Source organism: Taudactylus pleione, unplaced genomic scaffold (assembly GCF_031769625.1).
Source record: "Taudactylus pleione unplaced genomic scaffold, aTauple2 ptg000928l, whole genome shotgun sequence".
Classification (NCBI taxonomy): domain Eukaryota; kingdom Metazoa; phylum Chordata; class Amphibia; order Anura; family Myobatrachidae; genus Taudactylus; species Taudactylus pleione.
The window spans coordinates 747,871-819,959 of NW_028285329.1; positions in this window are offsets into that span (position 1 = coordinate 747,871).

A 72,089-nucleotide genomic window follows, 5' to 3' on the forward strand; every position below is an offset into this window, starting at 1 on the left:
AGAAAAACACGGAGCGAAACACGGAAAGCGAAACACGGAGAGAAAAATATGGAGAGAAAAACACGGAGAGAGAAACACAGATAGAGAAACATGGAGAGAGAAACATGGAGAGAGATACACGGAGAGAGAAACATGGAGAGAGAAACATGGAGAGAGATACACAGAAAGAGAAACATGGAGAGAGATACACAGAGAGAAGAACAAGGAGAGAAGAACACAGAGAGAGAAACACGGAGGCTCTGACAGAGCCCTCGCTCTGAATCAGGGCCGTCCTTAATTTTAGAGCGGCCTCCTGGCCGCTCATATAGCTGTGGGTGACCACCCACAGCTATAGCGAGCGGCCAGGAAGATGGTCGCGATGGTCAAGACCATTGCAACCATCGGGCTTGCGACGAGACCCTTGTGGTAGGGTCTCGTTGCCGCAAGCCCTGGAGTACTTTTGGCTCTATCAGAGCCGAGAGCAGTCCCACTGACATCACTTGTGATGTCAGTGGGGCCGGCCACAGACGGTAGGTGTTCCCAAGAGAACGCCTCCATCTGGGCAGCCACGCCCCTGGCATGCCCACCAAAGGGGGCGTGCTGTCACTCACCATCGACAGCACGCCCCCTTTGTAGCGAGACCCGGAGCGACGGCTTGGCCGTCGCTATCCAGGTCACGCGCATGCGCACGAAGGAGCCGGCTCCCTCGTGCGCATGCGCACTGGGCCAACATCGACCCGCTTGCGAGTGTATGCATATGGGCGTTCCACTTCTGGTTTCCACCCACTCTGATCAGCAATAGAATAATTGGGATAAGACAAAGTTAATGTATTTATGGATCCTGCATTGCCCCAAGTGACCCTCAGAGCGGCCATTGTGAGTAACATAGGGCTCTATCTACTTTTTAAATTCCATTGAAGCTGTATTCTGTTCTAGAACATAGCTGAGGCGTAGAGGCAATGCAGGCCAAACGGGTGTGGTTATGCTGCTGTAGGAGCAGGGCTGAATCTACAACACCCATTATTATGGGGGTAATTTATCTTTGATTAGTAAGTGCAACTTTAGTTTAGTCACACTACACAATACCAAAATAGACAATACACATATTATTAGTGAAATAAGAATGTCAGTGATCCATGACAGATTCTTTGTTGTTGATTGGTGAAACAAGACAAGAAGTCGGGATACATAGCTTTAGTTGGGAGTCACAATGGTGATAGAGAATAAGCTGGTAAAGATATTGCTCCAGTTGTTGGAATAGTAGATGACAATTTGATCTCAGAAGTTTTGGACAGAGTAGATTGAAGTATGGTCCCAGTTGTTGGAGTAATATAGATATTAAAGATGTAGATTTAGTTGTTGTAGAAGTTATTGGTTCCATTGTGGATTTTCTAGATTCTGCTGTTGTTGATGTTGTTAACTCAGATAAAATTGTAGACACTACTTTTTATGTTGTTTCAGCTCAACAGTAGAAACAGTTGTTGATATAGGCTGAGTTATTGTTGTAGATGTACAGTAGACACAGTTGTTGCTATAGCCTCTGTAAATGTTGCAGATGTACAGTAGACACAGTTGTTGCTATAGCCTCAGTTATTGTTGCAGATGTACAGTAGAATCAGTTGTTGCTATAGCCTCAGTTATTGTTGTAGATGTACAGTAGACACAGTTGTTGCTATAGCCTCAGTTATTGTTGCAGATGTACAGTAGAATCAGTTGTTGCTATAGCCTCAGTTATTGTTGCAGATGTACAGTAGAAACAGTTGTTGCTATAGCCTCAGTTATTGTTGTAGATGTACAGTAGACACAGTTGTTGCTATAGCCTCAGTTATTGTTGCAGATGTACAGTAGAATCAGTTGTTGCTATAGCCTCAGTTATTGTTGTAGATGTACAGTAGACACAGTTATTGCTATAGCCTCAGTTATTGTTGTAGATGTACAGTAGACACAGTTATTGCTATAGCCTTAGTTATTGTTGCAGATGTACAGTAGACACAGTTATTGCTATAGCCTTAGTTATTGTTGCGGATGTACAGTAGACACAGTTATTGCTATAGCCTTAGTTATTGTTGCAGATGTACAGTAGACACAGTTATTGCTATAGCCTCAGTTATTGTTGCAGATGTACAGTAGACACAGTTGTTGCTATAGCCTTAGTTATTGTTGCAGATGTACAGTAGACACAGTTGTTGCTATAGCCTTAGTTATTGTTGCAGATGTACAGTAGACACAGTTGTTGCTATAGCCTCAGTAAATGTTGCAGATGTACAGTAGACACAGTTATTGCTATAGCCTTAGTTATTGTTGTAGATGTACAGTAGACACAGTTATTGCTATAGCCTTAGTTATTGTTGTAGATGTACAGTAGACACAGTTATTGCTATAGCCTCAGTTATTGTTGCAGATGTACAGTAGACACAGTTATTGCTATAGCCTCAGTTATTGTTGTAGATGTACAGTAGACACAGTTATTGCTATAGCCTCAGTTATTGTTGTAGATGTACAGTAGACACAGTTATTGCTATAGCCTCAGTTATTATTGCAGATGTACAGTAGACACAGTTATTGCTATAGCCTCAGTAAATGTTGCAGATGTACAGTAGAAACAGTTGTTGCTATAGCCTTAGTTATTGTTGCAGATGTACAGTAGACACAGTTGTTGCTATAGCCTCAGTAAATGTTGCAGATGTACAGTAGAAACAGTTGTTGCTATAGCCTTAGTTATTGTTGCAGATGTACAGTAGACACAGTTGTTGCTATAGCCTCAGTAAATGTTGCAGATGTACAGTAGACACGGTTCTTGCTATAGCCTCAGTAAATGTTGCAGATGTACAGTAGACACAGTTATTGCTATAGCCTCAGTTATTGTTGTAGATGTACAGTAGACACAGTTATTGCTATAGCCTCAGTAAATGTTGCAGATGTACAGTAGACACAGTTATTGCTATAGCCTCAGTTATTGTTGCAGATGTACAGTAGACACAGTTGTTGCTATAGCCTCTGTAAATGTTGCAGATGTACAGTAGACACAGTTATTGCTATAGCCTCAGTAAATGTTGCAGATGTACAGTAGACACAGTTATTGCTATAGCCTTAGTTATTGTTGCAGATGTACAGTAGACACAGTTGTTGCTATAGCCTCAGTTATTGTTGCAGATGTACAGTAGACACAGTTGTTGCTATAGCCTCAGTTATTGTTGCAGATGTACAGTAGACACAGTTGTTGCTATAGCCTCAGTAAATGTTGTAGATGTACAGTAGACACAGTTATTGCTATAGCCTCAGTTATTATTGCAGATGTACAGTAGACACAGTTGTTGCTATAGCCTCATTAATTGTTGCAGATGTACAGTAGACACAGTTGTTGCTATAGCCTCAGTAAATGTTGTAGATGTACAGTAGACACAGTTATTGCTATAGCCTCAGTTATTGTTGCAGATGTACAGTAGACACAGTTGTTGCTATAGCCTCAGTTATTGTTGCAGATGTACAGTAGACACAGTTGTTGCTATAGCCTCAGTTATTGTTGCAGATGTACAGTAGACACAGTTGTTGCTATAGCCTTAGTTATTGTTGCAGATGTACAGTAGACACAGTTGTTGCTATAGCCTCAGTTATTGTTGCAGATGTACAGTAGACACAGTTGTTGCTATAGCCTCAGTTATTGTTGCAGATGTACAGTAGACACAGTTGTTGCTATAGCCTCAGTTATTGTTGCAGATGTACAGTAGACACAGTTGTTGCTATAGCCTTAGTTATTGTTGCAGATGTACAGTAGAAACAGTTGTTGCTATAGCCTTAGTTATTGTTGCAGATGTACAGTAGACACAGTTATTGCTATAGCCTTAGTTATTATTGCAGATGTACAGTAGACACAGTTGTTGCTATAGCCTCATTAATTGTTGCAGATGTACAGTAGACACAGTTGTTGCTATAGCCTCAGTAAATGTTGTAGATGTACAGTAGACACAGTTATTGCTATAGCCTCAGTTATTGTTGCAGATGTACAGTAGACACAGTTGTTGCTATAGCCTCAGTTATTGTTGCAGATGTACAGTAGACACAGTTGTTGCTATAGCCTCAGTTATTGTTGCAGATGTACAGTAGACACAGTTGTTGCTATAGCCTTAGTTATTGTTGCAGATGTACAGTAGACACAGTTGTTGCTATAGCCTCAGTTATTGTTGCAGATGTACAGTAGACACAGTTGTTGCTATAGCCTCAGTTATTGTTGCAGATGTACAGTAGACACAGTTGTTGCTATAGCCTCAGTTATTGTTGCAGATGTACAGTAGACACAGTTGTTGCTATAGCCTTAGTTATTGTTGCAGATGTACAGTAGAAACAGTTGTTGCTATAGCCTTAGTTATTGTTGCAGATGTACAGTAGACACAGTTATTGCTATAGCCTTAGTTATTATTGCAGATGTACAGTAGACACAGTTGTTGCTATAGCCTCATTAATTGTTGCAGATGTACAGTAGACACAGTTATTGCTATAGCCTAAGTTATTGTTGCAGATGTACAGTAGACACAGTTGTTGCTATAGCCTCAGTAAATGTTGCAGATGTACAGTAGACACAGTTATTGCTATAGCATAAGTTATTGTTGCAGATGTACAGTAGACACAGTTGTTGCTATAGCCTCAGTAAATGTTGCAGATGTACAGTAGACACAGTTATTTCTATAGCCTTAGTTATTGTTGCAGATGTACAGTAGACACAGTTGTTGCTATAGCCTCAGTAAATGTTGCAGATGTACAGTAGACACAGTTGTTGCTATAGCCTTAGTTATTGTTGCAGATGTACAGTAGACACAGTTGTTGCTATAGCCTTAGTTATTGTTGCAGATGTACAGTAGACACAGTTGTTGCTAAAGACTGTCATTGTTGCAGATGTACAGTAGACACAGTTGTTGCTATAGCCTCAGTAAATGTTGCAGATGTATAGTAGACACAGTTGTTTCTATAGCCTCAGTTATTGTTGCAGATGTACAGTAGACACAGTTGTTGCTATAGCCTCAGTTATTGTTGCAGATGTACAGTAGACACAGTTGTTGCTATAGCCTTAGTTATTGTTGCAGATGTACAGTAGACACAGTTGTTGCTAAAGACTGTCATTGTTGCAGATGTACAGTAGACATAGTTGTTGCTATAAACTCTTTCATTGTTGCAGATGTACAGTAGACAGTTCTTGCTATAGCCTGTCATTGTTGTAGATGTACAGTAGACATAGTTGTTTCTATAGCATTAGTTGTTGCAGATGTACAGTAGACACAGTTGTTGCTATAGCCTTAGTTATTGTTGCAGATGTACAGTAGACACAGTTGTTTCTATAGCCTCAGATATTTTTGCAGATGTACAGTAGACACAGTTGTTTCTATAGCCTTAGTTATTGTTGCAGATGTACAGTAGACACAGTTGTTGCTATAGCCTTAGTTATTGTTGCAGATGTACAGTAGACACAGTTATTGCTATAGCCTTAGTTATTGTTGCAGATGTACAGTAGACACAGTTGTTGCTATAGCCTTAGTTATTGTTGTAGATGTACAGTAGACACAGTTGTTTCTATAGCCTCAGATATTTTTGCAGATGTACAGTAGACACAGTTGTTTCTATAGCCTTAGTTATTGTTGCAGATGTACAGTAGACACAGTAGTTGCTATAGCCTTAGTTATTGTTGCAGATGTACAGTAGACACAGTTATTGCTATAGCCTTAGTTATTGTTGCAGATGTACAGTAGACACAGTTGTTGCTATAGCCTTAGTTATTGTTGCAGATGTACAGTAGACACAGTTGTTGCTATAAACTCTGTCATTGTTGCAGATGTACAGTAGACACAGTTGTTGCTATAGCCTCTGTCATTGTTGCAGATGTACAGTAGACACAGTTATTGCTATAGCCTCTGTCATTGTTGCAGATGTACAGTAGACACAGTTGTTGCTATAGACTCTTTCATTGTTGCAGGTGTACAGTAAACACAGTTGTTGCTATAGAGTTATTGTTTACACAGTTGTTGATATAGACTCAGTTATTGTTGCAGATGTACAGTAGACACAGTTGCTGATATAGATTAAATTATTGTTGATATTATTGGTTCAAATATTGATGTTTTTAGTTAGTTGTTGCTGTTGTTGAATGTTATGTATTGTAGACCCAGCTGTTTTTGATGTTGTAAATTGGCCTGTAAATACCATAGGCTCACCTATTGCTGATTTTGTAAGTTAATTTGTTAATGATGTTGTTGACTCAGGTGTCACAGACATGGTACAGTCAGGTATTGCTAGAGTAAATGGGGTTGTTGATGTCAACTCTGTTGAAGTTGTTGATTCAGATGTTGAAAATGTAGAGTCAGTTGTTGGAGAAGTTATTGGTCCAGTTGTGGATTTTCTAGACTCTGCTGTTGTTGTTGTAAACTTAGTTATTATTCATGTACACTAAGCAGTTGTTGTCTCAGTCATTATTGCTGTTATAGGCTCAATTATTGATGTAGTAGAATCACTGGTTGATGTTAGCTCAGTTATTAATATAATAGGATCAAATATTGTTGTTGTTTATTCAGTTATTGCTGTTGTTGACTGTTTTATATATTGTAGAGTTGCGGATTTTCTAGACTCTGCTGTTGTTGATGTTAACTCAGTTATTGATAATGTAGATTCAGCAGTTGTTGTCTTAGTCATTATTGTTGTTATAGACTCAGTTAATGTTGATGTTTTTTATTCAGATGTTGTTGAATCAGTTGCTACTGTTATTGATGCAGGTGTTATAGATATTTTAGATTCCGATATTATTATTGTCATAGGGTCACTTTTTGATGTTATTGGTTGAGTGTTTCTCACTGCTGTTATGTGTGTGTACAAGTTGGAAAAAACAAAATAATTACCATAGGTTCTGTGTTCATGTCCCATATAGCATAAACAAGATTAGTTGGTGTTATAGTATTAGTTTTTGCATACTCACCGACTTTTAAAAACTCTTCTCCTGGAGCAGCCTGGAGAGGAAATGTTGTTGGCAGGTTGTGGGGGCGGGGCCGGGCTGTAGAATCTTGGGAAAAGTCTGAGATTCGTGGTTCCATGAGGAGGGGGCGGGGCTAAATGACACGATTCACTTCACTAGCCCCGCCTGCTCTCTGGACCTGCAAATTCCCCATAAAATCTCCCCATCCTGCCCACTTTACTAGTAAGTGAGCGTGATGTGCGTGAACTTTCTACTCTCCCAGGGGAGCAGGGGGCTACCTGAAAAAACGGGAGCTTCCCACGACTTCTGGGAGTGTAGGCAAGTATAAATTGTTGGTGTTTGTGGATATTATTTGTTCTGAACCAATTGTGCAGCAAAATGGGGCCTAATCAGGAGTATAATCTGCACCTTGGTCACAAATATAGATTAATAACTCCCTGCAGTTTCTGGGACTAACAAACAATGTGATTATCTGATCTCCTGCCTTGTACTTGGATTATATGATATTAAGCATCCCCAAGTAACACATGCAGTCACTTCCCAGTCTCCACCTTCCACGTGTGTCCCATGACAAGTTGCATGGGTGCCATTAATGAATGGGGTAACAGCACTTATGGCAGCTACCTCCAGCGTAGCATAAGGAGTGCCAGAATACCGCCATTCCCGTGACTTCTCAGGGAACTGGGATGTTTTACAAATTCATCAAATTTGTAAAGAAAAAGCTGTTCTCTGAGATAAAAGTCTACATCTACAGATGTGTCCTCATATATCTACCGTCCTTGCACATTAAACAGCCCTTCTAATCATGCCATGCCGTGGTGTTACTGGGTAGCACTGAGCATCTTCTTTCAACTTTTTCCCTTCAAATGCGTCTTATTCAAAGCGATGCGATTAGGATGTACAAGCAGCTTCTGCTGATTAAAATGATATGTGGCATGCCTATATTCTGTGTGTGACTGCGGGGGCATCTGCGTGTGACATGCTAAGTTACAGTCACAGCCACTGACACTGTAACATAGTGTAACATAGTGTAACATAGCGTTTTGCATGCAGATACACCCACAATCGCACACAGAATATAGGCACGCTGCATATCATTTTAATCAGCAGAAGCTGCTTGTGGGTCCTATTCACATCACTGTGCAAATAATACACATTTGAAGGGAACATGTCGCACGAAAAGACGCTCGGTGCTACCGAGTCTCACGGCTCTCACGCGTCACGCGGTAACGCGAATTGTAGCACAAGGAGGATAGATGTATGTGGACATATCTGTAAGGCCGTCTTCAAATGGTGACAGCAGCCACTTTTGTGGGGATGGAACCGGATAGAGAGATGTTTTCAGATCCCTCCCTGTGTGTGAGCAGCTCGTCTTCTCCTTCCTCCTACACTATATTTCTTTATTACATTTTTATTTAATTCACTATTATTCATACACCCTGGTCACGCCCCCTGCTTAAGCTCCTTGGTCACACCCCCTGCTTACGCTCCCTGGTCACAGCCCCTGGTCACACCCCTGCTTACGCTCCCCGGTTACATCCCCTGGTCACACCCCCTGTCCGGAAATATGAAAACAGAATTTGGTAACCCTACCGCCCCCTACTCTTCCTGTCTCCTCTGCAATTAGTTCACATTTACATTTTTGTACTCTCTGGGTCTCTTAGTTTTATTTTTTTTACCAAGAACCGTGTCCAACACTAAAGGTATGTTTATCATACATATTAATAATGTTTTAATACAGCTATATATTGTATGTTCCATGATTGGGTAAATGCTTAGTATATGTAAATAATAAACAGTGAGATAGGGACAGCCGCTGTACCCATAACAAACTACAGTACGCATGGTGGGGTTGGGTATGAAATACCGATGGCTTAAAAGCCGCCCATTCAAATCCTGACCCTGGAAGCCTGACAGCTTCTGGTACTACTGGTAAGTATACATAACCCTCCCCTCCTCCTCTAACCCTAACCCTCCCTTGGGGGAGCCTAATCCTAAAACTCCAGGGGCTGCTGCCTAACCCAAAATCCCCCCCGTAGTGCCTAACCCCCTTTTGAGTGTGATGTTTAGCGAGGTAGTAGGGGGAGCTAATGAAAATGAGACCAGACAATCAGGACCGTGAGACCAGACAATCAGGACCGTGAGACCAGACAATCAGGACTGTGAGACCAGACAATCAGGACCATGGGACCAGATAATCAGGACTGTGAGACCAGACAATCAGGACCGTGAGACCAGACAATCAGGACCGTGAGCCCAGACAATCAGGACTGTGAGACCTGACAATCAGGACCGTGGGACCAGACAAACAGGACCGTGAGACCAGACAATCAGGACTGTGAGACCAGACAATGAGGACCCTGAGACCAGACAATCAGGACCGTGAGACCAGACAATCAGGACTGTGAGACCTGACAATCAGGACCATGGGACCAGACAATCAGGACCGTGAGACCAGACAATCAGGACCGTGAGCCCAGACAATCAGGACCGTGAGACCTGACAATCTGGACCGTGGGACCAGACAATCAGGACCGTGAGACCAGACAATCAGGACCGTGAGACCTGACAATCAGGACCGTGGGACCAGACAATCAGGACCGTGAGACCAGACAATCAGGACCGTGGGACCAGACAATCAGGACCGTGAGACCTGACAATCAGGACCGTGAGACCAGACAATCAGGACCGTGAGACCTGACAATCAGGACCGTGAGACCAGACAATCAAGACCGTGAGACCAGACAATCAGGACCGTGGGACAAGACAATCAGGACCGTGAGACCAGACAATCAGGACCGTGAGCCCAGACAATCAGGACCGTGAGACCAGACAATCAGGACCGTGAGACCAGACAATCAGTACCGTGAGACCAGACAATCAGGACTGTGAGACCAGACAATCAGGACTGTGGGACCAGACAATCAGGACTGTGAGACCAGACAATCAGGACCGTGAGACCAGACAATCAGGACCATGAGACCAGACAATCAGGACTGTGAGACCAGACAATCAGGACCATGAGACCAGACAATCAGGACTGTGGGACCAGACAATCAGGACCATGAGACCAGACAATCAGGACCATGAGACCAGACAATGAGGACTGTGAGACCAGACAATCAGGGCTGCTTTTACAAGTTTCAAAACTTTACTGAAAAGTTTTTTACATGTATTTTTTATTTATTTTATTTTAGTCCACATGGATTGTTTTTGCAGCGTTAGCATCCTGCCACCAGAACGGAGATAATGGTATCTCGCTACATCCCAATGCGAGTTATCAAAAAAATTGCGCCAAACGTGCGCACCTAAATCCGTGAAAAAATACAATTATTTTACGCTTTAAAATTGACATGTGCATCATCATGTATATAAAATAATGCGGAAAAGTAAAGACAAGTAAACATTTGTAGAACATGTATAATAAGTTTTCTTTTACTACTACAGATTAAACCACAGTTTGTAGAAAACCGGCGCCCCTGTGGGGGCGCAGACTGGGGGGAAGCGGCCTTTTCAGTGTTCTCCTTCTTTAAACATAAATGAGTAAGTTGGCAATTTAAGTTCCTTTTGACAAATAAGAATATTTGGAGAACACAGGCCGTTACCTTTCTGATAGGGAAGTAAATTGAGCAGATAAGGGCGATCGAGAGGCGTGAACGCGGTATAGCTCGTCGCTGTTACTGTACATAAGGGAGAATGCTCCTCTCTCCACCGCTCTGTGATCCGAGTCTCACTGCATTCATCATCCTTCAAGGGGTCAGTGAGGAATCCACGTCTCTCCCTCATCCCCATAAAGAGACCTAGCAGCACATTGTGGCAAAAAAGAAGATTTCAGCTAAATGATGCTTATAGAACAGGCACCACATTAAGCCGGTGAGGGATGGCGGTGTGGTCTGGCTCAGCCGATGAGGGATGGCGGTGTGGTCTGGCTCAGCCGATGACAGCAGAGTCTCAGGGACAATCCTCAGAAACACAAACTGTATGGGAACTGACTGACGCTATGCGCACCCCTTACACAATGGGACAGAAATGTCAAACCTTTATATTAGTATTTGCTTTTTTAAAGTTATAAAGAACTTCTAAAAGTTTAATTTCCCGCTTGCGCTATCACCAATCAGCTGCGCTAACTCGGCGCCATGTGCTCTCGATGCTCGCCCGGGCGCTCAGTAACCAGCTGGACCTGCCCATGTACATCTCCGTTCCGCACAAGATCTGCATTACTTGTTCCCATGCACGGTTACAGGACTTTTTTCTGGCTGCACCCACCCTGTAGAATGCCCTCCCACGCATAATAAGACTTTCCACTAGTTTCCAAACATTCAAGCGTTCTCTGAAAACTCACCTCTTTAGACAAGCTTATCAGATTCCAGATCCGCCCACCTAACCTTTTATAGCTCCCTATCTAACTCTCTTCTTATAGTAAACACCTATCACATCTTCTCTGTCTTCAATGTAACATCCTCCTAACCCTAGGCCAGCTTTCCAGTGTGATTGGATTATACAGCCCACCAAGAACATCTGCAATCGGGCTGGACCAATCTGCAATATGTAGCACCTATCCTTGTGTATCACCACCGATCTTCCTATAGATTGTAAGCTTGCGAGCAGGGCCCTCTTACCCTTATGTATGTCATGTATGTATGTCTTTTACAACCCAGTATAATGTTAATCTTGATTCAAATTGTAAAGTGCAACGGAATTTGCTGCGCTATATACGAAACTGTTAATAAATAAATAAATAATAAATAAATAAATAAATATAGCCATCAGTCTCTGCGATTCTTTCCAAGGATCGCTATATGGCTATTTTAATAATGGTGGTTCAGACGTCAGTTTACTGGTCAGTTACCAAACCCGATATTTGATTGCACCTAACGATGGGGACCCGTAAGAACACCAGAGGGTCTGCAGGGATATGTGTGCCGAGCATATCTTATCCGCACTGGGTGGCAATTCTCAGGCAAATGCTCCAACATCATAGCACAGACCTCTGTGACCACACTATGAGCGTAACACGCAGACTCGCCTACAGGTGGTATATAATGCAGCCCCAGCCTATAGATGTGTTATATACTGGACAGTGAGAAATTCACTATAAGGATTGCCCCCATGATTGCCACTAACATGCAGACATTCTCCCCCCCATGAGTGCACAGAGTCCCCCAACAATCCTTCACTTACCTACTATTCCGGGGCGGTGGCGCGGAGACCTCCATTTAATATGTCCAATGCCTGGATGTGTTGGGATTTCGAGAAGAAACATAAATAGCTCACAATAGGCCCAGGTGCCACCTACCTGGATTACACTTACTGAGAGCTACTTATCTGGATAAACATATCCGGTGCCCCTTACCTGGAATTCATTTACCCAGTGCCACTTACCTTGATTTGCTCAGTGCCACTTACCTGAATTACATTTACCCAGTGCCACTTATCTGGATAAACATATCTGGTGCCCCTTACCTGGATTACATTTACCAAGTGCCACTTACCTGGATTACATTTACCCAGTGTCACTTACCTTGATTACACTTGCTCAGTGCCACTTACCTGGATTACATTTACCCAGGGCCACTTATCTGGATTACACTTGCCCAGTGCCACTTACCTGTATTACACTTGCTCAGTGCCACTTACCTGGATTACATTTACCCAGTGCCACTTACCTGGATTACATTTACCCAGTGCCACTTACCTTGATTACACTTGCTCAGTGCCACTTACCTGGATTACATTTACCCAGGGCCACTTATCTGGATTACACTTGCCCAGTGCCACTTACCTGTATTACACTTGCTCAGTGCCACTTACCTGGATTACATTTACCCAGTCAAATTTACCTGGATTACATTTACCCAGTGCCACTTACCTGGATTACACTTGCTCAGTGCCTCTTACCTGGATTACATTTACCCAGTGCCACTTACCTTGATTACACTTGCTCAGTGCCACTTACCTGGATTACATTTACCCAGTCAAATTTACCTGGATTACATTTACCCAGTGCCACTTACCTGGATTACACTTGCTCAGTGCCTCTTACCTGGATTACATTTACCCAGTGCCACTTACCTGGATTACACTTGCTCAGTGCCTCTTACCTGGATTACATTTACCCAGTGCCACTTACCTGGATTACACTTGCTCAGTGCCTCTTACCTGGATTACATTTACCCAGGGCCATTTATCTGGACTACACTTGCTCAGTGCCACTTACCTGGATTACATTTACCCAGGGCCATTTACCTGGATTACATTTAGCCAGTTCCAGTCACCTTGATGGCACTTTACGTGGTCCCAATTACTTAATGACACGTGCATAGTGCCACTCACTTGTATTACACTTAGCTAGCTACATGTACCTGGATTACAGGTGTACCTAGTGTTTCCATTAATAGCTGAAGCACTCATGACAGCGTCACTCACCTCAGCGGGTACAGCTTGCAGTGCAGCTATGCTATAGGACCCTCGGGATTGATATGAAATGATAGTGTTTAGGCGAAGATAGCCATAATGTGTCACATGTAGTTCATCGCAATGCCGGGCTCAGGACATAAAAGGGCAGATTTAGTTTCGTTCTGCTTAGGCCGCTGTCAGTCACCCATTGGAGCGCCCGTCACTTTGCCTCTCAGTTTCTCTCTCATACGTAACGATGAGCATTCTCGGGGGAACACGTATGTCGCAGGGGGTATCGGAATATCTTGCGCATGCGCAGCAGCAAATAATGGCTCCACTACGTGAAGATTGGCATTGCGTGCGGATTGCGCTGAGTCAGTCCCAGAATCCGTTCTCTGCAGTTGTGTCACTTTAACTACAGATCTGAATAAATGGAATTAATAGGGAGCTTCACACAAGTTATAAATATAACATAATAAGAGGATTTGCTAATTGTTGTTAATAACATTTCGGTTACCTTCCTGTACAAACACAAGTCTGTGTAACAGTCGGTAAATCATTTATTTCAGCGAGATACAGCTACGTCTGAGCTCTGTGTTCCCCACTTACTGCATTAGAACTAGGGGCCGGCCACTGCTACAGTTTATCATCTTTGTATGTTGTTGCAACAATGTTGCAGCTCTCTGCTAAACCGCCAGGGGCTCATTTACAGGTAGACGTATATCTGCACCTCTGCAGTACGTAAAAGACACACATGCGATAAAGCGTACTTTACTGGTATTCCTCATGTAGAAGCGGGCGCCTTTTGTAAGCCTAGACCTGAAGAATAGTAGTACTTAGCTTGGGTGTACGCCAGGCATGCCAGCGAGCGTAGGAGACGCAAGCGATAGGCGTATGTGTTAGTATTCAATACAGATATGGCATTACCCTATACTGCAGTGGTTCTCAAACTCGGCCCTCAGGACCCCACACAGTTCACATTTTTCAGGTCACCCAGCAGGAGCACAGGTGTACTCATTACTCACTGACACATTTTAAAAGATCCACAGGTAGAGCTAATTATTTCACTTGTAATTCTGTGAGGAGACCTGGAAAACATGCACTGTGTGGGGTCCTGAGGACCGAGTTTGAGAACTTTTCCCTACTGTATATAATATAGGGGTCTATTTACTAAGCAGTGTAAGATAATACATAGCTTACATAATTAAACTAATAAATAATGACACAGACAACAAGAGCTTGGCTAAAAGGTCGCAGCTTTTATTTATAATTAATTCACCTAACCAGGGTGGTAAGAGACGCTGCAGACTCAGTTCCAGCTTTCACCTCACTCATATACTCGGGGAACGACTGACACGTCCCCCCTTAAGACGCACTAACGATGCGAGGGTCTCACTTCCACTCTGGGCCAATCCGAGGCGTTAACGCACTGAAAAGCGCCCGGGCTTACTATCTGTATGTGATGGAGGATACTCCTATTACTCCTAGGCTATAACTAAGTGTCCGTGGGAGCAGGGGGGCAATGCTGACCCATCATGTATCCGTCTTCCTGCAGACTGTGGGGCGTGCTTACTATCTGTATGTGATAGAGGATACTCCTATTACTCCTAGGCTATAACATAGTGTCCGTGGGAGCAGGGGGGCAATGCTGACCCATCATGTATCCATCTTCCTGCAGACTGTGGGGCGTGCTTACTATCTGTATGTGATGGAGGATACTCCTATTACTCCTAGGCTATAGCATAGTGTCCGTGGGAGCAGGGGGGCAATGCTGACCCATCATGTACCCATCTCATAGGCAAACGCAGGGTGGGTTTCCGTCTGCCTGGAAACCCCCCTCCCCAGCACACACATGACCACAGTAGAAATAGTAATATAATAGAATGTTACTAGTACTGCATGTTCTTCTCAGTTTCACAAATGAAATAATTAGCACCACCTGTGGATCTTTTAACATGTATCAGGCAATAATAAATAACCTGTGCACCGACTAGGAGATCTAGAAAACATGCACTATAAGGGATGCACTGCTATAGAGCCCAATATGTACATAAATGTCCAGGGCAGTGTAAGGTTCTTCTGCTGCTCCTCCAGACTCCTGGACTTGCTCCAATAGTCTGGAATGTTGCCCACATCTAAAATAAAAACATCCAGCTCAGGAAGGATGGCCTACTGATGCATCTAATGGCTTATTGTGATCGCTGGTCCTGTATGTGCTGTAATTAATACACACAATACACTTTGTAAGACGCATATTAAAACTGGTTGAGTACTAATTCTGCCCTCTTCATGGACTGGTCACACTCGCTCTAAAATCAAGCATTTGGAAACCCCACTCTAGAAATCCTGCGTTTGCCACTTCCTGCAGACTGTGGGGCGTGCTTACTATCTGTATGTGATGGAGGATACTCCTATTACTCCTAGGCTATAACATAGTGTCCGGGGGAGCAGGGGGCAATGCTGACCCATCATGTACCCATCTTCCTGCAGACTGTGGGGCGTGCTTACTATCTGTATGTGATGGAGGATACTCCTATTACTCCTAGGCTATAACATAGTGTCCGGGGGAGCAGGGGGCAATGCTGACCCATCATGTACCCATCTTCCTGCAGACTGTGGGGCGTGCTTACTATCTGTATGTGATGGAGGATACTCCTATTACTCCTAGGCTATAACATAGTGTCCGGGGGAGCAGGGGGCAATGCTGACCCATCATGTACCCATCTTCCTGCAGACTGTGGGGCGTGCTTACTATCTGTATGTGATGGAGGATACTCCTATTACTCCTAGGCTATAGCATAGTGTCCGTGGGAGCAGGGGGCAATGCTGACCCATCATGTATCCATCTTCCTGCAGACTGTGGGGCGTGCTTACTATCTGTATGTGATGGAGGATACTCCTATTACTCCTAGGCTATAGCATAGTGTCCGTGGGAGCAGGGGGGCAATGCTGACCCATCAAGTACCCATCTTCCTGCAGACTGTGGGGCGTGCTTACTATCTGTATGTGATGGAGGATACTCCTATTACTCCTAGGCTATAACATAGTGTCCGTGGGAGCAGGGGGCAATGCTGACCCATCATGTACCCATCTTCCTGCAGACTGTGGGGCGTGCTTACTATCTGTATGTGATGGAGGATACTCCTATTACTCCTAGGCTATAGCATAGTGTCCGGGGGAGCAGGGGGGCAATGCTGACCCATCATGTACCCATCTTCCTGCAGACTGTGGGGCATGCTTACTATCTGTATGTGATGGAGGATACTCCTATTACTCCTAGGCTATAACATAGTGTCCGTGGGAGCAGGGGGGCAATGCTGACCCATCATGTATCCATCTTCCTGCAGACTGTGGGGCGTGCTTACTATCTGTATGTGATGGAGGATACTCCTATTACTCCTAGGCTATAGCATAGTGTCCGTGGGAGCAGGGGGGCAATGCTGACCCATGATGTATCCATCTTCCTGCAGACTGTGGGGCGTGCTTACTATCTGTATGTGATGGAGGATACTCCTATTACTCCCAGGCTATAGCATAGTGTCCGTGGGAGCAGGGGGGCAATGCTGACCCATCATGAATCCGTCTTCCTAATTTCGGAGAAGGAATCTGCTGCGATGACAAATCGCCGATCTGGCTGCAGGTTGTATGTAAAGTGCCCAGATCTCAGGTGTTGTACACTCATCATTACCTGTGTGTGAGATATGCAGATGGGACGACAGGTGACGCACAGAGGTGATAGTCTGCAGACAGCTTTTATATCAACGCAGGTGAAAATGATAAACACGTCCTGGCTCATTCACACAGACTTTGTAATCCAATTGACAGCTAATAATGTCAGGAACACGAGGAGGAATTGTTTATCCGTTCTCCTTCATGTAGACGCTGCGCTCCTTTGTAGACATTTAAAAGGACACGTCCCTTCTAAAGGCGCACATCCACTAGCAGATATTAATGGACGACTGAACAATAACGACATCATTATCGTTCAGTCGTCCATTAATCGGGCATGAATCGGGCACTAAAAAACGACCAGCGATGCGCGCTCCCGCTGGCCGTTTCCGACATCAATCATGAGGGAGGGTCCCTGCACTGAACAATATATATCGTTATCTTTCAGTCATTCATTAGTCGCCTAGTGGATGTTTCTTTGACTTTTCTAGGAAAACAAATGACTCAAATAACTGTGACTGGCCTCCTCCTTAATTACTTTTGAGCAATGAGTGTATGCACTATGGGCCTGATTCAGAGCTGAACGCTCTGACCAGAGCGCTCGCTCTGAATCAGGGCCCTCCTACCATTTTTTGGAGCGTCCTCATGGACGCTCGCATAGCTGTGGGTTACCACCCACAGCTATAGCGAGCGTCCATGATGACGGTCGCGATGGTCTTGACCATCGCGACCATCAGGCTTTCGACGGAGACCCTGTGGTAGGGTCTCGCTGCCGCAAGCATGACACATTGGGCCTGATTCAGAGCTGAATGCTCTGACCACAGTGCTCGCTCTGAATCAGGGCCCTCCTACCTGTTTTAGGAGCGTCCTCATGGACGCTCGCATAGCTGTGGGTGGTAACCCACAGCTATGCGAGCGTCCATGAGGACGCTCCAAAAAATGGTAGGAGGGCCCTGATTCAGAGCGAGCGCTCTGGTCTCCGTCGCAAGCCTGATGGTCGCGATGGTCAAGACCATCGCGACCGTCATCATGGACGCTCGCTATAGCTTATGCGAGCGTCCATGATGATGGTCGCGATGGTCAAGACTATCGCGACCATCGGGCTTGCGACGGAGACCCTGCGGTAGGGTCTCGCTGCCGCAAGCCCTGGAGTGATTTTGGCTCTATCAGAGCCAAAATCACTCCCACTGACATCACTAGTGATGTCAGTGGGGCCGGCTTGAGACGGTAGGTGTTCCCATGGGAACGCCTCAGTCTGGCAGGCACGCCCCCGGCACGCCCACCAAAGGGGGCGTGCTGTCAATCAACATCGACAGCACGCCCCCTTTGGTGCGAGACCCGGAGCGATGGTGAGCCATCTACACTTCTAAACCCTGCTCCTGCTGTAAGACCGCCCCAATCCCACACAAAACGCGAGGGCTCCGCGCTGCCTTATTTTTATATTTGTATTAAAAGAATATCAAAATAAAAAAAATGCATGTACTCCCTTCCCCCCTCTCTCCATCATAATTAAAACCAGCACTTGGCCTTGAAACGACGGGCTTCAGCTTTGTTAATTGGCGGGATGCATGCGAGAAAATCGACGCAATCCCACTCGATTTTCAAACCCACCACTTAGTAGATTTCCCCCAGGCTGACAATTAATAAATTGAAAATATATAGCATTTAAAAACATTATGGTAAACCAGTGTTAAGCTGGGTACACTCCTGGACGACCAGGCAACGAGGTGATACGATTAAATGATATATCGCAAAAAAAGGGCGTGGCCTCATGGATAAGGGCGTGGTCTTGTAAAGGGCATGGCTTCATGGATAAGGGCGTGGTCTTGTAAAGGGCGTGGCCTCATGGATAAGGGTGTGGTCTTGTAAAGGGTGTGGCCTCATGGATAAGGGCGTGGCCTCATGGATAAGGGCGTGGTCTTGTAAAGGGCGTGGCTTCATGGCCCAAACCTCCGTTTTATTCACTCCAGGAGTCCTGGAGATGCGGGCTGCCCACGGGGTCCAGTCTGTGTGCAGTGCCGGCTCACTCACTGTGTCAGGAGCCGAGTGCTGCAGGTAATGCTACAGTGCAGCACCCGGCTTCTGACACTGAGGAAGACCGAGGAATGGATGGCACTTTGGTGTCACCCCTCGGCGGCCCGGACCCCCTCATGACCCCACTGCGCATCTATATTGCATAATTTGTGACATCGTCCTATCCGATGGGAAGATGCGACCACCCAAATCATCGTGTAATGAATTGGGTGGTTTTCAGGGTAAACATTATACGATGGTTGTTCTGATTCGTCGCAGTTGATATATTGTATAGTGCATACCTCCCAACATTTAGCCATCCTGGGGAGGGACAGTCCGCTCGCTGGGGGCGGGCGCGCCCGAACATGAGGTGTGACTTTGTGAAAAGGGGTGGAGACTATGTAAAACGGGGTGGAGCCTCATGGCTGCCCCCGTTTTTGTCACAATGGGGGCGTGCCCAGCACTCTCGGAGATGCTGGGCAGCCCCCAGACTCTCCCTACACGAGAGAACAGATACCGGGCACATGCGCAGAGCAGTGGTTTGTACTCCTCCCAACTTCCCCCTCATCGCGGGACACTGCGGCCAATGGGTGGGACAGCGGATCAGCCCCAGAAAAACGGGACTCCCGCTGGATGCAGGACAGTAGGGAGGTATGATAGTGTGTACCCAGCTTAAAATACAGATAATGTATAAAATATATGCATAATATCACAGCTGTCCTTTTTTAATCCAATTCTTTTTTTTTCCCCATTCCCTTTATATGGCACAATGTAACATGAACTACAGAAATCATACAGGCACTAGACAGAACTTTGCATTGTACAGAATGTTGTCACATTGCAATAACCTGAGAATGAAATAAACAGCAGCGCTGGGTATAACGTGTGTATAGCTGCCGCAATGTATAAAGTGCTTCAAAGCCCAAAACTAAAATCACATAACTGTAATAAAGAAGGATAATAAACAAAAGAATTTAATCAAATGAAAGGAAACTTAATAACTAATCAAACAAATTATGAAGACACCCCAAGTCTCCAGATGGGGGTCACGCCCAAAATAAAGTAATAGGGGCAGAGAGTAAAGACAGAGCGGTTTTATTACCCAGGTTGTCTCTCTGTAGACTCAAAAACTTTCCTAAGATTAGCTAGGGCCTGGGGCTTATTATATGGGCCCCATGTTTGAAATAACTTCCAAACAGCCTCAACATTGCGGAGCGCTCCCTGCAGGGGCTTACTAAAGCCCGGGTGAGAGATTTCAAAGACGACACATGCGCAGAAGTACGCAGGGGCCCCAGGCACAGTACTTGAGGTTACGTGGTCTCGTGCAGTATACTGTATATATTACTTATCTGTAATATCTGATGTTATACAGCCAAAGCAATGACAGCAAAGTATATTAGTGATACATTATAACAGAAAACGATACATTCTGCGCTTTTTACGGCTTCTGCATACGAATAGTTATTACGTGTTTATAGCAAAGCTGCCAAACCGCGGCGCCATATTCCCAGTTAAATCTTCGGTGTGTTGGTGCCACACAGTGAAAGTATATGCGCCATCTTTCCGAATATCACTGCGATGATGGGATGATGGCGCTGAGGAGGAGGAGGGACCATCTTTCTGGCGCACAAGGTACGATATATGACTGAGGGGGTGCTGATCAGGGAAAGGGTCCACTGCGCATGGCCCCGCCCCAGGCATTATTACACCCCCCTTAGCGGACTGCGCACTTATGCATTCCATCAGATTCTAACATAATGGAACATAGGGCCTGATTCAGACCAGCTCACAAGTGGGTTGATGGTGGGCCAGTGCGCACGCACGAGCCCGGGAGCGAGCACAAAGCACTAGCTCCGGGGCGCTCGCATCCAAAAGGGGCGGCTGTCGATGTTGATCGACAGCTCGCCCCGTTTGGAAGGCGGGGAGGGGGGGATGGCTGGGCAAACGGAGGTGTTCCTACATGAACGCCTGCCATTTGTGGTCAGCCCTACTGAAATCACTCGTGATGTCAGTAGGTGGACTACCTGCTCTATCAGAGCAGGAAGTCCACTGGGGCTTGCGGCCACGAGACCCTACCATAAGGGTCTCGTCGCAAGCCCGCTGGCTGCGATGGTCTTGACCATCGCCAGGCCGCTCGCACAAGCTGTGGGTGGTCACCCACAGCTATGCGAGCGGCCAGGAGGCTGCAACTTAAAAAACAAGTGCCCGCCCTGATTCAGAGCGATCGCTCGCTTTTTGCGAGCGGCTCGGAATTAGGCCCATAATTCTTTTACTTAGGAAATACAGCAGTTTTCCTGTGTCAGGTGCAAACTCATTACCCCAGACATATCACAGCAGCGAGGAGGAAGTCAGGGCCTCCATAATAACCGACAAGCGAGAGAACTAAACTGCAAAGTCTCTGATAAACTTTCCTTAAAGTTTTGGACTATTAAACACCAGCGAAGTGACTCCCGCAATCCGTATTTACCTCTACACTGACTGAGGACCGTGATCCTGCCGTACACAGGGGCTCTGAGAATGTCTCACTCCGCTCAATGTCTTCTTCAGGTCATTAACTCCCAAATGCTGCTCGGCCTAATGGATCCTGCAGGGAGCCTTACAAAGATGCCCAGAAATGAGACTGACTTTGCAGAAATGCTTGGGAGGTATCTGCGGCAGATTGGGAAGATCCCCGCCAGGCTTTCTAAGCATACCCCGAAGTGTATCCGTTACAGGCTGGATGTCATCTTACTGGAATATTATAAAGCAGGTTCTTAATTACTTTATTTCCTTCTCTCTATTTTCCTCCTAATGAGGTTATAAAACAATTAGATAGCACTGGGCGCCTTAGAAGCCAAACCAGCATCAGAGGCTGTTTGTTCTCTCCAGGTTTGGGCAGTGGGTGAAGGTCAGGCACCCTTGGGTTCTCCGATATTCCCCTGGCATTATCGTGTGACCTCTATAGTATTGTGTCTCTCTCTCTCTCCTGCCGGGGAGAGCTGCTCACCAGGTGCTTCTGTTCTAAATTACACATGAAAGGCCTTCGTCCCTGGACTAATTAACCAGTGAAATACAACCGCCATAAGTCACGCTGTTCCAAAATGCGCTGTCCTGATTATTCCTACCAGCAGCATCTAATGAGATCAGCCTGCTGGTAAAAGTGGACAGCGATGTTTCCCGCAGACACTGACTGGTGACGCTTGAAGTAAGGATTTCTAAGGAGACTGAAGCAATAATAATAATAATAATAATAATAATATTAATAATAACAATAATATTAATAATAATAACAACAACAATAATAATAATAACAATAATATAAATAATAATAATAATAACAATAATATAAATAATAATAATAAAAACAATAATAATAATAACAATAATAATAATAATAATAATAACAATAACAATAATAATAATAATAATAATAATGACAACAATAATTTTAATAATAATAATAATAACAACAATAATAACAATAATATTAATAATTATAACAATAATATAATAACAATAATAATAACAATAATAATAATAATAATTTTAATAATAACAATAATAATAATAATAATAATAATAATAACAATAATATTAATAATAATAACAACAACAACAATTTTAATAATAATAATAATAATAATTATAATAATAATAATAATAATAATAATAATTTAAAAATGATGTCGGTCAATAATTAAAAGTGACATTGTGTGATGGCTGAAAGTGAGGATTCGATGGAATAACCAGACAAATGAGTAATTAATTGTCTGAATTGATATTTGTTTTATCTGTAGCAATAAATAACATTCGCTGCAGGGAGACTACTTCGCGCCATCTTCCCTGACTGCATCTTTGTTACTCCGCCATCACAAACCCCGCCCTGTTCATTTGCATACAGTGGTCTCTTCGTTGACTAAACTGGTTATTCGGTACAATGACCCTAAATACAATGTGCTGTACCCAAAACAATGGGCCTGATTCAGGTTGGATCACAACCTCAATCGGGGCTGCTATTACGCACGCAGTCTCACTGCGACAGTATGCTAATCCACTGCGATCGCAATGTCGTCGCAGCACAACATAAGGACGCCCACCTCACCTTACACACATCCGTAATACTTAGCAAGACTGCAAAACCATCGGTAATATCGAATACCATCGCAGCCTCATGCACACTTACACAAGCCCTGACCTTACTCAGGAATTGCTAACTTCAATGCACGCTATCAGGCCTCAGGCTGCGTAAGGCATTACAGTTGCTAATTTATACACGCCCATGCAACGGCGTTCCAACGCACTGCCACGCCTGCGTTTCTCCAACCACCCCCCGGTCACCTCCCATAAACAGCACTTCCTGTCAATCACTCTGTGTTGGGTCTGCCTAGTAACTGCGATCACATTCCCGAACACATTCCCGATCGCAGTGGCTGGTTTGCGCACTGCGATGCATACACATGCACAGTATGCAACAATCGGCCAATTGCGTGCGTATTAGCAGTTGCAATCCTTACTGAATCAGGGATTATATAATATCGATAATTTATCTATCTATCTATCTATCTCATGTCTATCTAGCTATCTCATATCTATCTATCTATCTATCTATCTATCTATCTAATATCTATCTATCTATCTATCTATCTATCTATCTATCTCACATCTATCTCATATCTATCTATCTATCTATCTATCTATCTCACATCTATCTCATATCTATCTATCTATCTATCTATCTATCTATCTCATATCTATCTATCTCACATCTATCTATCTATCTATCTATCTATCTCATATCTATCTATCTATCTATCTATCTATCTATCTATCTATCGCTTAGAACCTATATTCTCTACCACACTTCCCTGCACTAGGAGCTGAGCAGTGACCTCCTGTCACCGGCAGATCAGCTGAAATACAGGAAAGTGCCGAGCGGTGGACACCGACATTGCATCCGAATTCCATGCACCTCTGAATTATGCCACTATAGCAGGGGCGTATCTATAAGGGGTGCAAGGCGTGCGGGGCACACGGGCCCCTAGGTCCAGGGGGACCCCGCACCGCACACCCTGCACCCATAAGGTTACAGTTGGCTGTATTTTCCCATCGTGCTAGGGACCTGGAAGTGACGTGAGTGAGGGCGGAAGTGCAGTTCCTGCCCATGACAGCCAGCTACAGAAGCACTCAGGACCTCATTCACCGATGTTCGCTAAACTGCGCATGCGTAAAATTCGCAATGTGCGTGTGCAAACTAGCTGTTACGATCAGAAATTGCTTTCTCCTTGAACACAGCCAGGTCGTTAGTTTGAGTGACAGGATGAGGCGTTTGTGGGTGGTAACAGGGGAAGGTGCTTGTGAATGGGTTAGTGGAGATCCGAACGCAGGCGTGCCTAACTATGCAAACGGCGTTTTATGGGAGTGCATAATTAACTAAATAGTGTCATGGCACATGTGACATGGGAGGATTTTACACTGACTAGATCGTAGTGCTTAAGAGAGGGTATGGTCAACCTTAAGCTCTACGAACAGCTCCAATGGTTCCCGATGGTCTCAATTAATCCTTATATGCCCGGAGATGACGTGTAATGCGAACGAGAAGGGGGCGTATTTTTAGTCTTACGGACGCATCCTCCCCTCGCTCGTCCAGCTAACAATCCCATCTAATAACCTCAATCTTCTGGCATTAACAGAAAAATGGCTCACACAAACAGACACTGCCTCCCCTGCGGCACTCTCGCATGGTGGTCTACACTTCACACACACCTCCAGGCCTAGTAATAGTAAAGGAGGTGGAGTAGGAATATTACTGTCCCAATCTTTTACATATACATTTATTCCACAGGTACCATCCCTTACAATTATATAATTTAAAATACATTCTATTGGGACTTTCACCCCTTTCTCTCTGCGCATTGCTGCTATCTATCATCCACCTGGACCACCCAATCAATTTCTGGAACATTTTTCTGCCTGGCTCCCTCACTTCCTATCCTCTGACATCTCCACCATTATTATGGGTGATTTGAATATCCCCATTGACAGTCCACAATCCCCTCATGCCTCCAAACTTCTCTCCTTAACATCCTCTCTTGGCCTCTCCCAATGGACTGACTCCTCTACTCATCAAGATGGCCACTGCCTTCATCTTGTATTTACCAGACTATGCTCAGTCTCTGATTTCACTAATTCTCCTTTCCCTATCTCAGATCACACCCTTATCACCTGCACACTCTCCTCCATTACATCAACCTCAATGCCAAGCAAATCAACCAACCCTCCTCAAACCCGCAGAGATATTAATGCTATTAATTTTGAACAACTATCTACCTCTCTACAACAATCACTCTTACCTATTTCTAATTTCACTTCTCCAGAGACTGCTGTATCACACCTGAACCAGACCCTAGAACTAGCCCTTGATGAAGTAGCTCCAGCTACCCATCACACGCGTAGACTTAGACGTCAACCGTGGCATTCCAAATTCACAAGACACCTACAAAAACTCTCACGTAAAGTAAACGTCAGTGGCGAATGTCTCATACTCCAAGTGACTTCCTCACATATAAGATGATCTACCACTCTTATCGTAATGCACTGGATAATGCCAAACAGACATATTTCCAATCTGTTATCTCTGCCCAAGCCTCTAACTCCAAGCAACTTTTTAATACATTTAAATCACTTCTTACCCCTCCCTCACCCAACCCACCTGCTACTATCAGTGCACCAGATCTTGCTTCCTATTTCAAAAACAAGATTGATAATATCCAAAATGAAATGGTATGCACTTCCTCAGCCAGGGTCTTGTTCAATTCCCTACCTGAACCCAGTGGCACGTTCTCATCATTTGACCCCACTAATGAAGATGAAGTAGCTACACTCTTCTCATCCTCCTACTCTACGTCCTCTCCTCTTGATCCTAGACCCTCACAAATCAGTAAAGTTCTGTCTCCTGTGCTCATTCCACACTTAACTAAAATCTGTAATCTCTCTTTCTCTACTGGTATCTTTCCATCACTGTTCAATCACGCAGTGATCACTACCATTTTGAAAAAACAAAATTCTGACCCTAACTCTCTCTCAAATTACCGTCCTATCTCCCAGGTACCTTGCCCCTCCAAGCTACTGGAGAGACTTGCCTACACTCACCTCACACACTTTCTTAACACCCACAACTTATTGGATCCACTTCAGTCAGGCTTTCGTTCCCAGCACTCCACTGAGACAGCACTGACTAAGGTAGTAAATGATCTGGTCACTGCCGAGGCTAAAGGTCATTATTCACTCCTAATTTTGCTAGATCTCTCAGTTGCCTTTGACACTGTTGACCACTCTCTTCTCATACAAACACTACAATCCCTAGGTCTTCAAGACGCAGCCCTTTCTTGGTTCTCATCCTACCTATCTAATCGCTCTTTCACTGTTCGCTTTTCTGATTCTACCTCCACTTCGCTACCTCTATCAGTTGGGAGTACCACAAGGTTCAGTATTACGTCCTCTGCTTTTCTCAATATATACCACCTCTCTTGGCAATCTAATCAGCTGTTTTGGTTTTCAGTATCATCTGTACACGGTCAATACTCAAATTTACCTATCCTCCCCAGATTTGTCACCATCTGTGCTGGTCCGGGTCACTGAATGTCTCTCTGCCATTTCATCTTGGATGTCATCTCGCCACCTGAAACTTAATATTTCTAAAACAGAATTAATTATATTTCCACCGGCCAATAGCAGTTACCAACCTGATATCTCTATTACTGTTGACAACTCGACAATCAACCCCACCCCACAAGCTCGCTGCCTAGGTGTCATCCTTGACTCTGAACTGTCTTTTGTTCCCCACATTCAATCTCTCTAAATCCTGTTACATACATCTAAGAAACATAGCCAAAATTCCACCATATCTTACGCAAAACACTGCAAAAACTCTAATACACGCACTCATAATTTCCCGCATTGACTATTGCAATAGTCTCTTTATTGGTCTTCCCAAAAACAGGCTCTCCCCACTACAATCCATTTTGAATGCAGCTGCGAGGTTGATCTTTCTCACCAAACGTTCAGTGTCTGCTGCCCCGCTCTGACAGTTCCTCCATTGGCTGCCGCTCTTCTACCATATTCAATCTAAAATACTTACACTCACACATAAGGCTATTAACCAAACCACCCCAACATACATCTCTTCACTTATCTCATAATATCTTCCAACCCGACATCTCCGCTCTGCACAAGATCTGCGTCTCTCATCCCTGCGCATTACTTGTTCCCATGCACGGTTACAGGACTTTTTTCTGGCTGCACCCACCCTGTGGAATGCCCTCCCACGCACAATAAGACTTTCCACTAGTTTCCAAACATTCAAGCGTTCTCTGAAAACTCACCTCTTCAGACAAGCTTATCAGATTCCAGGACCGCCCACCTAACCTTTTATAGCTCCCTATCTAACTCTCTTCTTATAGTAATCACCTATCGCATCTTCTATTTCTTCAATTGAACTTCCTCCTAACCCTAGGCTAACTTCCCAGTGTGATTGGATTATACAGCCCACCAAGAAAATCTGCAATTGGGCTGGACTAATTTGCAATATATAGCACCTATCCTTGTGTATCAACACCTATTTCCCTATAGATTGTAAGCTTGCGAGCAGGGCCCTCTTACCCTTATGTATATCATATATGTATGTCTTTTACAACCCAGTATAATGTTAATGTTGATTCAAATTGTAAAGTGCAACGGAATTTGCTGCGCTATATATGAAACTGTTTATAAATAAATAAATAAATCTTAACGACGCAATTTGCGAGCGCTTCATTTGCATATCCGGCCCCTTTTTCCTTACGACCGAGCGGCCGCAACGACCGACTCTGAATGAGGTCCTTAGTCCCCACTTAAACAAGTTTGTTGTCCCCTCGCACGGTAGCTCGCTACGCTCGCCACATGGTTAAATTCCCCCTCTATGCCCACTTGGATGGTAGGGAATGACGCTGGACACTGGCTGATGACGTCATGGTCCTCTCCGTGAAGGGGATTTGGACATTACCATAAGGTTACTTACCTCTCTGAAGTCCCACGTCAGCACGGGGGTCCGGCGCTGAAAAAAACGACTGGAAAATGGCCACGGCGGGCATTTTCCTGTCGTTTGCGCATGCGCAGTACAGGGAAAGTGGGCGCCGTGGCCATTTACCCGGTGACCTGTGCATACATTATAGACTCTGGGCTCACTCTAGTGCCCACAGTCTATAACTCCGGCGCTGGCCGTGCACAGCTCAGTGTGCTGCCGGTTGCCGGGCAGAGAGGAGGGGGCTCATGTCGGAGACTGCACTCGAGCCCCCTCCTCTCTAGAAATGCCGCTGCAGTATAGACTATGATATAACAATACTAATCAGCATCGCTGACTCAAGGTGCTGGGTTCAATTCTGACACAAACACTATCAGTGCGGAGTTTATATGTTCTCTCCAGGAGTGGAAATTATAGGGCAGTCACTGAGATGAACGCAAGTGGCCACAATTGCGCCCACATTAGCGCACTGGATAAAAGTGGATATATTTCCCATATTCGGGCACCTAGGGTCTCATAGCTGTCAGTAGTCTGAATAAATGTTTTACTTCCTTTCTGGGTTTTACATAGGGATGTGCGCCGGACCATTTTTGCCGGATTTGGATTTGGATTTGGTTCTAATTCGTCGTCCGGCTTTGGATTTGGATTTGGATTTGCCAAACTGCGGTGACTGGCTTTGGATTTGGATTTGGATTTGGATTTGGATTTTTTTACAAAAATTGACAAAAAAAGCTAAAATCACATAAATTGGTCTTTTTTTTCTTCCTAGAGTATTATTAACCTCAATAACATTAATTTCCAGTCAATTTAGACCATATCACAGCTTATAATATTGTTTTCAACATTATTGGCCAAAGGTTGCAGTGAGCTGACTGGTTACTAAGCGACAAAGCAGCGGCACAACGACACAGACACCACAGTATAAAGCACATCTATGACACATTGCCACACAGCAGTGGCAGAAATGAAAAGTAGTGCACCCACCCAGTGGGGTACGGCCAGCAGAGTCACAGTACTTGTTTACAAAGTGGGCTACGGCCCTAGGAGTCACAGTGCACAATCTTATTAGCATTACACCGCACATAGGGCCTGATTCACATTACACCATAAAGTAGTGTCTCTTATTTATGTTACGACACACAGTAGTGCCCCTTTTACACAATGCCCACAGTAGTGACCCTTTTACACAATGCCCACAGTAGCGGTGTCCCTTACACAATGTCCCCCAGCAGTGGTGCCCCCTATGCAGTCCCCTTAGTAGTACGGTCCACTATGCAGTGCCCCCAGTTGAATGCTCCCCAGTAGTATGCCCCCCATTAGCAGGCCCCCCCAGTAGTATGTCCCCCATTAGCAGGCCCCCCCAGTAGTATGCCCCCCATTAGCATGCCACCCAGTAGTATGCCCCCCCAGTAGTATGGCTCCCCCAGTAGTAGGCTGCCCCAGTAGCAGGCCCCCCCAGTAGTAGGCTGCTCCAGTAGTAGCCCCCCCTGTAGTATGGGCCCCCCCTGTAGTATGGCCCCCCCTGTAGTAGGCCCCCCCAGTAGTATGGCCCCCCCAGTAGCAGACCCCCCCCCCAGTAGTATAGCCCCCCCCAGTAGCAGGCCCCTCTGTAGTATGGCCCCCCCAGTAGTATTGCCTCCCCCAGTAGCAGACCCCCCCCCAGTAGTGCAGACCCCCCCCCCAGTAGTATAGCCCCCCCAGTAGCAGGCCCCTCTGTAGTATGGCCCCCCCAGTAGTATAGCCCCCCCCCAGTAGCAGACCCCCCCAGTAGTGCAGACCCCCCCCCCCCAGTAGCGCCCCCGGACCTTTGACAAGTAAAAAAATAAAAAAAATAAAACTTACCTGTATCCCCGCTCCCGCGCCGTCCGCTCTGTCACACGCTGAGGAGGGAGCCGGAAGACGGAGCTCATGTGTGAGCTCCAGCCGGCTCCCTCCGTGCAGCAGCCAATGAGAGTCTGTGTGACTCTCATTGGCTGCTGTAACAAACACACAGCTGCCGCTGGCGGCTGTGTGTCTGTGTCTGTGTAGGGCAGAGCGCTATCACTGCGCTCTGCCCTACACGCGAGGAGACCTGATGTCGGATTCTCTAGTGAGAATCCGACATCAGGCGGCCGCCGTTCGGCCCCGAACGGGGATCCGAGTCAGGCGGTGAACACCCGAACAGGGTTCGGGTGGACTCGGATCCCCAATGTTCGGAGCGGTTCGGATTCCACAGAATCCGAACCGCTCATCTCTAGTTTTACACTTACAAGCGTCATTTTTGCATAAATTCCAACCTGACTGAAAGCGTTTCACCGTGTCCTGGGTGTCCCTGGTTATTCCATAGCGTCCCCTGTGCATTTATCTCTGCGTGTGTCTTCAGCCAACGTCTGCAATCCCAGCCCACCAATGAGCTGTCGCTATATTCATCGCAGACCCCAGCCCCCCCCCCCCTCCCACCATACACTAAGTGACAGCAGCACATCCTGAGCTGGGGCGGGTGCTCTGCAACTTTAGCAAATTCCGTTTACTACATTTTTAATGGTAGAATGACGACAACTGTGCGAAATACACAGCTCACAAAACACGAGAGCTGATGTTATCCTGCCCCAAAGTTATTTATAGCCATTCACAGAGGTTTATCTCATTTGCTATTTAATGGAGAAAATCCGGCCTTATATAAGGTCTCCTGATGTCTGTAACGTCCCATATTGTGCTGGTCCTTCCTGGGACTGTTACAGGAAACTATGTTGAAGATTTGTTTGAAATATTGTTTGACTTTGTTAAATTGTTGTTGACAGTAGGACAACTCCCCCTCCCCTCCTCAATATAACAGACCCACAAGGAAACCTCCCTATTACCTGTTGCTTCAAGCGGATCGCAAGCTCCTGCTCCGGGCTCAGGACACTGGAAGTCTTAGGGGCTGAGGATTCTGCTAATGTTCCGTCTGGCCGTGGATGTGTGTTTACTACATTATGGTAATGCCAAAATCCAGCTGTATATATAGTAACAATCCATGATACCGCGTGTGGAAGCCTGTCCCACCCAATGTCATGTGACTGCAGGTGGAAGCCTGTCCCACCCAATGTCATGTGACTGCAGGTGGAAGCCTGTCCCACCCAATGTCATGTGACTGCAGGTGGAAGCCTGTCCCGCCCACTGTCATTTGACTGCAGGTGGAAGCCTGTCCCGCACACTGTCATTTGACTGCAGGTGGAAGCCTGTCCGCCCACTGTCATGTGACTGCAGGTGGAAGCCTGTCCCGCACACTGTCATGTGACTGCAGGTGGAAGCCTGTCCCGCACACTGTCATGTAACAGCAGGTGGAAGCCTGTCCCGCACACTGTCATGTGACTGCAGGTGGAAGCCTATCCCGCACACGGTCTTGTGACTGCAGGTGGAAGCCTGTCCCGCACACTGTCACGTGACTGCAGGTGGAAGCCTGTCCCGCCCAATGTCATGTGACTGCAGGAGGAAGCCTGTCCCACCCAATGTCATGTGACTGCAGGTGGAAGCCTGTCCCGCCCACTGTCATGTGACTGCAGGTGGAAGCCTGTCCCGCACACTGTCATTTGACTGCAGGTGGAAGCCTGTCCGCCCACTGTCATGTGACTGCAGGTGGAAGCCTGTCCCGCACACTGTCATGTGACTGCAGGTGGAAGCCTGTCCCGCACACTGTCATGTAACAGCAGGTGGAAGCCTGTCCCGCACACTGTCATGTGACTGCAGGTGGAAGCCTATCCCGCACACGGTCTTGTGACTGCAGGTGGAAGCCTGTCCCGCACACTGTCACGTTACTGCAGGTGGAAGCCTGTTCCGCACACTGTCATGTGACTGCAGGAGGAAGCCTGTCCCGCCCACTGTCACGTGACTGCAGGTGGAAGCCTGTCCCGCATAATGTCATGTGACTGCAGGTGGAAGCCTGTCCCGCACACTGTCACGTGACTGCAGGTGGAAGCCTGTCCCGCCCACTGTCACGTGACTGCAGGTGGAAGCCTGTCCCACCCACTGTCATGTGACTGCAGGTGGAAGCCTGTCCCGCCCACTGTAACGTGACTGCAGGTGGAAGCCTGTCCCGCCCACTGTCATGTGACTGCAGGTGGAAGCCTGTCCCGCCCACTGTCACGTGACTGCAGGTGGAAGCCTTTCCCGCCCATTGTCATGTGACTGCAGGTGGAAGCCTGTCCCGTGGAAGCCTGTCCCGCACACTGTCATGTAACTGCAGGTGGAAGCCTGTCCCGCACACTGTCATGTGACTGCAGGTGGAAGCCTATCCCGCACACGGTCTTGTGACTGCAGGTGGAAGCCTGTCCCGCACACTGTCACGTGACTGCAGGTGGAAGCCTGTCCCGCACACTGTCATGTGACTGCAGGAGGAAGCCTGTCCCGCCCACTGTCACGTGACTGCAGGTGGAAGCCTGTCCCGCCTAATGTCACGTGACTGCAGGTGGAAGCCTGTCCGCCCACTGTCATGTGACTGCAGGTGGAAGCCTGTCCCGCACACTGTCATGTGACTGCAGGTGGAAGCCTGTCCCGCACACTGTCATGTAACAGCAGGTGGAAGCCTGTCCCGCACACTGTCATGTGACTGCAGGTGGAAGCCTATCCCGCACACGGTCTTGTGACTGCAGGTGGAAGCCTGTCCCGCACACTGTCATGTAACAGCAGGTGGAAGCCTGTCCCGCACACTGTCATGTAACAGCAGGTGGAAGCCTGTCCCGCACACTGTCATGTGACTGCAGGTGGAAGCCTATCCCGCACACGGTCTTGTGACTGCAGGTGGAAGCCTGTCCCGCACACTGTCACGTGACTGCAGGTGGAAGCCTGTCCCGCCCAATGTCATGTGACTGCAGGTGGAAGCCTGTCCCACCCAATGTCATGTGACTGCAGGTGGAAGCCTGTCCCGCCCACTGTCATGTGACTGCAGGTGGAAGCCTGTCCCGCACACTGTCATTTGACTGCAGGTGGAAGCCTGTCCGCCCACTGTCATGTGACTGCAGGTGGAAGCCTGTCCCGCACACTGTCATGTGACTGCAGGTGGAAGCCTGTCCCGCACACTGTCATGTAACAGCAGGTGGAAGCCTGTCCCGCACACTGTCATGTGACTGCAGGTGGAAGCCTATCCCGCACACGGTCTTGTGACTGCAGGTGGAAGCCTGTCCCGCACACTGTCACGTTACTGCAGGTGGAAGCCTGTTCCGCACACTGTCATGTGACTGCAGGAGGAAGCCTGTCCCGCCCACTGTCACGTGACTGCAGGTGGAAGCCTGTCCCGCATAATGTCATGTGACTGCAGGTGGAAGCCTGTCCCGCACACTGTCACGTGACTGCAGGTGGAAGCCTGTCCCGCCCACTGTCACGTGACTGCAGGTGGAAGCCTGTCCCACCCACTGTCATGTGACTGCAGGTGGAAGCCTGTCCCGCCCACTGTCACGTGACTGCAGGTGGAAGCCTGTCCCGCCCACTGTCATGTGACTGCAGGTGGAAGCCTGTCCCGCCCACTGTCACGTGACTGCAGGTGGAAGCCTTTCCCGCCCATTGTCATGTGACTGCAGGTGGAAGCCTGTCCCGTGGAAGCCTGTCCCGCACACTGTCATGTAACTGCAGGTGGAAGCCTGTCCCGCACACTGTCATGTGACTGCAGGTGGAAGCCTATCCCGCACACGGTCTTGTGACTGCAGGTGGAAGCCTGTCCCGCACACTGTCACGTGACTGCAGGTGGAAGCCTGTCCCGCACACTGTCATGTGACTGCAGGAGGAAGCCTGTCCCGCCCACTGTCACGTGACTGCAGGTGGAAGCCTGTCCCGCCTAATGTCACGTGACTGCAGGTGGAAGCCTGTCCGCCCACTGTCATGTGACTGCAGGTGGAAGCCTGTCCCGCACACTGTCATGTGACTGCAGGTGGAAGCCTGTCCCGCACACTGTCATGTAACAGCAGGTGGAAGCCTGTCCCGCACACTGTCATGTGACTGCAGGTGGAAGCCTATCCCGCACACGGTCTTGTGACTGCAGGTGGAAGCCTGTCCCGCACACTGTCATGTAACAGCAGGTGGAAGCCTGTCCCGCACACTGTCATGTAACAGCAGGTGGAAGCCTGTCCCGCACACTGTCATGTGACTGCAGGTGGAAGCCTATCCCGCACACGGTCTTGTGACTGCAGGTGGAAGCCTGTCCCGCACACTGTCACGTGACTGCAGGTGGAAGCCTGTCCCGCCCAATGTCATGTGACTGCAGGTGGAAGCCTGTCCCACCCAATGTAATGTGACTGCAGGTGGAAGCCTGTCCCGCCCACTGTCATGTGACTGCAGGTGGAAGCCTGTCCCGCACACTGTCATTTGACTGCAGGTGGAAGCCTGTCCGCCCACTGTCATGTGACTGCAGGTGGAAGCCTGTCCCGCACACTGTCATGTGACTGCAGGTGGAAGCCTGTCCCGCACACTGTCATGTAACAGCAGGTGGAAGCCTGTCCCGCACACTGTCATGTGACTGCAGGTGGAAGCCTATCCCGCACACGGTCTTGTGACTGCAGGTGGAAGCCTGTCCCGCACACTGTCACGTTACTGCAGGTGGAAGCCTGTTCCGCACACTGTCATGTGACTGCAGGAGGAAGCCTGTCCCGCCCACTGTCACGTGACTGCAGGTGGAAGCCTGTCCCGCATAATGTCATGTGACTGCAGGTGGAAGCCTGTCCCGCACACTGTCACGTGACTGCAGGTGGAAGCCTGTCCCGCCCACTGTCACGTGACTGCAGGTGGAAGCCTGTCCCACCCACTGTCATGTGACTGCAGGTGGAAGCCTGTCCCGCCCACTGTCACGTGACTGCAGGTGGAAGCCTGTCCCGCCCACTGTCATGTGACTGCAGGTGGAAGCCTGTCCCGCCCACTGTCACGTGACTGCAGGTGGAAGCCTTTCCCGCCCATTGTCATGTGACTGCAGGTGGAAGCCTGTCCCGTGGAAGCCTGTCCCGCACACTGTCATGTAACTGCAGGTGGAAGCCTGTCCCGCACACTGTCATGTGACTGCAGGTGGAAGCCTATCCCGCACACGGTCTTGTGACTGCAGGTGGAAGCCTGTCCCGCACACTGTCACGTGACTGCAGGTGGAAGCCTGTCCCGCACACTGTCATGTGACTGCAGGAGGAAGCCTGTCCCGCCCACTGTCACGTGACTGCAGGTGGAAGCCTGTCCCGCCTAATGTCACGTGACTGCAGGTGGAAGCCTGTCCGCCCACTGTCATGTGACTGCAGGTGGAAGCCTGTCCCGCACACTGTCATGTGACTGCAGGTGGAAGCCTGTCCCGCACACTGTCATGTAACAGCAGGTGGAAGCCTGTCCCGCACACTGTCATGTGACTGCAGGTGGAAGCCTATCCCGCACACGGTCTTGTGACTGCAGGTGGAAGCCTGTCCCGCCCAATGTCATGTGACTGCAGGTGGAAGCCTGTCCCACCCAATGTCATGTGACTGCAGGTGGAAGCCTGTCCCGCCCACTGTCATGTGACTGCAGGTGGAAGCCTGTCCCGCACACTGTCATTTGACTGCAGGTGGAAGCCTGTCCGCCCACTGTCATGTGACTGCAGGTGGAAGCCTGTCCCGCACACTGTCATGTGACTGCAGGTGGAAGCCTGTCCCGCACACTGTCATGTAACAGCAGGTGGAAGCCTGTCCCGCACACTGTCATGTGACTGCAGGTGGAAGCCTATCCCGCACACGGTCTTGTGACTGCAGGTGGAAGCCTGTCCCGCACACTGTCACGTTACTGCAGGTGGAAGCCTGTTCCGCACACTGTCATGTGACTGCAGGAGGAAGCCTGTCCCGCCCACTGTCACGTGACTGCAGGTGGAAGCCTGTCCCGCATAATGTCATGTGACTGCAGGTGGAAGCCTGTCCCGCACACTGTCACGTGACTGCAGGTGGAAGCCTGTCCCGCCCACTGTCACGTGACTGCAGGTGGAAGCCTGTCCCACCCACTGTCATGTGACTGCAGGTGGAAGCCTGTCCCGCCCACTGTCACGTGACTGCAGGTGGAAGCCTGTCCCGCCCACTGTCATGTGACTGCAGGTGGAAGCCTGTCCCGCCCACTGTCACGTGACTGCAGGTGGAAGCCTTTCCCGCCCATTGTCATGTGACTGCAGGTGGAAGCCTGTCCCGTGGAAGCCTGTCCCGCACACTGTCATGTAACTGCAGGTGGAAGCCTGTCCCGCACACTGTCATGTGACTGCAGGTGGAAGCCTATCCCGCACACGGTCTTGTGACTGCAGGTGGAAGCCTGTCCCGCACACTGTCACGTGACTGCAGGTGGAAGCCTGTCCCGCACACTGTCATGTGACTGCAGGAGGAAGCCTGTCCCGCCCACTGTCACGTGACTGCAGGTAAAAGTCTGTCCCGCCTAATGTCACGTGACTGCAGGTGGAAGCCTGTCCCGCCCACTGTCACGTGACTGCAGGTGGAAGCCTGTCCCGCACACTGTCACGTGACTGCAGGTGGAAGCCTGTCCCGCCCACTGTCACGTGACTGCAGGTGGAAGCCTGTCCCGCACACTGTCATGTGACTGCAGGTGGAAGCCTGTCCCGCCCACTGTCACGTGACTGCAGGTGGAAGCCTGTCCCGCCCACTGTCACGTGACTGCAGGTGGAAGCCTGTCCCGCCCACTGTCACGTGACTGCAGGTGGAAGCCTTTCCCGCCCATTGTCACGTGACTGCAGGTGGAAGCCTGTCCCGCACACTGTCACGTGACTGCAGGTGGAAGCCTGTCCCGCACACTGTCACGTGACTGCAGGTGGAAGCCTGTCCCGCACACTGTCACGTGACTGCAGGTGGAAGCCTGTCCCGCCCATTGTCATGTGACTGCAGGTGGAAGCCTGTCCCGCCCATTGTCATGTGACTGCAGGTGGAAGCCTGTCCCGCCCAATGTCATGTGACTGCAGGTGGAAGCCTGTCCCGCACACTGTCATGTGACTGCAGGTGGAAGCCTGTCCCGCACACTGTCACGTGACTGCAGGTGGAAGCCTGTCCCGCACACTGTCACATGACTGCAGGTGGAAGCCTGTCCTGCCCACTGTCATGTGACTGCAGGTGGAAGCCTGTCCCGCACACTGTCATGTGACTGCAGGTGGAAGCCTGTCCCGCACACTGTCATGTGACTGCAGGTGGAAGCCTGTCCCGCCCACTGTCATGTGACTGCAGGTGGAAGCCTGTCCCGCCCACTGTCATGTGACTGCAGGTGGAAGCCTGTCCCGCACATTGTCATGTGACTGCAGGTGGAAGCCTGTCCCGCACACTGTCATGTGACTGCAGGTGGAAGCCTGTCCAGCACATTGTCATGTGACTGCAGGTGGAAGCCTGTCCCGCACACTGTCATGTGACTGCAGGTGGAAGCCTGTCCCGCCCACTGTCATGTGACTGCAGGTGGAAGCCTGTCCCATACACTGTCATGTGACTGCAGGTGGAAGCCTGTCCCGCACACTGTCATGTGACTGCAGGTGGAAGCCTGTCCCGCACTCTGTCATGTGACTGCAGGTGGAAGTCTGTCCCGCCCATTGTCATGTGACTGCAGGTGGAAGCCTGTCCTGCACACTGTCATGTGACTGCAGGTGGAAGCCTGTCCCGCACACCATTCTTATGTCTGCTGTGCCATGATTAGTATAAGGATATGCCAGCCACTTGCGGGAATCGGGCTGCAAACTATCCGTCTGATCAGCCGTCCCATCTCCATCCGCGTGCCGCTAATAAGCATGGAAGTCGCCCCACACGCCCACAACACTCTCATAACACGCCCACAAGACAGAAGAGTTCCGTATGATGGCATGGTGGAGAGAGAAGTACCAACCAATCAGCTCCTAAATGTCATGTTACAGACTGTATATGAAAAATGAGAGAAGCTGATTGGTTGGTTCTATTTTTAATCTCTTTACACTTTATCTCTCTCCTAAGTTTGATACATCTCCCCCTACAGTCCTCATTAAACAGCATCTATTACACAAGGCCCAGAGTATATGTGAGTAAAAGTTTAATTGATTCTTGTGGTGAAATTAAGCATCTGTTGCCGGGGGAGAGGCCATTACCGGGGACCCATTACTCATCTCTGCTTGTGGCAATAACTGCAGGAATTTTATGTGTAATATTTATTTCCAGGGATTGGTTCACGCTCAGAGATCCTCTGCCTGGTAATACAGAGGCTTCCCCCTCAGTCTGCACTATTACAATGCTGCAAATGAAATGTACAGCATCTTCTAGACAGAAATCTGATTATGTCCATGTCACAGGGCCTGATTCACCAAGGATCGCAACTGCCAAAACGCACGCAGTCTCACCCGATAGCTGCGTAATGCGCATGCATATGCTTGGCAGTGCGCGTGCTGGAACTAGCCACTGCGATCAGTGTGCGTGCTCGGACCAGCCACTGCGATGGGTCTGCGATGCAGACCCATCGCAGAGTGACTGACAGGAAGTGCCGTTTGTGGGAGGTGACGGGAGGGTGGTCTGCGAAACGCAGGCCATACGTGCCGACATCCTGGCTGCCTCCTCTGGGAGGGAGCAGCCAGTTCGGCTTAGCAGGGGGGCAGGGCCGGCAAAGAGGGGCACGGACGGGCACATTACAATGCATTTAGGGGCGAAGCTTGGGCGTGGCAACGCAATTGCATCATTTTGGCCCCGCCCCTGCTACACAATGCCGAGTTTTCCATGTTGTGAAGCAGGGGGTGTGGTCATGATGACGCAACTCATTGCCCCCCCGCTGCGGGATTTTGTGGCTGCATTGCGGGGTGAACGGGAGGCTCCTGGCCAAATCTGGAGAGTAGGCATGTATGACGCAGGCGTGTCAGTGCGGTTGAATGCCGTTGCAGGGGCGTGCATAAATTAGCCACTGCGATGCCTTACGCAGCTTGAGGACTCATAGCGTGCGCTGAAGTCACCAATTTCTGAGTAAGGTCAGAGCTGTGCAAGTGTGCGTGAGGCTGCAATGGTACGCCATTGTACCGATGGATTCGCAGTCTTGCTAAACATTATGATGTGTGTAAGGTGAAGTGGGCGTCCTTGTGTAGTGCTGCGGTGGCCTAGCGATCGCAATGGATTAGCGTATCATCACAGCAGAGAGTAACATCCAGTATCAGGATAGTATCATTGGCAATGGATGCTGCAGACGGGCTGGTAGAATCGGCGTCACGCCATTATGACCGGTAGCAGGTGAGAGTATTACAATTGCACTGTCGCTGTAACCGATAGATACGATGGCGCTGCAGCTGCACAGATGCTATCGTAGTGTTTAGGGACATTGTGCCCGGTCGGGTTGGTATCGGTGCCAGTTGGATCTGTTTTCTTGAATATAATCAATTGTTTGATTGCCAGAGCAATGGGGGGGCAGTCTGCTGATTGGCTTAGCTTTAGTTAGTTCCATAGATGGAATATCCCCATCCATAGACGCCCCAGAGGGATGTTAGATGCGCCAACGATGGCCAACGACCCGCGATCATTGATCGCGGGTCCCTATAGTAACCTGGTCGATATCGACCAGGTTGGCCTGCATGCACGGTCGATGGATGATATCGTTATCGTCCATACGTGCCCGCGCATCTCAGGTTGTTGGTGGGATGGAGGCACCGAAAAATGCACGATATGAACAATAATGAAATGATCGATATCGTTATCGTTCATATTGTGCATTTTAATCGTACCTTGGGCCTGATTCAGAGCCGCTCGCGAGTGCACAGCGCTCGCAAGCGGCTCGATGTTTGGCCACTGCATATGCGCCGCGTCCGGCGTGTGCATGCGCCAGCCCCGCTAAGCGACTGATCTTCAGTCACTGTGGGGCTCGCTACAAGACAGGGCTGTCGATGGTGAGTGACAGCTCGCCCCGTTTTGTAGGTGGGTAAGTGGGGTGGCTGCACAAATGCAGGCGTTCCCTTTAGGGATGCCTGGCGTTTGTGGGCGGCCCCACTGACATCACTAGTGATGTCAGTAGTGGACTTCCTGCTCTATTAGAGCAGGAAGTCCACTCGGGCTTGTAGGAGCCGAGACCCTACCACAGGGTCTCCTTGCAAGCCTGATGATTGCGATAATCGTCCCAGCAATATAGATTATATCACCTGTGCTTGATTAGGCAAATACTGAAAACAGGACCTGTTGGGGTAATTGAGGACTGGAGTTGGAAAGCCCTGTTTTAGTGCTGTGTGGTGTCTGTAGCTATTATACAAAGCCCCGTGATATGATAATAATTTGTATCTAAGAAGTTTACCATGGTCAGTGGGTGCGTATGACCCCAAGAAAACATGGAATATTGGGAAGACCTCTGCAGATGACGGTACCGTCACAGGCGCTGGGAAGGCGAATAATGTGTGGCCCTTGCTGCTCCTATTGGCTGAGAGAGGAGGTTATTAGCATAAACACCCTTAAGGCTGATCACCCAAAGTGTGTGAGAGCATCAATAAGACCTTATAGCGTTACCTAACCTAAAGTAACCACAGACAGCAGTGTATGGCATTAACAATGGGCACATGTATTTTGACACGAGATAAACTTTGAATTTTGTAATGAATTCTTTATATGAGAAATGTGGTGTTGGGAGTAGGAACAGGCTGGGGACATCCCACATACAACAGCACATTGGCTGGTGCACAGTTATACTTCCAGCTTTACATGTGGGACCCATCTGGGCGTATGGTGTCACCTCTCCCAGTAGGGTGACGTCACATGTCAGCTTTACGAGGAGAGCAGAATCAATAAGTTTATTAATAGAACACAACAGCCGTTCTTTACCGCCCCACCTATAGCAAAAACACACACCCCAGCCAACGCAGGGAGGGGAAGGTGGGGAATCAGGAACTAAGGTCCTGATTCAAAGAATCAGGGCGGATTTTTAAAAAAATAATCCGCCTCCAGGCCGCTCGCATAGCTGTGGGTGACCACCCACACCTTCTGCGGGCGGCCTTGCGATGGTCGCGATTATTGCACGCAAGCCCCAGTGAACTTCTTGCTCTAATAGGGCAGGAAGTTCACTACTACAGTGCATACATGCCTACCCTCCCGGTTTTCGCGGGAGGCTCCCGATTTTTCGGGTAACCCCCCGCACCCCCGGAAGGGTAGGCATTTCTCCCGCATTTCTCACTAGGAAGTGGGCAGAATTAGGAGAATACCCGCGGCAATCGCGGGTCTCCGTGAAGGGGGTGGGGCTTAAGCTGTGTTTCTGCATGAATCACAGCATTTGGCCCTGCCCCCTATGTAAATTGTGCCCAATCGCGGCAATTTTACCGCGAGGGGGCGGGGCTTAATGACTCGAATCATCAAGCCCCGCCCCCGTCGGCCCCCTGCTGCTTCTCTTACCCGGGCTTCTCCCGGGAAGAGAATATTAAAGGTAGGCAACCCTGCAGTAGGGCCGCCCACAAACGGCAGGCGTTCCTTCGGGAATGCCTCCGTTTGTGTAGCCACCCCCCCGACCCACCTACAAAATGGGGCGAGCTGTCGATCAACATCGACAGCCACCCCGTTTTGCTGCAAGCCCCGAGCAAGTGAAGTTCTCACTCACTCCGGGGCTCGCGTGCGCACTGCCCGACCATCGACCCGCTTGCGAACGCTATGCGCTCACGAGAGGGTCTGAATCAAGCCCAAAGAGGCCAAACTCTGGCCTTACAGCTACTGTACTTTATTACTTGCCAAACACAAAGGGTTAAATTGACTAAGATGGGATTTTTATTAAGAATTGATGTTGCCCATAGCAACCAATCAGATTCTGCTTCTCATTTATCTAGCACCTTCTAGAAGATAATACCTGGAATCTGATTGGTTGCTTTGGCCAACATCACTTCTTAATAGAACTCCCATCTTAGTGAATTTACCCCAAGGAGTCTGATTCAGAGGGCCCCATTTATGACCGAAGCTTAATACCACTGATATCACAGTGATAAAACTGAAAATGCCGCTGGTATTCATCAATACTTACCCCTCCAACAAGGTCCAGTCCTCCGCTCAGCTACCAGCGACAGGCTTCTGTGTGATGCGCATGTGTGATGTCCATCTGCGCATGTGCTTGGCGCTGTAACCGTCGGGGATCCGGCAGAGCCTGGAAGGCTTCACTGAAGCCGGAAAGACAGCGCTGGGTCCCCTTTTGCCGCAATGGGGACCACATCGCTCTCGGCATCTGAAGATGGCGAGAACGATGCCGTGACAAGCCGGGGTAATCTTAGATCACCGCAGTTTGTTGAATATAGAAAGGATGACGTAACCCCTGTAGCCAGCAGTTATGCATCGTTGGTAAATAGGGTTCTGAGTCAGGCGCAGTGGAGCAGTTCTTCCTTCTGCTCATGTGTCTAACACTGCGAATGTCTCCAGATAGCACAGACGGCCTGCTTCAGAGTTGTACGCAGTGCCGATATTTACGAAATTGAGCGATTATCGGCCGAATGTGCGTGCATCATGGTCACACAAGGTACTTTAGCAATGCCGCTCAAAGTGAGGATTTCTTCGCAAACTGACTGACAGTCTTGGACCGCTTGGGGGTGGTTACGGGGTGTGGCAGCAAAAATGCAGGCGTGTCGCAACCGTTTCCAGCCAATGTCTCATTCTACAACTGCGATCCCATATAACATGGTGCCAGTGTCTCAGTTCAGGCGGCCGTTCTGCGCCACTATAGGCTTACTCAGATGGTCGATTATCGAAATATCTGAGACCACCGTTGCGTTATTTTGGTTGTTGGATCAGTCTGGGGGGTTGGGAGGTGGGCTGAGAAGACATCCACTCTAAGACATCGACCTCTCACCATCGGTAGGAAAAGATTGAACATCGATGTACAATGCTCATCCCTAGCTCAGGCCCCTGTAACTGCTACAATCCTGGAACAGCGGTTCTTTCGCCATTGGCTGGTGGTGGGATGCTCGCCTTACCGTCTCTCCTTGTTGGGGCAAATAGTAAATGTAGGGTTATCGCAATGCAGTAATAATAATAACTATTCCTCTGTGATATGCTGTATGTAGTCCATGATAGCAGCATGCATTGTGTACACATTGTATTAGTGTGTCCATGTTTAACACGCAGGAGCTGTGTCCATGTACAAGATCCGTGTTCCGGGGATAACACACCTGTCCTGGCTTTGTCATCAGCGTTGCCGGAGAGAGGGCATCACCTCGCTGTCTCTCCGATATGCGTCCAGCTGTTTCTCCGGAATTACTCTAGAAACAATTTTTTTTCTTTGTAAATGCGGCATTTGAAGTTGTCCAAATGAGCACAAGAGATAAGAACAAAGAGGAACCAAAGATCAAAGGAGGAAAACAAAACCCATTATTCCCGGTAAGAAAAGAGGATGTGGATAAAAGCATAATAGATGGAATAATTAATTTAGAGATACTGTAATTAATATACAGAAGGTTGGTTCTTTGTAGCAGGATACAGCACCTCCAGGTTACGTGTCCCTAGGAGGAATATACACAATGAGGGGGGACGGGGGTCACCAATCATACAGCCATATAGAGGCTCATCCCCCCTAATTACTGCCCGAATCTTACACAGCTCCTGTGGCTGATGGGAGCCAGGTTTATCCTGTATTAATATTATTTTATTTATACAGCATCACAAGGGTCCATCGGGGATAGAACATACAGGAACATCATTGTATCATTAGAGCGCGCCAGTATAGAGTGTCCAGAGCGCTTCTAGAACAGACGTGGCGCCAATCCGCTATTACCAGAGCCATCATGGAACACTACTGAACTCCGTTTTCAATCAGATCATTTGTACATGGGGCCTCATTCAGCGTAAAACGTTATGGCGATTTTCACGCAGTTGAGCGATTATCGGTGGTCTGCGCACGTGTTGGAGCACATATAGACGCACAGTTATCATGTACTCAGTAGTGATAAAGGAGCGGGGCATTTGGTAGAACAAAACACCAACAATGACGCAGTTATTGAAAGACGTAGCGGTAAGGAGGCGCAGCGCACACCCCCAGGCTCGTTATATGGTTAAACATGAAGCTGCCCAGTGACCACTACGCCAGTGTGAGCATGGCATATCTTATGTGATTTACTCAAAACACAAACACTCGCAAACGCGCCTATTCCACTCGGGCGAGTATCAAACGTTTATGACCAGAAGGGCGGAAAGGAGGAGGGATGAAGCGTTCTCACATAAGCGCCTGATACTGACAAGCACATAAGTGTATATGCGCCTGCTATAGGGAAACACGTGATGTGTGCATATGTGTGGACGCACGCCATCTTAGCTTGTCCATTATATGAGCAACACGGCAACAGCCACGATATCTACAACTTTATAACACTATGGGCCTGATTCAGAGCCGCTCGTAAGCGGCCGCTCGTTCGTTCCGAGCGATGTTTATACAACTGCGCATGCGTACGGATCGTAATACGCATGCGCGAACCAGTCAGTGCGGCCGAAAATCGTTTGTTCGCTCTATAGCGAATGCCTGCTATGTTGAGTGACAGGAGGAGGCGTTTGTGGGTGGTAACAGGGGAAGGTGCTTGAAAACGGGGAGTGGAGATCCGAACGCAGGCGTGCTTAAAGGTCAAAACGGGCGTTTTATGTATGTGCATAATTAATATAGCAGCGTTATTGACCACGTCACTGAGTTATTTTATAGTCAGAACTGCTCGCAAGATTGTGGTAGGAAAAACCAACCACAAGAATAGCGAGCAGTTCATACGCTGGTCGATGTACTCGATTAATCTAATAAATAGCGGACATGACGTAGGATGCGAGCGGCCAGGGGGCGTAGTTTTCCAAAAAAAGACCGCATGTTTTGTTCGCTCGTTCAGACCTAGAGGGGTGAACAGACAGCAAAGAGCGAACGGTTCATTTGAATAGCCACCCCTTTTTTCTGAACGAGCGAGCGCAAATAGCGTCCAGCTCTGAATCAGGCCCTATGTTTTTACAATAACAAGAGAGAGTATAACATTCCTGTCCTGGGAGAGGGCTTGTGTACTGATGGATAACGCTAATCACCTTGTGCCTTCATACAAATGACTATTGGGGTCTAATAAGTGACAAAGTAACGGGTGTAATGGCCCCAGCACCTGGGGGAGGGGAGCTGCCCCATCATACTGCAATGGAGCTACGTGCATTTTCTCTCCTGTGACTGATGATCACTGTAGGGATCAGGCTACTATATCAGCAGCCAGAGCCGTAACTAGACTTTTTGGTGTCCTGGGCAGATAGCTCCATGTGTAATGTGTCTGACTGCCATATGAGAAGTGATAGGTTCGAGTCCCAGGTACGACAGTGTTTTGAAATGTGTGTGTTAAATAAAAGAGGATGTGACTGAAGCGGAAGCAGTCGTCGGGAAGCCGACGGACGAAATCCCAACCACCGACTTCCCGAAAGTCTAATCCCGGCAAGTGTCTAATGACAGGCGTCCAAATCCCGACGCCTGTCATTAGACCTACACTGGGAGCCCGATCGAAGGTAAGCCAGGCACCGGGCGCAGACAGCCGCGGGGAGGATTATGTTAGGCTCCCTACCCCCGGGAGACTTAGGTTTAGGCAGCGGGGAAGATACTTATGGAGAGGTGGAATGATGAATTCCACCTATAATTAGGTAGAACTCCATGTGAGTTCTAAACCTAATTATCTCTAGAGAATTTTTCGGCTTAATGAATAGGCCCCTTAATGTGTTATGCATACCTGGTGCCTTCCTCAATTACCCTTCCCAAGGTGGAAAAGGAAAAGTCTATAGAGCAATAGGCGGCACTCCCGGCGACTTCACAAAGAACACAAACTCGTAGGTAGGTTAATCAAAATACATACAGTCAGGTGCATAAATATTGGGACATTGACATAATTTTCATATTTTGGCCTCTATTCACCACCACAATGGCTTTGAAATGAAACAAACAAGATGTACTTTAACTTCTGACTTTCAGATTTAATTTGAGGGTAATTACATTCAAATCAGGTGAACGGTGTAGGAATTACAACGGTTTCTATATGTGCCTCCCACTTTTTAAGGGGCCAAAAGTAATGGGACTATCAACTCAAAAGCTATTTTCATGGACAGGTGTGGGCTATTCCCTCGTTATTTCATTATCAATTAAGCAGGTAAAAGGTCTGGAGTTGATTCTAGGTGTGACAGTTGCATTTGGAATCAGTTGCTGTCGACTCTCAATATGAGATCCAAAGAGCTGTCACTATCAGTGAAGCAAGCCATCATTAGGCTGAAAAATCAAAACAAACCCATCAAAGAGATAGCAAAAACATTAGGTGTGGCCAAATCAACTATTTGGAACATTCTCAAAAAGAAAGAACGCATCGGAGAGCTCAGCAACACCAAAAGACCCGGAAGACCACGGAAAACAACTGTGGTGGATTACAGAAGAATTATTTCCCTGGTGAAGAAAAACCCCTTCACAACAGTTGGCTAAATCAAGAACACTCTCCAGGAGGTAGATGTATATGTGTCAAAGTCAACAATCAAGAGAAGACTTCACAAGAGTGAATATAGAGGGTTCACCACAAGATGTAAACCATTGGTGAGCCACAAAAACAGTAAGAGCAGATTAGAGTTTGCCAAACAACATCTAAAAAAGCCATTACAGTTCTGGAAAAACATCCTATGGACAGATGAGACAAATATCAACTTGTACCAGAGTGATGGGAAGAGAAGAGTATGGAGAAGGAGAGGAACTGCTCATGATCCAAAACATACCATCTCATCAGTGAAGCATGGTGGTGGTAGTGTCATGGCGTGGGCATGTGTGGCTGCCAATCGAACTGGTTCCCTTGTATTTATTGATGATGTGACTGCTGACAAAAGCAGCTGAATGAATTCTGAAGTGTTTCGGGCAATATTATATGCTCATATTCAGTCAAATGCTTCAGAACTCATTGGACGGCGCTTCACAGTGCAGATGGACAATGACCCGAAGCATATTGCAAAAGCAACCAAAGAGTTTTTTAAGGCTAAAAAGTGGAATGTTATGCAATGGCCAAGTCAATCCCCTGACCTGAATCCGATTGAGCATGCATTTCACTTGATGAAGACAAAACTGAAGGGAAAATGCCCCAAGAACAAGCAGGAACTGAAGACATTTGCAGTAGAGGCCTGGCAGAGCATCACCAGGGATGAAACCCAGCGTCTGGTGATGTCTATGCGTTCCAGACTTCAGGCTGTAATTGCCTGCAAAGGATTTGCAACAAAGTATTAAAAAGTGAAAGTTAGATTTAAGATTGTTTAGTTTGTCCCATTACTTTTGGCCCCTTAAAAAGTGGGAGGCACATATAGAAACCGTTGTAATTCCTACACCGTTCACCTGATTTGGATGTAATTACCCTCAAATTAAATCTGAAAGTCTGCAGTTAAAGCACATCTTGTTTGTTTCAATTCAAAACCATTGTGGTGGTGAATAGAGGCCAAAATCTGAAAATTCTGTCAATGTCCCAATATTTATGCACCTGACTGTATATATATATATATATATATATATATATATATAAGCAAAAAAAATTATTTATTCAAAGAACAAATCTTTTAAACGATTTTGATAAAACGATTAGCAATCGGTAATTAGAAAGCCGATGAAACTTATTACCGGCAGGGTTACGCCGACTGTTAGGTGCATTTGGACAAAATGAGATGACCTGCGCATCTGCATATTCTGCGATTAGTAAATGAGCCTCGCTGAGTCGCTATAAGGCTTTAGAAGATGTTTATCTGGAAACAAAGAGCATCCAAGCGCAGAACAGACACTGAGAGCCCCTGACCCCATTCTCACACAGAACTGGCCCTTCTAACATTAGAAACTCACATTATTTATTACTTTAACTTATGTGCCTGACAGCGGCCAGGAAGACAATAGCTGCATTGAGAGGTCGCCGGAGCGGACAATAGGAATCTGTGGCTCTTGGTGAATTGGTCCAGTTTGGGAGATTGTTGCTGTGGATATAAAAGGATGAACATAACGCCTGACTGTTAGGGCAGAACAGAGAAGACACTGGGGAATGTTTGTACCTAATCTGGGCTCATCCGCACAAAGACTCTATGCAGGATACATTTCCGAAAAGGCCACGGCTTCTGGCGCTGGTGCCAAACATGGCAGAGCCAGCTGTTCCCTGGCTTTTGTGTCAAGCGAATGGAATTGTTACTGTGCCGACGATGACTTCACTATTTATGCCGCAGAGCTCACAAGAGATCAGTTATTGGAAAGGCAATGGCGGACGCCCAGTTCCTCTTCCGGCCTTAGGATGCACGACCGCCATTTTTCACTTTACTGTGCGGAGGTGCAGGCAGCGCAGGGCCCTTCACAGTTGTCCATATTGTATAATCGCCACTGGGAAAAATCTATGCTGGCCACACTTATGTCCTATTGGGGGTATTATCTGCAGAGAATCCCACTGTGCTGGAACAGGGTGGGGGTCCCCCAGCAGCCCCCAGAGCACTCACCACCCATTGTGAGACCATATAGACCAGGAGTCTGCGTTAGGGCCTAAAGCTCAACAAAAAAAATACAGCACTAACTATCAGGTCTGATACTGATCTGAGATTTGGGGAATACCCAGATGGGTGTTAGTGAATGGGGGGCAGCCGGCCACCAGCTAAACCTGCTGCTGGCAGCGCCATAGTCACAGGAATGTATTTTGGGAAGATGGCTCTGGGATCTCTGATACCTACTGCGCAAATGCAATTGTTCCAAACACATTGCTGGAAAGATGGCGCTGCCAGCAGCTGGTATAGGGAGAGGCTCGCTGCGTGGTGCAGTGGACTTTTCCAGGGGTAAGGCTGTGCAGTGTGGGGCCCCCTTTACCCATGGGCCTGTGTGTACACCACATACTGTACTGCACCCAGTATAGATACGCTGCACTGGAAAGCTCCCAGTGCCAGGATGTACAGTCAGGTCCATAAATATTGGGACATTGACAGAATTCTCATATTTTGGCCTCTATTCACCACCACAATGGCTTTGAAATGAAACAAACAAGATGTGCTTTAACTGCAGACTTTCAGATTTAATTTGAGGGTAATTATATCCAAATCAGGTGAACGGTGTAGGAATTACAACGTTTCTATATGTGCCTCCCACTCTTTAAGGGGCCAAAAGTAATGAGACAAACTAAACAATTCTAAATCTAACTTTCACTTTTTAATACTTTGTTACAAATCCTTTGCAGGCAATTACAGCCTGAAGTCTGGAACGCATAGACATCACCAGACGCTGGGTTTCATCCCTGGTGATGCTCTGCCAGGCCTCTACTGCAAATGTCTTCAGTTCCTGCTTGTTCTTGGGGCATTTTCCCTTCAGTTTTGTCTTCATCAAGTGAAATGCATGCTCAATCGGATTCAGGTCAGGGGATTGACTTGGCCATTGCATAACATTCCACTTTTTAGCCTTAAAAAACTCTTTGGTTGCTTTTGCAGTATTCTTCGGGTCATTGTCCATCTGCACTGTGAAACGCCGTCCAATGAGTTCTGAAGCATTTGACTGAATATGAGCATATAATATTGCCCAAAACACTTCAGAATTCATTCAGCTGCTTTTGTCAGCAGTCACATCATCAATAACTACAAGGGAACCAGTTCCATTGGCAGCCACACATGCCCACGCCATGACACTACCACCACCATGCTTCACTGATGAGGTGGTATGTTTTGGATCATGAGCAGTTCCTTTCCTTCTCCATAATCTTCTCTTCCCATCACTCTGGTACAAGTTGATCTTTGTCTCATCTGTCCATAGGATGTTGTTCCAGAACTGTAATGGCTTTTTTAGATGTTGTTTGGCAAACTCTAATCTGGTCTTACTGTTTTTGTGGCTCACCAATGGTTTACATCTTGTGGTGAACCCTCTATATTCACTCTTGTGAAGTCTTCTCTTGATTGTTGACTTTGACACATATACATCTACCTCCTGGAGAGTGTTCTTGATTTGGCCAACTGTTGTGAAGGGGTTTTTCTTCACCAGGAAAAAAATTATTTTGTCATCCACCACAGTTGTTTTCCGTGGTCTTCCGGGTCTTTTGGTGTTGCTGAGCTCTCCAATGCGTTCTTTCTTTTTAAGAATGTTCCAAACAGTTGATTTGGCCACACCTAATGTTTTTGCTGTCTCTCTGATGGGTTTGTTTTGAGTTTTCAGCCTAATGATAGCTTGCTTCACTGATAGTGACAGCTCTTTGGATCTCATATTGAGAGTTGACAGCAACTGATTCCCAATGCAAATGTCACACCTAGAATCAACTCCAGACCTTTTACCTGCTTAATTGATAATGAAATAACGAGGGAATAGCCCACACCTGTCCATGAAATAGCTTTTGAGTTGATAGTCCCATTACTTTTGGCCCCTTAAAAAGTGGGAGGCACATATAGAAACTGTTGTAATTCCTACACCGTTCACCCAATTTGGATGTAATTACCCTCAAATTAAATCTGAAAGTCTGCAGGTAAAGCACATCTTGTTTGTTTCATTTCAAAGCCATTGTGGTGGTGAATAGAGGCCAAAATCTGAAAATTCTATCAATGTCCCAATATTTATGGACCTGACTGTAGATATACACCTAGGATTGACCCAGACAGACAGACAGATTTGCGCTCCCCCATTCTGCACTGTCATAAATGACCCTAACTACCTGTATGTGTGAGGAGTCACAGAGCTTTGTGCTCATTAAGGGGCCTATTCATCAACACTAAATTAACGTTTTTAAGGACATTTTCCTTAAATAACGTTATTTTAGTATTCATGAAGCCACTTAGCACAGGAGATATCACTGATATCTCCTTGCTAAGTCCCCCTGCGTTAATTTCCACACTCCCCATACATTAGTACATTAGTATGGGTACATTAGTATTAGTATTAGTATGGGGATGTGGAAATTATGGTATTCATCAAATTCCGAAAATTATGAATTTAGTACCTCACAGTGGCGGTACTATCCGCCACTGTGAGGTGGCGAATAGCAGGTGAGACTTACCTGCTTCCAGCTGGACAGGTCCCCCGGCGTCTTCCTCTGGCGCTCTGGTGCGTCCTCTGGCTCCGGAGGCCGGTCGGACACTGTATTCTACCAGCAGAATACAATAAAGATTAGAAAAAAAAAAAAGTTTTTTTTTTTGTAATCTGTACTGTGCTGTGCTGAGAGACCATGTGACAGACCAGCAGGATGGAGCCGGAGGCTGCTGCACGGACAGGTAAGTGCTGAAGGGGGGAGAGGTGAGCAGGGGGAAGGGGGGGGCAGGTGAGCGGAGGGGGACACAAACTTACCGCATATGTAGGTAGTGCTGCGCATGCGCTGGGTTGATGAATGTAACAGCGCATGCGCAGCACGGATTCCAGCTGCGGTAAGTTACTGTAGACAGGGATAACTATCTATTTCCTGAAAAGCTGTCATCGCAAAAATGACAGGTACCGGAATAGATAGTTATAGGGAGGAGGAATGATGGATTCCTCTGGTAATTAGGTAGAACTCCATGCCAGCTCTAAACCTAATTACCTCCAGGTAAAGTTTAGTAATGATGAATAGGCCCCTAAATGACATATTTATTAAGTATCAAGTTCTAGACCCGATAATTATAATTTCTGATCACTGCTATTCACGATAATAAGAGATTGCGGATCAGATGTGCATTGTTCACTAATACGATCACCGTAGTTCTCTTTCGGACGCCGGGCGCTGTTCTGCTGACCACGCATGCATTATTGATGTAGCCTATTGGCAGGGGCTAGCTGGCATATTTTAGCATGAGGTCAAGAACACAGCACCAGCCCAAGAGCAGTGACTCAACCTACCCCCTCTGCCTACCATAACTCTTACCCTCCCTCCCTGGTGCCTAAACCTAACCTCCCCCTCCCTGCACCCTAAACCTATGGTACCCTCACCCCTTAGTGCCTAATCCTAACCCTCCCCTAGTCCATAACCCATAACCCTCCCCCTAACCCTGCTACTTACCTTTGGGATGCTGGAGGTCGGGATCCGGTGCCGGTATTCTAATGTCCCATGTGCCGGGAATCTGACTGTATCCCTACACCACACATTACAGACACAAATCATACACACTAGACATACAAATACAATCACCACATCACACATACACCACATCAGCGTGCACCACACACACACCACACATACACACTATCATACACCACAACACACCACACATACACATCACACATACACATCACACATACACACTATCATACACCACAACACACCACACACACACATATACCACAACACACTACACATACACATCACACATACACATCACACATACACACCATCATACACCACAACACACCACACATACACATCACACATACACATCACACATACACACTATCATACACCACAACACACCACACATACACATCACACATACACACTATCATACACCACAACACACCACACACACACATATACCACAACACACTACACATACACATCACACATACACACTATCATACACCACAACACACCACACACACACATCACACATACACCACAACACACTACACATACACATCACACATACACACTATCATACACCACACATACACATCACACATACACATCACACATACACACCATCATACACCACATCACACATACACCACATCACTGTGCACCACACACACACCACACATACACACTATCATACACCACAACACACCACACACACATCACACATACACCACAACACACTACACATACACATCACACATACACATCACACATACACATCACACATACACACTATCATACACCACAACACACCACACACACATCACACATATACCACAACACACTACACATACACATAACACATACACACTATCATACACCACACATACACATCACACATACACACCATCATACACCACATCACACATACACCACATCACCGTGCACCACACACACCCCACACATACACACTATCATACACCACAACACACTACACATACACATCATACATACACCACAACACACTACACACTATCATGCACCACACATACACATCACACATACACATCACACATACACATCCCACATACACACCATCATACACCACAACACACCACACATACACATCACGCATCCACATCACACGTACAAACTATCATACACAACACACCACACATACACATCACAGAGGTACACACACGCCCATCACATACATATATACACATATAAATATCACACATATACACAGCTTAATAATACCTCTTTTCCACCAAAAACCCAGGACCGACCTGGGTTTTTGGACATGGTTCCAACCCTGGTCAGACCCAGGTCAGACCCATTTACACTGCACCTTTGATCTGGGTTACTCCCAGGTCAGCCCTGTTCACACTGAACTCAGGTGTGCCCTGTTAAACCTGTGAGGTCATAAAAAGTGGGAGGTGACTGCTCCACAACCACCAATCCGCTCATTTTAGGCATGACCCAGGTCAGATAACCCGGGTTGCACCGTTTACACTGCACCATTACCTGGGTCCATCCTGGGTCCAACCCTGGTAGCTACCTGGGTTGGATTGCAGGGTCACTTGACCCAGGTTATTTTTCAGGGACCCTTTCACACTGGGCTGCGACCCGGGTAGACCCAGCAAAAACCCAGGTTTTTGCTCTGGTGTAAAAGGGGTATAAGTGAGAATTGTGCTGACCTGGCTCCTTATGTGCAGTCATGTGGTGCTGAACGTGGTTGGGCCCCTGTCAGTCATGTGGTGCTGAACGTGGTTGGGCCTCTGTCAGTCATGTGGTGCTGAACGTGGTTGGGCCTCTGTCAGTCATGTGGTGCTGAACGTGGTTGGGCCCCTGTCAGTCATGTGGTGGTGAACGTGGTTGGGCCACTGTCAACAATGTGGTGCTGAACGTGGTTGGGCCTCTGTCAGTCATGTGGTGCTGAACGTGGTTGGGCCCCTGTCAGTCATGTGGTGCTGAACGTGGTTGGGCCACTGTCAACAATGTGGTGCTGAATGTGGTTGGGCCCCTGTCAGTCATGTGGTGCTGAATGTGGTTGGGCCCCTGTCAGTCATGTGGTTCTGAACGTGGTTGGGCCCCTGTCAGTCATGTCGTGCTGAACGTGGTTGGGCCACTGTCAACAATGTGGTGCTGAACGTGGTTGGGCCCCTGTCAGTCATGTGGTGCAGAACGTGGTTGGGCCTCTGTCAGTCATGTGGTGCTGAATGTGGTTGGGCCCCTGTCAGTCATGTGGTGCTGAATGTGGTTGGGCCCCTGTCAGTCATGTGGTGCTGAACGTGGTTGGGCCACTGTCAACAATGTGGTGCTGAACGTGGTTGGGCCTCTGTCAGTCATGTGGTGCTGAACGTGGTTGGGCCCCTGTCAGCCAAGTGGTGCTGAATGTGGTTGGGCCTCTGTCAGTCATGTGGTGCTGAACGTGGTTGGGCCTCTGTCAGTCATGTGGTGCTGAACGTGGTTGGACCTCTGTCAGTCATGTGATGCTGAACGTGCTTGGGCCCCTGTCAGTCATGTGGTGCTGAACGTGGTTGGGCCCCTGTCAGTCATGTGGTGCTGAACATTGTTGGGCCCCTGTCAGTCTTCTCTGATCGGCAGCCAATGGGTGAAGGGGCAGAAGCACAAATGCAAAGCGGCACACAGGGGAAAAGGGGATATGGGTATAGATAGGAAGGGGGCAGAGGCATAGATATGGGGAGGGGGCAGAGGTACAGATATGGGGAGGGGGCAGAGGCACACATATGGGGAGGGGGCAGAGGCAGGAATGGTGGGAAAGACTGCATAGGAGTAAGGGCTGGGGTACCCCTGTGTACGGCAGACATTGCAATCTTCCATGCAGTACAGTACATGCACTCTATGCCCGGCCATTGGGGGCAGCAGAGGGGAGCTGGCAGTTGTAGAGACAGATAAGATAACACGGTAGCTTATCCGGGGTGGCCAGAGAGGAGGGACAAGCATGTGAGAGGGGGTCCCTCACCCTAACCTCCTAACTTCCCATAATCTGGCTTCTCCTTGTGGGGGAAGTGGCTGGACACAGGAGGGGGTGGGGCCTGCAGTTTGGGGGCGGGAATATAAACAAACAAGGATAAACAGCGCTCTATAATTAAAAGTATTTTGCAAATTTAATAATACCGGGTCATAACCCAAATCACACAGTGTATAGCAACAGTATTAAATAACAAAAAATAATTATAAAAATGATAAATGAATAATTGCACAAATCTTGTGTATATCTCAGTCCACAACTTCTGGTCACAACTTATTGAATGTCCTTATGCTGAATGTAAATAAAGATGAATCAATGTCCAGCCAAATAATTACCCAGTCCAAACGCCACACAGATGAGGGGTCCGCTTAATGAATGTAGATGTAAGGGCAGATGCGGTTCCCCAAAGTGCAGACGTGTATAGGACTTGATGGGACAGGTCCGGTGTCCAAATATTTGGGGTCCAATTAGCGATGTAGCAGTTCGCACAATGATGTCCCCAGGGCACAGGTCCAATGGTGGATAGGTGTAGTACTCCTCATAAATAGGCACAGCAATAGATGGTATCGGGCATAACGTTGGACCAGAAGAATACCACAAGATGTAACAGCCGATTTACTGATGCGTTTCGCTGTGTATAACTCACAGCTTTAGCCTTTGTTAAAGCTGTGAGTTATACACAGCGAAATGCGTCAGTGTACACATTTATTCACACAGTACCCCCAATATACATTATGACATACAGTGCCCACAGTTCATATTATGCCATACTATATAGCCTCCACTTCATATTGTGCCACATTACAGTGCCCCAGTTCATGTTATTCCATACTATATTGCCTTCACTTCATATTGTGCTACATTACAGTGTCCCAGTTCATGTTATGCCATACTATATTGCCTTCACTTCATATTGTGCTACATTACAATGCCCCAGTTCATATTATGCCATACTATATTGCCTCCACTTCATATTGTGCCACATTACAGTGCCCCAGTTCATGTTATGCCATACTATATTGCCTTCACTTCATATTGTGCCACATTACAGTGCCCCAGTTCATGTTATGCCATACTATATTGCCTTCACTTCATATTGTGCCACATTACAGTGCCCCAGTTCATATTATGCCATACTAAATTGCCTCCACTTCATATTGTGCCACATTACAGTGCCCCAGTTCATGTTATGCCATACTATATTGCCTCCACTTCATATTGTGCCACATTACAGTGCCCCAGTTCATGTTATGCCATACTATATTGCCTTCACTTCATATTGTGCCACATTACAGTGCCCCAGTTCATGTTATGCCATACTATATTGCCTCCACTTCATATTGTGCCACATTACAGTGCCCCAGTTCATATTATGCCATACTATATAGCCTCCACTTCATATTGTGCCACATTACAGTGCCCCAGTTCATATTATGCCATACTATATTGCCTCCACTTCATATTGTGCCACATTACAGTGCCCCAGTTCATGTTATGCCATACTATATTGCCTTCACTTCATATTGTGCCACATTACAGTGCCCCAGTTCATATTATGCCATACTATATTGCCTCCACTTCATATTGTGCCACATTACAGTGCCCCAGTTCATGTTATGCCATACTATATTGCCTCCACTTCATATTGTGCCACATTACAGTGCCCCAGTTCATGTTATGCCATACTATATTGCCTTCACTTCATATTGTGCCACATTACAGTGCCCCAGTTCATGTTATGCCATACTATATTGCCTCCACTTCATATTGTGCCACATTACAGTGCCCCAGTTCATATTATGCCATACTATATTGCCTCCACTTAATATTGTGCTATAGTGCCCCAGTTCATATTATACCACATTACAATGAGCAGGTCAGATTATGCCCCATTACACTATAACATCAACTACACACACCTCTCACTGACAATAGAATATCACCCAATTCGGGCTGGGCAACAGGTCAGACCCAATTGCTTAGCAGGCAAATTGCTACAAAGGCTAATGCCATCTGGAGTTATAAACCAATAATAAAAATAATAAAACTGAAGAGGGGGAGCTTTATGGAAACAAAAAAAGTGAAACCAGAATCTCTGTGCCACACCCGAGAAGGCCGCAACTTCCATCCAAGTAAGAAAATGTAAATATAAGAAGAACAAATATATTGTTGGGGTTGTTTTTATTTTGCAAAGTAAGGCTGGTGATGGCTTATGCAGCATACAGTGAGAAAGGACCCCAATAATAAACAGAATATTTTCCCTTAAAAGAATTGTTCAATCCCGAACCACACAGTACGACGTGCACATCTATAAATAACTATTTAGCTAATGGTCCTTTAATTCTATACTGAACCTCCAGGAGCATTCCAAAATAATATAATGGTCGCATTACATGTCTTTCGGTGCATCATTTTCGTAAACAAACCCCGGTTTCCATAGAAACCCTCTCAGCGGCCAGAAATAGCAATACTTCAATATTCTGATATATGGTTAGAAGCACAGAGTTTATGAAATGTGCAGAATAGCTCTCAGCTTATCACTTCCAAGGAGTCAGCGTTTGGTCTTCGGGGCAGTTCATAAACACTTATTGGTTTCATCTAGTGTATAGAAGGCGTAGCGCGCCGCACGCTTTAACCATCTGTGGTAGGTTACATAATACATTCAATTGTTCTATGAAGACAGAGAATGGCAAAGAAAGGTCGCACGGGAGGAGGAGAGCGGCGGAAGCCTCCAGCTCCTCACCTGACCTGGTGCGTGCATTGTTGCGCACAACACCTTTTAGGTTAAAAGATGTGCATCAATGCACGCACCATGTTACAGATGATAAATGATGGATGCTGTAAACAATATACAGAAACTGGTACTCATGCCGCAATGTTATCATGTTACTATAGATCATAGTGGCCAGCCAGGGTATGTCATATTTCTAGTAATGTTTGATAATTGAAAGTAAGCTTCTGATTGGTTGCTGTGGATAATGGCTCTAGTTAACGCAGTTAGTTGTAGACACATTTACCCAATTGTTACTGAAATTATTTCTACTGTATGAGTAAAATAGAATATGCCCAAATTGTCCTGGTGATTTCGTTCCACACAGTTTACACCAAATTAGATGAGAAGAGTGAAATGCGTGGGATCATTCCAGGCACCTGATGGCTGAGAAGGTTTTAAATGCATCCGGATATAGATAGAGTTTACAGAAAGAAAGAACAAAGAGTGGCTGTGCGTTCAATTCATACACCAGGGAAAATAAATTAAATATGAATAAAATGTACTCATTAAAAAGACATATTTTCATATCATCATCAAAATTACAAAAACACATTAAAAATTGTACATATATATATATATATAAATATCTCTATAGTTATAATATTATAGATTACATGACGTAAATAAAAACAAAAAATCTTTGTGCATGTATAACTACAGTAATTTACTTTTCTGATGGTAAGTTGGGAGAAGATAGAATGCAACAAATGTTGCAACAATAGTTACTATCTGCAGAGATTGATGGTGCATACACACAGCCAGATCTGTCAGATGGACGATTGAACGATTTTACCAACGATTTCAGACAGTATTAAAGTGAATGGAATCGTCCAAATCTGACTGCAAACACATCAGATGTCAGAGATCGTTATCTGACCATCGGGAACGCGCATCGTTCATCGTTACAGGCTCACATGTCAGATTTTATTTCAGATATGAACAGTGGCGGGCCGAGCCGGGGGCCAGGGTGACATTTGCCCCCCAGGCCGCTACAATTTTAAAGTTAAGGGGCCGCCGGGGGGCTGCAGCGCACGCTGCATCACATACCCTGCGGCCGGGAGACAGAGAGAAGATGCTCCCCGACTGCTCCATTTCTGTTATTCGCACAGTCAGAGCAGCCGGGGAGCATCTTCTCTCTGTCTCCCGGACGCCTGTGTCACATACCTGTGATCATGATGCAGCCAGAATGTGTCCGTCAGTGTTTGTCAGAATGCTGATTGGTGGATGGCTCTAGTCCCATCCACCAATCACAGTGGTGGGATGCCTTTCCACATTGATTGGTGGATGGCTGGAGCTATCCACCAATCAGAATTCAGAAGGCTGCAGGAGGACTACGCAGGTAAGAGTGGCTGGGCAGAGTCATTGTCTGCGGGCATCTGCGGGCATAGTGTATGAGCCTCCCCCGGCTGTCGGTCACAGTGGGGGTTGGTGGGGATGGGGTGGTGGCTGGGGCATGTTGTTTTTGGATTTATTTTATTCAACTACTGGCAGGAGCGCTGCGCACTTCCTGCATGCATGTACCTCTCCAATCCTGTCCCAAGCATGTGGCCCCACTCGCTGCACAGCTCGCCATGGTGCATGTCACTTACATGCAGCAGCTGCTCCCAGTGCCCCATGTAAGCACTGCTGGAATAACTCTGGCGGGCAAAATCTATCAGACGATAGCTCGGTGGCTGGGCTGTAATCGGGGAAAGTATATATATATACAGTATATATATATATATATATATGTATTATTTTTTTTTAATAAGTTTAAAAGAAACCGAACTAGGCACTGGAGGGTTTTGCAATAATCCACTCAAGTACCACACCAGAACTCTGGCATATTTAATCTGGAGAAGGGGAAGGGGTCACCTCATAACTTAATGCCTGCCCCTGATCTCTTATCATCTACTCCTCCACCAGCCTGTGATGTCCCCTGCTTCTCCTCCCTCCTGCAAGAATAATAAGGACTGAAGGAAAAAAGTCTCTTCCTGACCCTTTTTATTTATCATTCTCCTCTTTGTGTTCCTGTTTAAATCAGCATTATGTGCTATGAGGTTGGGAGGAAATACAGATTTGTGGTATCATCTTTAATAAAAAGGGGGTGTCAATTTTGGAGTATGATTTTTAATGTGAAAGCAGAGACTGTTTTATTTAGTGAGAGTGCTTCAGATATGGGGTATTATTTTCAATAAGTTAGGTGTGTGAGTGTATTGAAAACGATTTTTAAGAAAGTAGGTTGGAGTCGGTAAAATCTGGGGTCTAAGTTAAAAAAGGGGGAAGATCTGGCATCTGATTTTTTATTGAGCAAGGAGAGGTGGTCATATTGTGGATCTGATTGTAAGTCTAATTATTCTACATCGGTCACTGTATTCAACAGAGGACACTAGTATAGTTTTTTATTTATTACCAGTTATTTATATAGCGCACACATATTCCGCAGCGCTGTACAGAGAATAGTTAGCCATTCACATCTGTCCCTGCCCCAGTGGAGCTTACAATCTAAGGGGGTCATTCAGACCCGCTCGCGAGCGCAGGACGCTCGCAAGCGGTTCGATGTTCCCCCACTGCGCATGCGCACGATGGAGGGAGCTCCGTCGTGCGCATGCGCGAGACCCGGCGAGCGATGGGCTCTCCATCGCTCCGGGTCTCGCACCAAAGGGGGCATGCTATCTATGTTGATTGACAGCACTCCCCCTTTGGTGGGCGTGCCGGGGGCGTGCCTGCCAGATGGAGGCGTTCCCATGGGAACGCCTACCGTCTGAAGCCGGCCCCACTGACATCACTAGTGATGTCAGTGGGAGTGATTTTGGCTCTGATAGAGCCAAAATCACTCCTGGGCTTGCGGCAGCAAGACCCTACCGCAGGGTCTCCGTCGCAAGCCCGATGGTCGCGATGGTCAAGACCATCGCGACCATCATCATGGACGCTCGCATATGCTGTGGGTTTTCACCCACAGCTATGCGAGCGGCCAGGAGGCCGCTCCATTTTCATGGAGGAGGGCCCTGATTCAGAGCGAGCGCTCTGGTCAGAGCGTTCGGCTCTGAATCAGGCCCTAAGTTCCCTACTACATGCTCACACACATACACACTAGGGTTAATTTTTGAAGGGAGTCAATTAACCTACCAGTATATTTTTGGTGTGGGAAGAAACCTGAGTCCCCGGAGGAAAACCACGCAAGCACAGGGAGAATATATAAACTCTACACAGTTAGGGTCATAGTGGGAATCGAAACCATGACCTCAGTGCTGTGAGGCAGTAACGCTAACCATTACACCATACTTGCCGACAATCTGGCTGCTCCTTCCGGGAGGGAGCAGCCAGATCGGCAGAACAGGGGGCGTGACAGGGGGCGGGGCTACACGATCATGTCATTTTAGCCCCGCCCCCGCTAAACAATGCAGAAAAAAGGCATTGCGAAGCAGGGGGCGGGGCCAAAATGACGCGAATCGCATCAGCGCCCCCCGCTGCGGGGGTTTATCAGGTAATGGGGAGGGTGGGTCGGGGGATCGGCGGCAGGCGGGAGGCTTGCCTGCCTTTCCGGGGGGGCGGGAGCTGCACCCATTTATCGGGAGGCTCCCGCCCGAATCAGGAGGGTAGGCAACCCTGCATTACACGTCTGTGTTTTTGCTTTGTTAGATACGGCTGGTAGGTTATGTGTTTGTTTATAGCTCTTTGGCATAACAAGAAATTTCTAGGATTATTTAAACCACACTCACATTAGATACACCACGCCGACGAGAAGATTATTATGCTATTTTTTCCGTCGCAGTTATTTGGTAGACTATTGAGGGCCACATGCTAGTGTTTGCCCCCCAGGCCTAAAGTTGCCAGCCAGCCCCTGGATATGAACTATTGAACGATTTTTAAAATCGTTATCGTTCAGTTCTGACACAAAATCTGACCGATCATAAGATGTGCAAGTTGCACTTTGTATAAATTCCACAGTCAGATATATTGAAAATCACGGAGTATTATAACCAGTGAATTGTTTAAATAAGGTGCATATTAAAATTCAGACTGATGTCTCGTTCTAAAAGTGTTTTTTGTTTGTGATACCTGGAGTGTGTGTTCTGTATGGCTGTAATGATAGATGCCGCACTTAGTATTGATGGTGGCCTCTCGGCTGTTATATAGTTGCTGGCAGCTTAATCACCTTATAATGATACCGCCGCTGTCCGCCTGAGAGTGTTGGGTGGCACGGGAGTCTGGGCAGTGTAGCAGCCCCCGGTGATCACGACCGGCACAGGAACTCCCCACTCCCGCAGGGCAGCCTGTTGGAACTCAGCTACTCGCCCATAGGTGGTGGGCGGCACGGATGTCCAGGCAATGTGACACCTCTGGTGATGACGTCTGCCTTGGGATCACCCCGGCCAATTGAAACTCTTCTGCTCCCATGGATAGCCGGGAACACGAGCAGGCAGCAGCCAGTGGATTGCAGAATACAGCCCCCAGCAGGGACAGTGGGTGTATAGTAGATGTATATGAATGTAGCTGAACGCGTTTCTGTGCTCAAAACAGAAAAAAAGGTTGTTCGTCTGATGACCACAATGTGACAAAACTAACGTGACGTCATCAGATCCGGCTGTTTGGCCTTTCCGGCCAACATTCAGATCTGTCCATACGTGTGTTTATGTGAATGTGATCTTATAGCGATTCCCATTAATGGTTTATAGGTTATGCGATATCTGACACTACAGCTACAGGAACAAAACACAATTCAAGTTGGATAATAAATTCGGTGAAGCCCTGGTTGACGTTGGAAAATGCTAATGTGCAGACTCCATATTGCTCCTACAGGAAGGCTTCATTCCCTGCACCAAGATGGCCGCCGAACATAATACTGTACATGTGCGGCACCATCTTGTTTACTGTGCTAGAGTGTCACACGTCTTCCACTTAACTCTGTGAAATCATCGCTATACTGCATCCACAGAGACGTTCCTGTTATCCTGCGCGGCTACCCGGCACCCCTGTCACTATCAATAAACCACACATTGGTTAAGTAACTGGGCTGTTTGTTGTCTCAAGGCATCCACTGGTGTGTACAGAGATTCTGCTACATCATCAACCTGTACACAATATATTTCCAACAGCCCCTTGGTCCAGCGCCACGGAGAGGGCGTAAGTGCTACACCTTCTTTGACGCAATCGGCTCTCCAGGCACAGATCTGCTGGAATTCTGGTGATATAAAGAAAGATGGCGTCAGCTACCATCAGTACGGACGGGTTTTACAGCCAGTAGAGACATAACTTTTATATATTAAGATGATATGAATTAATGTGAGTAATACGCAATTGTTCCAGACACACTGATGGCATTTACAAAGACCGGTGCTGTAACTCCAGGCAACATGTATGGGTTACGGACACCTAATAATTTTTTCTATTTTTAATTTTTTTTATTTTTTTATTACATATTTTTTATTATTTATTTTGTTTGGTTATTTGTTAATGTATTTCTATAAACCAATAAAAATTTACTCAATTTAAAAAACAAAACAAAACATTGTTTTGCAGTGTTACTGGTGCAGCAGATTCCGTAAAATGCCCCCTTCTGTTTGCTAATCACTGACCTCTTCCATTTGCCTGTGTAACCCTATTCTAGTGTGAGGGTTCTATAGCCTGGGGACATCATCAATGCATGGATGTATGGATGGTAGATAAACAAAGTGACTGCATGGGAATGGAGTGGGTTATACCTAGTAGGCTGGGTGCGGACCTGTATGGGGCATCATGTGATGATAAGGGTCCTATGAGATTTAGGGGTGTAAGTTTAGCTGTACTATTAGGTTTGTTTGGAGGCTGTGGTGCCTCTTTTCATCCTGTCTTCCCATCCTCCATCCATAATTTTCTTGGTGTTTTTTGGCTATTTTAGGCGGGAAAGAACAGCAGGTTATCAGTTAGTGCTGTGGATCTGAGTTTGCTTTTTGCTTCTCTCACCTTCGTTGACTGTTTATGTCTGCTGGACCACCCTGCTGGGGGCAGCATCATCACCTTACCGGGTGGGTAATCAAGGTAGAAGGCTTGAGTGGATGTTTTGTGGTTACAGTATTTATAGTGTTGGGTTTGGGCTGTTGTTAGCCGTTCTTTCTTTGCCACCAAACTTAAATTAAATTAATTGATTTTAGTAACTAATTGGTTAATTTCATTTAATTTGTTATTTAAATAAACTAGCTAACAATTTCTGCCAAATACAGTACATGTGTCTGTGTCTTTATTTCACCAAGGTATGTGTTATTATCGCTGATTCACACACGGGTCATTCCTCTGACGTTTATGGAGGTTTATGAAGATCTCCTTTTTGAAGCAAGAAATGAGATAGGGGCACAGAGGGCACATTTCTGGGGAGCATAGCTTGCTTTGGGGGAGTGGGGACAGCCAGTTCTAAATTACTTGAATTATGTACCAATTCAGAGCTTGTCCTATACTTGTCACACGACGCATTTTGCAACTTCCTGTTGCAGTTCGTCTGAGAAACGCGCTTCTACCGACACATTTTGATTTCACAATGTAAATAAACGCATAAAAGACATAAAAAATTATACTGTATGTAACAAAGACAGCGCTGAGGTTCCCCAAGTCACATGAATAAGCCATAAATCAGGGTTATCCGAGCAGTATACGAGTTGGAGACATAATTGCCTAATGTAATGAAATGGGTGGTTTTTGAGAATAATTAATAGCGGGTGGTTTTGATGGGACTTTTTCCCTTTTGAACATTGCATCTTTCACCTGCCAGATAACCGAGGAGCACTTCAATCCTGCACAATAGGCGCAGTGGCCTACAAACATTTGGTGTACATTGTAGATATGTAAAATGTACAATTTAAAGACAGATTACATAAGAGACACACAGAGATAGACGGCAATCACGTGTCTACAATAATAGTAATCACTATCTGCCCTTTAACCAACATCCCAGAGCCCAGTGTCTACATTTAATGGGTTCCTAAATCCCAGCGTGAGCATTAAGGATGGTGGAACCAGTTCACTATTTAGTGTGTAAAGTTGAAAGGAGCGTGTACAGGAGATAAAAGGACATCTGGCAACAATAGGAAGAACAGCAAACACAGCCACATTGGGCAAGAATCAGCCATGGCGTTATTCCCTGCGGGTGACCAGGTACTGAGGACGGGACATTTGGAAGCAGTTAGAGATGTTGGGAAATAGCGAGAAATCACTGAATGAGTTAAAGACAGAAAGTAACCTTTCCTTAGAGCACAAACGCACTTCTTACCAGAGCCTGGAATTATATATATATATATATATATGTATGTATGTATATATATATATATATATACTGTATATACAATATATATATAATTCCAGGCTCTGGTAATTCTGGCTCGGGTTTTTCCACCTAATTTGGATCCCAAAATGTGACAAAACATCATCATCCCGCTGTCGGATTCTCGCGGGTTTTGTATTGTATAAAGATCCCGGTGATCGGCGACATTTTCACTCCGGCTGTGGAGAGTGTGCAGAACAGACGTGCTCTGTGCTGCTCTGTCTGTGCATGTGTTCTTTGTTTCTTTCTCTGTTGTTCAAGGGTGCAGTGTTGTTGGGCTGGGGCTGCCGTACATAAAGGGGGGCAGCAGTACATAAAGGGGTGCTGCTGTGTCACTGTTGTCCTGTCAATCAAAGGACTGGGGCTGCAGTACCATCAAGGGGCTGGAACTGCATTACATAAAGGGCTGCTGCTGTGTTGTCCATAAAGGGGCTGGGGCTGCAGTACATAAAGGGCTGCTGCTGTGTTGTCCATAAAGGGGCTGGGGCTGCATTACATAAAGGGGGCTGCAGTACATAAAGGGCTGCTGCTGTGTTGTCCATAAAGGGGCTGGGGCTGCATTACATAAAGGGGGCTGCAGTACATAAATGGCTGCTGCTGTGTTGTCCATAAAGGGGCTGGGGCTGCAGTACATAAAGGGGTGCTGCTGTGTTGTCCATAAAGGGGCTGGGGCTGCATTACATAAAGGGGGCTGCAATACATAAAGGGGTGCTGCTGTGTTGTTCATAAAGGGGCTGGGGCTACAGTACATAAAGGGGGGCTGAAGTACATAAAGGGGTGCTGCTGTGTTGTCCATAAAGGAGCTGGGGCTACAGTACATAAAGGGGTGCTGCTGTGTTGTCCATAAAGGGGCTGGGGCTGCATTACATAAAGGGGGCTGCAGTACATAAATGGCTGCTGCTGTGTTGTCCATAAAGGGGCTGGGGCTGCAGTACATAAAGGAGGGCTGCAGTACATAAAGGGGTGCTGCTGTGTTGTCCATAAAGGGGCTGGGGCTGCATTACATAAAGGAGGGCTGCAGGTCATAAAGGGGTGCTGTGTCATACAGGGGGGCTCTTCCCCAGTGTAAAAAAAAAAAAAATTAAATAAAATTATCATTCCACTAAATATAAAAAAAAGTTTTTATTTTTGTGTGTGTTAGTTAAACTATTATTGTAATTGCTTTGTTGTCCATAAGGGATGCTGTGTTATTCATCAAGGGGCTGCTGCCTTGTCCAGGGGTGCTCTTCCCCAGTGTAAAAAAATAAAAGTTAAATAAAATTATCATTCCACAAAAAATATATATATTTAAAAAAAATGTTGTGTATGCTAGCTATGCTATTATTGTTCGGTGACACTGCCGGCCAGACCGCAGTATAAGTTTGTTGATTTGGAAGATGATCAAATGAGAGGAGAGCAGGAACCACATACTAGTGTTGCCAGCAGTCATGAAGATGATGCAAGGCCGTCAACGTCATCTACGAAGGCCATTGCCCAAGGGCTTAAGTCAGGGCATCTAAAGTCAAAGAACCAATATTTTACAGTGGTAAAGAAAAAAACAGCAAAGGGGAAGTTAGCTGCAAAAAGAGAATTGACAATATGCCTTTCACCACATGAAGTGGCAAGGAAAGGCTAAGGCCTTGATCTTTATTTATGACTGGTGGTTCTGCCTCTTATGATGATGTAAGCACAAGTGAACATGCTGACATAGAAATTGAGGATGCTTCTGTGGAAGTGCACCAGGATGAGCAGGATATTTGTGTAGCTGATGCTAATAAGGATAGTGTTGATAATGATGTTGTTTGTGTAAATCAGGCACCAGTGGAAGAAACAGTTTTTGCCCATGATATGGAAAAGCCAATTGTAATGCCTGGGCACAAGACAAAAAATCCACTTCTTATGTGTGGAATTATTTCTACCCAAATCCAGACAACAATTGTCAAGTCATCTGTACCCTTTGTAAAGCCAGAGTAATTAGAGGTAGGAACCCTAACCATCTAGGAACCTCCTCCCTGTTACATCATCTGCAGCGCATCCATCCAAAAAGTTTTTTCAAAATTCAGAAGCTAAAAAAGTACCAACAAGCAGTCCAACACCAGCTAGCTCCCTGCTCTCTGCTAGATCCAAGCATCTGCCATCTTCACCACCAACACCTTCATCAACAATATCAACCATGAAGCGACTGGTTTGCTTGGGCCCCCACAAAACAAGCTACCAATGGGCAGCTGACATTGCAATGATCTCTATGTGCACAAACTGGCTGTACAGAGGCAAGATGTTGCAGCCATTATCATCCGATTCCTCACCCTCATCAGTGTGTACATCGTCTTCACACAATATTAATTTGTCCCCGCTGGGATCCACCATTACAACCTCAAGTGCCTCTGTAATTTTGGATGTAATTGGCATAGAATTTGTAGCTCACTTTGATGGACATCATCTTTTCCACATTTTGAGGAAGTAGCCTCCTACACCGATCGCTGACAAGGTTCCCGGCTGTGCTGAAAACTCTTTCACACTGGAGAGTGGGCAGTTCAAGTAAAGCAAAGCAAATTTGAGCAAGGACTTCCAAATTGCCTTTTTTTCCTGCAAGTAGTCAAATGGATATTCTGACATGCCTATTTGGATGATATTATTACAAAATTTAAGATAGTCCTCAACCATTCTTTGAATGGTGACCATATCAGATGGAGTCATGGTAGAGGTCTCATTAATTGTAGGCAATTATTTTAGACCTGACCAGATGTCAAAACTTGGTTGTGTTGACTCATCTGCATCACCAGTGGGTGTTTTGGGAAAGTTTAGTTTTTTCTCGGCAGATGCACTTGCTGGAGAAACTGAAGGAGAAGCCATCACTGCATCATGTGCCATTTGAGCTGGCAATTTGCTTACCAACAGCTCTTTGTATCTCTTCACATCTGTGTCCATTGGGAAGAAGATAACATATGACTTAAACCTAGGATCCAGCACGGTCGCCAAAATGTATTGATCCGATTGTAAGATCCTGACAACCCTTGGATCCTGGTGAAGCGAATAAAGGACTTGATCTACAAGTCCGACATACTTAGCAGAATCACTTCACTTCAGCTCCTCCTTCAGTTTATCAAGCTGCTTTTCCAACAGTCTAATTAGGGGAATTACCTGACTCAAGCTGGCAGTGTCTAAACTCACTTCACAGGTAACTACTTCAAAGGGTTTCAGCACTTTGCACAACACAGAAAGCATTTTCTTCTGAGCTTGAGTAAGGTACATTCCCCCTCCTCTTCCTATGTCATAGTATGCTGTGCAGCTTTGGATGGCTTTTTGCTGTTCCTCCATCTGCTGAAGCATATAAAGGGTGGAGTTCCACCTCTTGCTTCAGCTGGTGGCAGGGCAATTTCAACATTTCCTGCATGTGCTGCAATTTTCTACATGCGCCTGCTGAATGGTGAAAATGTCCAGAAATTTTTCGGGCCACAGAGAGCATCTCCTGCATGGCCCTGTCATTTTAAAAAAAAATTTGCACCACAAAGTTGATTGTGTGAGCAAAACATGGGACGTGTTGGAATTCACCCTGTTGTAATACTCTCACAATATTCTGCGTTGTTAGAAATCACAAATCCTGAGGAGAGTCAAAGTGGGGTAAGCCATTTTGCAATGACTTCCCTGAATTTATCTTAAAGGTTGTCAGCGGTATGCCTCTTAGTGAAACCGGTGATACACAGAGTAGCCTGCCTCTGATGATGCTGCTGTTGGTATCGCTGAAGGCAATACTCCCACCCAGTGGGCTGTTACAGTCATGTAATCTTCCTTTTGCACTGAACCGCTTGTCCACAAATCTGTGGTTAAGTGGAAAGTAGGTACAATGGCATTTTGGAGGCCACTAATTAAGTTGTTTTTAACGTCTCTGTACAGGTTGGGAATTGCTTTTCAAGTCAAGGGCGGTTTTGGCAAAACCAAATCCAGATCCAAAACATGAAAGAGATATAGATACAAAACCAAAACATGAGGGAGTCAGTGCACATCCTTAGTTTATATAGATATATATATATATATACAGTATATATATATATATATATATATATATATTAGGAGGATGACATAGATGAAGGTGCTCCCACTCACCCACTGATCTCTTTACCGCTGCCTGGAATGTAGGACCACCCAAACTATCTGTACTCCACCAGAGCGGTGCTTTAGATTCCTCCGGAGCCTCCTGATATAGCATTGGGGGGGGATTATGTAAATATAAAATTATGTAAAAAATCCTATTATAAGAGTTTTTTCTAATAAAAAATTGTTAAATCAAAGTTTCTCTTGAATAAAAAGTACTTTACAGCCAAAGATTTGTGGTTAAACTGCGATTGTGACGTTAATGTAACACAGCCCAGCGCCATCATCCTCAATCATCGCTCTTAACGTTCAGCAGATAGGAGAAGATTGTCCCCACTCTTACTATAGGGTCCGAGTTTTCATCGAGCCAGAAATACATTCATCAAAGCAGCTTTTTTTTACATGAATAGGCTCGGGTTCTCTCCTGACACTGGAAATCAATGATATAGAAAAATCCAAAAGTTTGAAGAAAAAAAATGGAAGTTTTGAGTTGACACTGGTCTATGGTTTTGTTGCACAGACACTTTGTTGTTTATTCCTACAGTTACTGTGAGGAGCTCCGACAGACACTTGGATGAGCAGGGATGTATGAGGCAACATCGGAAGGAGATAAGTATCACTTTTATATGTGATGTACTAGATTTATTTCTTGATCTGGGGCGTAAGTACTGTAGGGATTGGAAGGCCCCGTAGCAAAAGTTAGTAAGGGCCCCTATGTACCACCTAATGGTAAAAAATGTATATAACAGGTAACTTTGACAAGGCAGATAGGCCCCTCTAAGCTCTGGGCACCGTGGCAGCTGTGCCCCTTGCACCTATGGTAGTTACACCCATGGTCTTGATGCTCCATGTAGCAGAACAACCTTTTATCCGGAAGATACCAAGATTCCAGCAAATGTACTTCATATCTGTGTAAGATTCAGCAACTCTGTACAAATTAGACCTTTTCCCAACATTGCGGCCAATGCAGAGTAAACGTAATGTATTTGCTCCAGCATTGCGTTCACGGAACTAAATGCAGATATTTGCCCATATGCCAAGTTGTCCTCTTCTCTGTGGCTGGACCATCCCTATCCCTATGCCTGATGTCATAGCTCTCACTATCAGCGCAACATTGCTCCAACTCTTTCTTTGGTGCAGAGGATGAAACAGACGGATCTGGCTACGCACGGCTATTTGTATCTCGCAAATTCATCAACAAGTCCTCAAATAACTCAGGGTCTGGTTCAGTGATTTACCATAATGTGATCACAGCCGCGATTACGCACAGACCGCATCTGCGAAAATATGCTATTAGGTCCAAAGCTAACCCGAGCATAGGGGCGCCCACTGCTGCGTCCGATGTGGCGTACCAGCGTAAATATCAGTAACATCGACGCACATCGACCATCCATGCAGCTCTTGCAGCCGGTCTGACCTAACAGCGGCTCTCCTGACTGGCAGAGTGGTCTCATGCTGCGTGTGTGATCTCAATGGCTAAATTATGCACGCCCAGGTAACGGCATTAAGCGGTCAGACACGCCTCCATTTGTGTAACCACCCCCTTCAATACCTCCACCAAACGCTGACTGCCTGACACTTACTTTGCGAATGGGTTCTCTGTGAGTGCGCATCCGCAGTGCGACTTATACACAATAGCAACAAAACTCACTCACTCTGCGTTACAACCCAGTTCTGCCTACCCAGTCATAAGGGGAGATGTGAACGAGATTCATACGATCCACCTCCAGAACACGCGCAGTTCAAAAAGACACATGATACACTCTGCAAACGCACTTGCGCTCAACCCAGTATAAGCCCCAGTGCGCCGTCTTTAAATACAATTTCCCCGAAACACACATTACTTGCTTCCCCGCACAAACAGAAATCCCAAACATTTCATAGCAAATATTGTCTTTTATCTTAACATGTGCGATTGTTTCTCGGGCCTCGCGGCGGTCAATTCAGAACCGGAAGACCCCGGCGGCCAGCTGCATCGAGGACAACTGTTTACACTGTATTGTATAATCATCCCTCTTGTTTTAAACATGTTGTCGTATTTAATGCAAATGTTCCAAAAAGTCGTTTGTCCGTGTAAATAATTATATCTGTTTAACAATTTAGTTTAAAGAAGAAAAAAAACAATCAAATCACACAGAACACCAGGACGAAGAGCAGCAGTTTCTTTTTGGGGAGGGACGTGAGCGGATGATGAAACATTTCTGGCATTCCCGTCTTTACAAAACATAGACGTTAGCTTACAAAACATTTCAAGCAAGTGATTTATTTGTTGATAACATCGCGAAAAATCCCAAGTAAAGGCTTGTTGGAGCTTGTGCGATTCCTCCATTGTTTCTCGCGGACAATGTGTTGTATAATAATATTGTTGTTCTGGTAGACAATTAGAAGGGGGTAGCATATCGTTAGCCGTGCCCTTCGGTGCTGGATCACATGTAGGCATTGAGAGATCTGATATATTTCACCCCTCACGTCTGGGGTGGTGGAAAGGCCTCAATGCCGCAGTGTCTACCAAACACCTCTCATCTTTATTCTCAGAAATTCGTATCTGAGCCCGGCAGCGGTGGGAAAATCTGGCCCAAGTCTATTCTTCGCGGGTAGTCGGCCAACCTGGAAGAATAGACTTTGTCATGTGCAAATATGGAGGCCAGAGACGGAGCTGAAGGCTTCCCCCATTGTCTGACGATTTCGCCACTAGAGAAAGGCCCGTTTGATAAAGTTGTGTAGAATCCATGAATGGCTATTGGGTGTCGGGAATTGTCTTGCGGTGACCTCAATTTGGTACTGTAGAAGTCCCTTGAAAGCACTGTCTAATGTCACAATAAACCCATTCTTCTGAGTTTAGCAAAAGGGATTAGTTAAAAGGGTGACATTCCATGCATCGGGTTCTAAATGTTCGCAGAAACAAAGGACCGAGATGTTTTTTGAAGTTATTTTTAATTGAGTTGAACTAATTTAATAAAGGTCCCAAGGAAAGAGGCAAAAAGAAAAAAAAACAAAACAAAAGAGAAAGTGATTGTTCGGCCGTTCCTCGCAAGACGCAGCCGAGTTTCGCTGCACATATCCCTTTC